This window comes from Caretta caretta, chromosome 9 (genome assembly GCF_965140235.1).
Source record: "Caretta caretta isolate rCarCar2 chromosome 9, rCarCar1.hap1, whole genome shotgun sequence".
NCBI lineage: Eukaryota > Metazoa > Chordata > Testudines > Cheloniidae > Caretta > Caretta caretta.
In genome coordinates, this window is record NC_134214.1 from 63,374,212 (window position 1) to 63,446,300 (window position 72,089).

The 72,089-nt window shown below is 44.5% G+C and overlaps 1 protein-coding gene across 5 annotated transcripts; it reads left to right on the forward strand.

The window, feature by feature from the left end:
• Positions 1-10,951: 10,951 nt before the first annotated feature.
• LOC125642914 (cell adhesion molecule DSCAML1) lies at positions 10,952-46,303 on the forward strand. 5 transcript variants are annotated; one of them, XM_048864868.2, is made up of 12 exons: positions 10,956-11,157; positions 23,101-23,256; positions 24,146-24,232; positions 28,129-28,473; positions 29,599-29,868; positions 32,469-32,597; positions 34,831-34,929; positions 36,289-36,411; positions 37,646-37,741; positions 38,274-38,366; positions 39,578-39,633; positions 45,299-46,303. In XM_048864868.2, the coding sequence occupies exons 3-12, from the start codon at positions 24,202-24,204 to the stop codon at positions 45,392-45,394; spliced, it is 1,338 nt and encodes a 445-aa protein (XP_048720825.2). In that variant the 5' UTR covers positions 10,956-11,157; positions 23,101-23,256; positions 24,146-24,201; the 3' UTR covers positions 45,395-46,303. The 5 variants fall into 5 exon arrangements, with proteins under 5 accessions (XP_048720827.2, XP_048720825.2, XP_048720826.2 ...); XM_048864866.2 differs by having other exon boundaries at positions 10,960-11,157; positions 34,828-34,929; XM_048864870.2 differs by lacking the exon at positions 36,289-36,411 and having other exon boundaries at positions 10,952-11,157.
• Positions 46,304-72,089: the final 25,786 nt, after the last annotated feature.

Consider the following 72,089-nt stretch of genomic DNA (forward strand, 5'->3'; position numbering starts at 1 on the left):
AGCCCAGAGTCCACTCCCATAAGCGGAACCCCTCGGCTCTACCTCCCAGTCCAGAGCCCCTCCTGCAGCCCAAACCCCTCATCTCTGGTCCCATGCCAGAGTCTGCACCCCCGGCCAGAGCCCTCATCCCCCCTCGCATTCCAACCCACTGCCTCAGGCTGGAGCCCCCTCCTGCACCGTGAACTCCTCATATCCGGCCCCACCCCAGAGCCCGCACTCCTCACACCTTCCCACACCCCAACCTCCTGAGACAGCCCAGCAAAAATGAGCGAGTGAGTGAGGGTGAGGAGAGTGATTGACAGAGGAAGGGGGGATGGAGAGAACAGGGGCACAGCCCCAGAAAAGGGGGTGGGGGGGCAGGGCCGGGCAAGGATGTTTGGTTCTATGCAAGTAGAAAGTTAGCAAACCTAAATGACAGTAATTCATGTTGTTGTAGCACATGAGAAGAGAATCGTATGTATGTGTTTAAAGCTCTGTTCTACGCAGTGGCATTTTATTCAATCAGTGTGCAACTGCAATGTAATTTGACCAATGGTCACTTTATACTTGTATTTACTAAGAATGAAATGTCTAGAAAGCAACAGTCTCCTAGGCAATTGATCCTTTTCCATCCTTCAATATTATGTCCACAATTTAGAAATGAAAATAAAATTATACTTCCTCTAAAGTACTGAGCATCTGGTTTAGATTGCGCTTAAATAAATCAAAACAGGTAACTCTTTATTATTATTATTTTGGATTACAGTAACATGTAGATCCCCAACCATTGATAAGGGTTCCATTATGCTAGACCTTGTGCAAAGCGAGGGCCCCTGCCTTGAAAAACTTACAATGTAAGTATAAAAACAATTGATTATTAGCTGTTCTATCTGTGCAATTTATACCCAGTGTTAACAACTGCACTAAAACTGGGGGTGGAATTTGGCACCAAAATTGTTTGATCCACTTTTGGAACATGCATTATCTGTTTATCTATGATTTCAAAAGGGCAGACTTTGGGAAATTAAGGGGATTAGCTAAAAAATTCAGCTGGCCTGAAGAGTGGAAGGACTTAAAAATAGAGGAGGTTTGAAATTTCTTCAGGTCAACTGCACAAAACCTATCAAATATGTATCCCAAGTTAAAAAACCTGTAGAGAATGAAAAAAGGAGGTAATCAGCAAATAAAACTACATTGTGAAGGTTAGAAAATGTAGGCATAAATGAGAATTGCTAAAAATCAAGCTGAATTTGCTCTTGTCAAGGAAATTAAAATAAATCTGAAGAGGTGTTTTAGTTCTATAAATGAAAAGAGATAAGGAAGGATTAGGTTGGGCCACTATGCAGTGTGGTTGGGAAGGAGATGAAAAATAATCTAAATATAATCCAAAAACTAAATGAATATTTTGCCTTGGTATTCAATTAGGATAATAATATGGAACATGTGAATAAAGGCAATATGGCTGATGGAAATACATGTTTAGAAATGGAAATTACCACATCTGAGGTAGAAGAAAAATGTAAAGAGCTTAATATGCTCAAAAATCAGGGGGACTAGCTAACTTCCGTCCCAGAATATTGAAAGAACTGGCACGTTGCTAGTTCAGTAGCAAGAATTTTTAATAAATCTATTTGGGGGTTGTACCATATGACTAGAGAATAGCTAGTGTGGCACCTCTATTTAAGAAGGGTGTGGAGAGGAAAGTGATCCGGACAATTACAGACCTGTTAAATTAACCTCAGAAGTATGCAAGGCTGTAGAACACACATTGGAAATTACAGAGGAGGAGCTACCTGGGTGTGTGGGTTGATCACAGGATGACTACAAGTCACCACTGTGATGGAGCTGTGAAAAAGACAAATGTGATCCTAGGATGTATGAGGTGAGGCATTCCAGTAGAGACAGCAGTTTTAATGCCACTGTACAAGGCACTGGTAAGACCTCACTTGGAATGCTGTGTACAGTTCTAGTCACTCAGGTCCAAGGAAGATTAATTTAAACTGGAACAGGTGCAGAGATGAGCTACTAGGATGATCAGGAGAATGGAGGGCATATCTTATGAGAGGAGACTCTAAGAGCTTGGACTGTTTAGTCTAGCAACAAGAAGGCAGAGGGGGATAATATTCCTTTGTATAAATTCATTAGGAGGGTAAATACAAGGGAGAGTGAAGAGCTATTTAAGCTAAAGGACAATGCTGGCACAAGAACAAATGGATATAAAATGGCCGTGAACAAATTCAGGCTGGAAATTAGAAGAAGGTTTCTAAACATCAGAAGGGTGAAGTTCTGGAACAGTCTTCCACTAGGAGTTGTGGGACAAGACAATTTAATTAGTTTGGAGAGAGAGCTGGACAAAAAATTTTGAGTGCAGTTGTATAAACAGGGTTGTATGTGATGGTAGGGGGCAGGGCACAGCCATCCTGAGGCTCTCTTTGATTATATATCATTGTTCCTAAAGTTCATTCTTCAGGGTTTGAGCCAGCGTTGACAAGGATCAGGAAGGGACCCCCTAATGTATTGTGGGAGGATTTTTTAAATCTCCTTTGTCTGAAGCATCAGGGATGGTCACAGCTGGAGATGGGACATTGGACAGGGAAGTCCAGGACTCTGAGGTGGCACCAAGCATTCTCTTTCTTAGATATTTGGCTGGCTGGTTGATGACCATGTGCTCTAACTGATCACCATATGTGTGGGGTGGAGAAGGAATTTTTCCCTGGGTCAGACTGGCAGTGAGCTTGAGGGTTTTTATCTTTTCTCTGCAGCATGTAGGTGCAGGTCACTTGCCAGGATTATCTGTATATATCTCACTCAATCATTCCCTGTCATTGTGGGGGCCAGCTGCACCCCCTTAAAGGGGGTAGCAATGACTATGGTCCCTCTGCACCATGAGAACTCAGGGTTGCATCAGACCTCCCCGGTGTTGTTATAGCACCTACTTGTCTCTTGCTTACACACGGTGCAGTCCACCCCCAGCTTATTATTCAGCATCTAACTGAAGCCACAAGGAACCAAATAAGGCAACACAGGTTGCAGAGCCAGTAATTTGCAAACACCCAGGACTACAACTCCTTCATATTAACTGCAAACAGCACCCTCTGCCAGTAATCTCAATGGTTAGTTAGCCAAATAAGCACCTGGAGGAAAACCAGCAGGTTAAAGCTGAACATGGACATGACTGAGGTCATGCTGGTAGAAAGAAGGAAGTGCTTTGAAGAACTTTCTTCCTCTATAACTATCCTCATTATTGAGAGCATGTGCCCCCAGAATGTTAAGGCAGTCCATAGCCTTGGGGTCCTCTTGGACTCAGTGCTGTTGAACACCCAAATGCCTACAGAAATGAAGACACCATTTCTATCTGCAACTGGCTAGAAGGTTGTGTGCTGTTCTAGCAGACTGCCACCCTTCTGACAGGTTTTGTTGACAGCAACAAAGGTCAGGTTCATCTCGTTGGTATTTCCTTTAACAATTATCAGATACCACCAGCTCAAGCCCCCCTCCCTGAAACCTGGGAAAACTAAATACATCCCCTTGGCACCCTCCATAGGCAATAATTCCCTACTTGCAAGCACTGAGTCTGTGCATGAAGCAAGGAACATTGTATTAGAAGGGGAAAAAGAGACACAGAAACACCTTGTAGGAAACCAGCAAAAAATAAACCACAAATATCTCTATATATGACTATTAGGTAAAACTCCTATCCCCCAGCCCAGCAGTGTCTTTGGTAATAGTCTTTAGACTCAGTGTTCCACTAGTGGTCTAAACACCCAAACAGGCAATGTTCCTTCAATAGCCAGTCCACCCCCTCTCTTCCACTGCACTCCCACTCACTGTTTGTTGTCTAGAGCTAGTGAAGGCCAGAGTTCAGGCACATCCATCTCCAGCCTCTAAGTGAAACACTGGCTGGTCTGCTCTCAGGCCCCCACCATCTAATACAGCTATGGCAATTTCAGCTCTAATAATGCTAGGTAGACATCAGGGGGTTCCTCAGTTATGCTGTTGCTGTCCTTTACAGCTTCACCAAAAGCCACCTTCATACTGCTTCAGATCACAATGCAGCTGCTACACAGCAAAGTTGCCTCTCCACAAACTCTTCAGAGAATTATCAGTAGCATATAGGACCCTGAACAGAGTTCACACCAGCTAGAGTACAAAAAAAAAAAAAAAAAAATCTCTTTCTTTGACTTTGGCCAGGCTCTGCTACCCAACTTTGCCAGACTGCAGTATTGGTCAGGGTGACCTGTCACCCCAGGCACATTTGGTGTCATTATCTTGCTCTTTTGTTACGCAACAGGAACAACAACTTTTTATTACCCTCACCCCGCAAAAACTTAACTGAATTTTGAACAAAATTGCCTAAGCCTTCACATAGCAGAAATGCATATGGGGCCTGGCCTAGTCAGTCATTTTCCACAGCTCACCAACAGATGTCAGCAGAGAGCTCTCTTCCCTGTGGATCCTCTGTCCACCTGAAGTTCTCAAGCAGCTCTGGGCTGCTCTTTCCTCTGTTCAGCAACAGATAGTAGTAGTGAGTTCCTGTCTCTTCAGAGCTTCAGGCCACAGGGCTTACAAGACACAGACCTGGCCATAGAGATCCATGCATTCATGATCTCCAGGCTTAATTATTACAAATCATCTAGGAAAGAAACCAAACTCTTCAGAAAAGTTCCAACTGATACAAAATGTAGCAACCCATCTGCATAGGATACAGTTGAACTCAAGCACGACTACTTAGCACTCCAGTTTCTGTACTGGCTCCTCACAGAACACAGAGCTCTTTTCAAAAGGAGGCTATTCCAAGCCCTAGGATTGGCCTTAGATACCCGAGGGATCTCCCTCTGTGCTCCCATGACAGATATGTTCCACTGGAACACATGATATTGTCAAATAATAGGGGAAGCTCTTGAATAAGGGAGACAGAAGCTTCACAGGAGCTGGATCTAGACTATGGAACTCTCTGCCACAGGAGAAAGGAATAACCATGGGACTCACCATATTCAGAACAGAAACTCATCTCTTCCACTTCGCTTTCCCTGATTAAGTTTTTCACACCCACCATTCACTTGCTCACATGTAGACACATACACAAACCATAAAGTGATCAAGCTACTTCCCCGACACATTTGGAAGGGAGAAAAAGAAAAGGAGAGTATTATTTTGTAGTTTAAATTTTTGGGAACCACTCAGATTCCAGGGTCAGATAAGTTCCTAGATAGAAACATCAACAATACATAATAATAATAATAATAATAGCTAGCTGAGCTCTTATCTAGCCCTTTATGTCATCAGATCTCAAAGAACTTTACAAAGGATGTCACAATCATTATTCCCATTTCACAGATTTATTGCTTCTGCTAGGCCAGCATGGCCCTCCATCATCCCCTATTTGAGGTTGTGCTTAATAGACATTATATTAACATCCTTATGTTAATAGTGCAGTGAAAAGCCATTAATATAGTCACCACACTAAAGTTATCTATGGCAGTGAAATAAAATACTTGGGGCAAGATTTAATCTGTAACTTGTTTAAGAGCTCCCTCTGTGGGTCAATGAATGCTGCTGCAAGGCATGAGAGAATCTTTTTCATCAGTTTCTTTTCCTATAGTCATGTTGTTTTATTCAGGGAGGTAGGATAAAAGTTGACAAGACCCATAGCACATATATTTTTGCAAAGAAAATTTCGTTTTGTGTACAGCAGAAATGGGGTCAAGCCACAAAATAGGGATCTGGATTTTGAAACCCACAAGGTTCAGAGGTTTGAGGTTGTCTCTCTCTCTTGCCCCTCACCCCCGACCCATCTCAACTTCAAACTTGGCTAAATACCAAGTTTATTTGTTCTTAGAATTTTTTAGAGTTGCATAAAATGAATGCAGACCAGCCATTCTCCTATGGTCCGAGAATAGTGTTACGGTAGCCCATTCAGGGTTTAATGCAGCAATGTAAAATTCACTAGGAAGAAGGCTGGATTCCATGTTTAATTTTGGTTCATGGGCCAGGATATAAATTCAGGACTTTATGTTCCCCTTTGTCCCCAGGGAATTACCCCCTGACATAAGAGGGAGACTTGCAAAGTGATCAAGGGGTAAACTCTTGAGTCATTGTTTCAGACTATCTGCAGACCCAGGCAGACATGCAGTCACTTTACGCTCAGGTCACATTTGGAAGGTTCTGTGTGCAGCCAGGAGGACTAGACACTTACTTTTATTTGTAAATGAAAACTTAGGTTCTTCACAATCTAAATATGTCATATAAGTCACCTAAATACATCACAATGCCCTGATCTGGCCTGGGGGTCATATGTTTAGTACCCCAGGTCTAGTGGAATGGCTTTTGCCATGGAAGATCTAATATGAATCGTTTGCTGGTTTATTCAACTACTGAACCTTTACAAAACCCAGTGTTACCTATCTGCTCTGTGTTCTTGGGGAACCAGGGTGCAGTACCCAGCCTGTCTGACTCACGAAAGACCTCCACCCCCCGCAGCCTCTGCTTGAACCAAAACGGATCAGAAGAAAGACTTACAAAAAGCAATGAAAAGGCAGTGGGCGACACACCTAAACCCCTGGGATAAGGATGACAGGATTAAGGAAACTCCTCTAGCCTTATTTGCATCGAAGATGGGACAAGGAAGCATCTCCATTAGCATACAGAATGGAGAACAGAGATTCCAAGGCAAGAACCGCACGGAACTCTGGGACCAGAAAAGCAGGGAAGCACAGCATTGTGGGGGATCTCTGCTCCAGATGTTAATGAACCCATGCCTGCACACACCCAGCTCAGTAGTTATCAGACCAATTCTAGTAATAAATCCTTTATTGATATCCAAAATAGTGAAGCTCCCTAATTGCATTGTGAGCTCCCTCGAAGGAACACCGCCCATAGCCAGGAATGATCAGCTCCCATTGTCTAGCCTGAACAAAACAACTTTGGTTTACTCCCTTGAGCCATCAGTTTACCCATAAACAAATCTAGTGTTCTCCCTTGAGCCATTATTGTTTCTCTGCAAAAACCCCTACCCACGCTCAAGTAAGTGTTCTGATGCCTGGATCCAAAATCTACATCAGTTCTATTGGTACTTCATCTTCTCCTGACTGATCGTGCTGGGGGCTCTGACTGTCTCCTGCACCCTGGACCCTCAACTACCACCACCACCTGGGACCCCTGATTGATTCAAGCTTCACAGAGTGGTGAGAATTCATCTCTCTCTCTCTAGGTGTAGCCTTCTGACCCTGACTTGTGTGATCAGTTATAGTTTTCTAAACCTGACTTTTATAATCAAATTTAAGTTAGATTTAATATTATAACTCTTTTGTTTGTTTGGCTCCCCTATGGTTATTACCTGGCAATAAATAACTTTCATGATTATGCTGGTTGCTTCTCTCTGTCTCTGTCTTCCCCCTGCCTCCCCTTGGGTGTTTTTTCGTTTCCTTATTCGCTCTGCAGCAACGCTCCTCATTCCTAAGCTAACAGATCCCTGCAGCACCCAAAACTCCTGTGGGGTTTGCTCATCAAGTGGGTTACTACCAGAACAATTGTAATGTGAAAGTGGGGATAGGGACGTGCTGAACCTGGGACATAGGAGGGAGGCAGCTTGGAAGTGCTGCTCGATCCAGCCTGCTCAGGAGTGCTCTATTCCGATGCGGTGCCCGTGGCGTATGATGGTGACAGCTTGGAGCTACTGCTTGACCCAGCCTGCTGAGCCCAGGGACATATAAGGGGTCAGCTTGGGAGTGCTGATTAACCCGGTCCTCTCAGACGCGCTCTGTCAATGTGTGTGTGTGTGTGTGTGTGTGTGTGTGTGTGTGTGTGTGTGTTCATCTGATTCTGGGGCTGGAAGAACCCAGCCCTGGGGAACTAGGTCCTGCAGGACAGCTCCTTTGGGAGGGGACTTGCGGCAGGGAGAAGTAGAGCTCTGTAGGAGAACACAAGTGACACAAGCAGTCCATAGATAGAATTACAGAACACCCCCCCCCCCCAGAAGAGTAACCCTAATAAATTAGCATACCCCAAAGTAACGGGCAAAGCTGGTAACACCAGCCAGTGAGAGAGAGTGGGTTTCCAGGATGTGAAGATACAGTTCTGCCAGCGAATTTACCGTTGTTTGAATGGAAGTTGCTCTGTAAAACGGAGGGTAGGACAACAGCTCTGGGAAGGGAAGACTGAAAAAATGGGATTGTAACAGAACTATTTTGAAATTTGAACTATACTATTGTGACCACTCATGCTGTAGTAGTCTTCCTGGAGAACTTCATCCTAATCCTTCTCGTTGTCAATGTTGGTGAAAGAGAAGGAGCTAAAAAACATGCTGCATTTCACTTCCCATGTCATAGATGATGAACGTTTTTGGCTGTCTCCTACCTGTTTGCTCAGCTGTGTAGATGCCTGTGATGAGGCATCTGACCCACACTGGCTCATAAGGGGTTAATAGAGCCCTAGGGAGGCTGGGTGGGAGGCAGCCAATCACAGAAGGGCTTATAGGAGGAGCCAATCAAGGCTGGGCAGGCCCATATAAGAAGAGCTGCAGTACAGAGTAGCTTCAGTCACTCTCTGGAGTTTGAAGAAGGATGAGGATTAGCTGCCTTGTAGGTAGAGGGCAGTAAGCACCTGGGACCGAACAGCGGTGCAGGCAGAGACCCAGGGACCTAAAGGCAGTTCCTGGCGGGCTGCAGGGATCTGTAGGCTGAGGCCCTGAAGTAAGGGCAAGAGCAAGGGGGAGTGCTGGGCCTGTGGGGAAGTAGCCCAGAAAGATCTACAGAAGAGTCAGAGGGGATGCAGCAAGTGGAGGCCATCTAGAGTGGCTGGGACCAGGGTAGTGAGTGGGCCCAGGTCCCCCCGCCCCCACTTACCGCTGAGGAAGTGGCTGGAATGAGGGATGGCGATACTGTCCCCTAGAATGGGGGAACACGGAGTGTGGCACAACCGGTGGGCTGTGTAACGAAGAGGATGCTGCGGTTGTGGGAGTAACATGCTTCCCTGGAGCAGAAGTGATGGTGGCAAGACATCACCAGAGGAGACTGCACTGGCATACAGAGCTAATCCCCAGGACAGCCAGCAGGAGGTGCCACAGTGTTGAGTCAAGCCCTGTCACAATGCCTAAGAAATTTGTTTCCATTCCAGCCATTCCACAAGGTTGGCAAGACTGGAAGGTTCTGGGGCCTGTCCTCTCTGTAGAGGAAGAAGGCCTTGGTGCATAGCAGGTTGCAGCCCCTACTTCAGCTCCTCCAGAACCTCTTGTTGAAGTTCTGGCTGCACGCCTCCCACACTTTTTTCCTTTTGTTCACTCCACAGTGTCCCAAGCAATCCATGTAAATCTCCTCCTGGCCTTGGCCAAGCTGGCTGTGTAAGAGGCTAGGAAGAGGAAGCTCATTCATTGCAAGGCTCTCTTTGCTTGAATTCCTTGCATTGGTTGTTCCTGCATCCAGACAGAATTCCACTGGGGAGCAGGGGACTCTGAGCAGTGGGCATCATACAGGGGTCTCTGCTCGGTGTCCTTGCACAGGCAACCTCTGTTATCTGCTTGACCCACTCCCTAGACCCAGAGGCGATGTGTAACTGTTGGTAGTGGGGGGAGGGGGTGTGACGAAGTGGGACTGTTCTTAATGTTTCCTCTGAATAGTGTGGGGGTGCCTCAGTTTCCCCTAGGCAGTTCTTAAGTATCTAGGGGGTGGGGTAAGGGTGTATGATCATTGCAGAGCCCTAGAGGGCAGGTGTGTGCAGGAGTCTGGACACAGAGAATGGCCAACGCCCTGTTTCCTGGCAACTGATGGCCTGGGCCCTTCCCCCCTGCAAGGTGAGAGCTGAAGGGTTGGAGAACAAAGGAATCAGGTGACCACCTGGCCCGGGAAAGGGACAAAGCCCAGAGGAGGAGGGGCTGGAGGGGGTTTTCAGTTTGGGGCTGGCTGGGACATGGAGTGAAGTGCAGACGTGGTTGTCTGGCTCACTGCCCCCCAAAATGGACCCAGCTGAGGGGTCCCGTTCTCTGCACCTGCAAGCTCTGTTTTAGACCATGTTCCTGTCGTCTAATAAACCTTCTGTTTTACTGGCTGGCTGAGAGTCACGTCTGACTGCGAAGTTGGGGTGCAGGACCCTCTGGCTTCCCCAGGAGCCCCGCCTGAGCGGACTCGCTGTGGGAAGCGCACGGAGGGGCAGAGGATGCTGAATGCTCCGAGGTCAGACCCAGGAAGGTGGAAGCTGAGTGAGCTGTGTGTCCTGAAGACAGGCTGCTCACAGAAAGGCGACTGCCCCAGAGTCCTGACTGGCTTCATGGGGAGCAGTTCCAGAGCATCGCCCAGGGACTCCGTGACAGGGGGGCATGACAACCCCAGGCATTGCCTCTGAATCTAGAACAGAGGTTTTCAAACTGTGAGGCATGCCCCAAGAGGGGCACAGAGGAATGTTTGGGGGGGGGGGGGGGGAAGCGGCAATGCCACAGGGCTCGGGGAGAGAGCACCACCTCCACCCCCGACTCAGCCAAAAACTGTAACTCCAAGTGGGGGGTGGGGCTCAGCTCAGAAAGTTCCCCCAAGCCAGACAGGCTGGGTAGCCCACTGAGGTGAGTTGGGGGCGGAGCTGGTGCTCCCTCCCTGAGCCCCACCATGTGGAACTGACCTGAGCCGCCTGACATCACTGCTCCTCCCCTGCCCCCCCGAAAAAAACATTCCTCCAAGCCCCCTGAGTGGAGTGCGCCCCAGCTTGAAAACCTCTGAAGCTGTTGCTAAATGGAAGGTGTAAAATCGGGGGGAGGGTACATGACACTCACACACTTTGCCTCTACCCAGATCTATGCTTTTGTTTCCTTTGTCCCATTCCATTGACCTCTGTTTCTATCCGTAAAGCTTTTTAAAATGAAGTTTAGGGTATTTGCTAATTTGCACATTAATGTATTGGATACTTTGCTTAAAATGTCACACAATGTCTGGCGGTTAATGCACAAAGGAGTGTTGATGAGTCAGTTTCCTTGCACTGAATGCTCACTTATTTTGCTTTCCTGTCACAAACACTGACTGAGGGGATTTGGAATCTGCTTGTTATGGCTTGTATTTATTCAAGTTATTCAAAATAACCAATCAGGCAAACATGACCGTTAAAGAGAGGAGCGACAGGGTAAAAGGTCATATGGCAGTCTCCATCGTTAGCTCAGGATGTAAAGAGAGCTGGGTGAGCTGTCACAGGCAACTGCTGGTAAGTGAAACTATCTCTTTGCTTTTCCTTTGTAACATAAAATTCCTACTAGCGTTACTATTCTACTATGTTGTTTATGCTGTTGCAAAGCTGTATTGTTAGTTTCTGTAAAATTTATTTTATTTTCAGCCTGCCTAGATTATTTTTGCTTTCTAAATAGTGCAAAATAAATGCCTTCACAATAACACTCTGACTGCACTTTTGAAGAGATTATCAAAGCATGTGCATTACATGCAGATCTATTGCTCCTCAATAGCTGGGAAAAATTATTTAAATTGTAGTCCCAGTACATAATAGATCACCTTGTTTTAAGCATAAGCAGAGAAGGTGTTGGCACCACTCAGATGTAAGCCTGGGGGCATTTCACAAATTTTAAGCTGCATTTGAAGTGTGAATATTGAGCAGACTCAGGGCTGGGCAGTATAGGAGAGAAATATATTAGAATGGAACTAAAGTTCAATAGTAGAGCTGGTGAAAAAAGGCAATTCTTTTCAGTGAAAATTTTTAAAGGAAACAAAACTGGTTTTACTTTGTTCAAAAATACCTCACAAAATGTTTCAATTTTTCTATCAAAAGGCTTTTTAAAAAGCCGTGGTGCAAACTGAAATGAAATATGTTTGGCATTTATTCCCCCTCCTCCCGGTATCTTTCCTTTTCTCCGCCAGAGACAGATGAGGTTGTTTTAAACAACTAACAAAATCATCCAAAGCACAGGACTTGGCGGTGATAGTGGACTTCAGCTACCCAAACATCTGTTGGGAAGATAGTACAGCAGGGCACAGATTATCCAACAAGTTCTTGGAATGCATAGGAGATTTTTTTTTTATTTCAGAAGGTGGAGAAAGCACCTAGGGGAGAGAAGGTTCTAGATTTAATTTTGACAAATAGGAAGGAACTGATTGAGAATTGGAAAGTGGAAGGCAGCGTGGGTGAACATGATCATGAAATGGTAGAGTTCCTGATTCTAAGGAATGGTAGGAGAGAAAATAGCAGAATAAAGATAATGGATTTCAAGAAGGCAGACTTTAGCAAACTCAGGGAGTTGGTAGGGAAGATCCCATGGGAAGCAAGTCTAAGGCGAAAAACAGTTTGAGAGAACTGGCAGTTTTTCAGACAGACATTAAGGGCCCAAGAGCAAACTATTCTACTTCATAGGAAAAATAGGAAGTATGGCAAGAGACCACACTGTCTTAACCAGAGATCTTCAATGATCTGAAAATGGAAAGGAGTCCTACAAAAGGTGGAAACTAGATCAAATTACGAAGGATGAATATTAAAAAAATAAACCCACAAGCATATAGGGACAAATTTAAAAGGCCAAAGCACAAAATGAGATTAAATAAACCAGAGACATAAAGGGTAACAGGAAAACATTCTGCAAATACATTTGAATCAAGAGGAATACCAAGGATAGAGTAGCCCATTACTCAATGAATGGGGAAAGATAGTAACAGAAAATGTGGAAACGGCAGATGAGCTAAATGCCTTCTTTGTTTAAGTTTTCACCGGAAAGGTTAGCGATCAGACATCTAACATAGTGAACATGGAAAATTGTAGAAATTCCAGAGGCCTGGAAGATGGCAAATATAGTGCCAATCTATAGAAAAAGGAATAAGGAGAGCCTGAGGAATTAGACTAGTCAGCTAAAGTTCAGTAGCCAGAAAGATAATGGAGCAAATAATCAAGCAATCAATTTGTAAACACCTAGAAGATAATCAGGTGATAAGTAACAGTCAACATGGAATTGTCAACAACAAATCAGGTCAAACGAACCTGTTACCTTTCTTTCACAGGGTAACAAGCCTTGTGGATAGGGGAGAAGTGGTAGACGGGGTATATCTTGACTTTAGTAATGCTTTTGATCTGCTGGTGGGCCACCACACAGTTTGTTTACATTTGCATAGCCGCCCGACGTTCCCGGCCGATGGTAGCTGCGGGAAGCGGCAGCCAGTATGTCCCTGTGGCCCGCACCGCTTCCCGCAGCTCCCATTGGCTAGGAACTGCAAACTGCAGGCCGCAGGTTGCCCACCACTGCTTTTGATACTGTCTTGCATGACTTATTCATAAACAAACTAGGGAAATATAGCCTAGTTGGAGCTACTATAAGGTGGGTGAATAACTGGTTGGAAAACCATTCCCAGAGAGTAGTTATCAAAGGTTCACAGTCAAGCTGGAAGGGCATATCAAGTGGGGTCCTGCAGGGATCAGTCCTGGTCCAGTTCTCTTCAATATCTTCATCAATGGTTTAGATAATGGCATAGAGCAGGGATGGGCAAACTTTTTGGCCCAACAGCCACATCTGGGTGTGGAAATTGTATGGCAGGCTGTCATGAATATAAAGGGAAAGGTAAACACCTTTAAAATCCCTCCTGGCCAGAGGAAAAACCCTTTCACCTGTAAAGGGTTAAGAAGCTAAGATAACCTCGCTGGCACCTGACCAAAATGACCAATGAGGAGACAAGATACTTTCAAAGCTGGAGGGGGGAGAAACAAAGGTTCTCTCTGTGTGTGTGAGGCTTTTGCCAGGAATAGAACAGGAATGGAGTCTTAGAACTTAGTAAGTAATCTAGCTAGATATGTTTCAGAGTAACAGCCGTGTTAGTCTGTCTTCGCAAAAAGAAAAGGAGTACTTGTGGCACCTTAGAGACTAACCAATTTATTTGAGCATGAGCTTTCGTGAGCTACAGCTCACTTCATCGGATGCATATCGTAAGTAATCTATTACCAGCAGGACAGTGGGGTGGGAGGAGGTATTGTTTCATGGTCTCTGTGTGTATATAATGTCTTCTGCAGTTTCCACGGTATGCATCCGATGAAGTGAGCTGTAGCTCACGAAAGCTCATGCTCAAATAAATTGGTTAGTCTCTAAGGTGTCACAAGTACTCCTTTTCTTCTAGCTAGATATGTATTAGATTTTGTTTTGTTTAAATGGCTGATAAAATAAGCTGTGCTGAATGGAATGGATATTCCTGTTTTTGTGTCTTTTTGTAACTTAAGGTTTTGCCTAGAGGGATTCTCTATGTTTTGAATCTGATTACCCTGTAAGGTATTTACCATCCTGATTTTACAGAGGTGATTCTTTTACCTTTTCTTCTATTAAAATTCTTTGTTTTTTTCATTGTTCTCAACATCCAAGGGTTTGGGTCTGTGGTCACCTATGCAAATTGGTGAGGATTTTTAACAAGCCTTCCCCAGGAAAGGGGGTTTAGGGTTTGGGGAGGATTTTGGGGGGAAAGACGTTTCCAAGCAGGCTCTTTCCCTTTTATATATTCGTTAGATTATTGCTGCCACCACCAAGCAAGTCCAAGGGCAAAAGGTAAAATAGTTTGTACCTTGGGGAAGTTTTAACCTAAGCTGGTAAAAATAAGCTTAAGAGGTTTTCATGCAGGTCCCCACATCTGTACCCAAGAGTTCAAAGTGGGGAAAGAACCTTGACACAAGCCATGAATGTTCACGAAATTGGGGTTGGGATGCAGGAGGGGGTGAGGGCTCTGACTGGGGGTGCAGCCAGAAATGAGAAGCTTAGGGTGTGGGAGGGGGCTCTGGGCTGAGTCAGGGGGTTAGGGTGGAGGGGGTGATGAGGGCTCCGGATGGCGGTGTGGGCTCTGGGATGGGGCTGCAGATGATGGGTTTGGGGTGCAGGAGGGTGCTCCAGGCTGAGACCAAGGGGTTTGGAGGGCAGGAGGGGGATCAGGGCTGAGGCAGGGGGTTGGGGCATGGGGGTGTGTGAGGGCATCTGGGGGTGCAGGCTCTGGGGATGAGGGGTTTGGGATGTAAGAGGGTGCTCCAGGCTGGGACTGAGGGGTTTGGAGGGTGGGAGGGGGATCAGGGCTTGGGCAGGGGGTTGTGGAGGGGCTCAAGGGTGCAGGCTCTGGGCAGTGCTTACCTCAAGCAGCAACCAAAAACAGCAGCATGTCCACCATCCACAGGCGCCAGCCCTGCAGCTCCCATTGGCAGCATGCAGAGCCCCCAGGGTGCCCCTTCATGTAGGAGCTGGAAGGGAGACATGCTGCTGCTTCCGGGGGGCATGGCACATGTGTGTGGAGCAGCCCCCAACCCCGCTCCTCAGCTGGAGTGCAGGAGTGGGGCAAGTCCCAGACCCCACTCCCCAGCAGGAGCTCGAGGGCTGGATTAAATCGCCTGGTGGGCTGGATGTGGCCCGTACACTGTAATTTGTCCACCTCTGGCATGGAGAGTACACTTACAAGGTTTGCGGATTATACCAACCTGGGAGGGGTTGCAAGCGCTTTGGAGGATAGGATTAAAATTCAAAATGATCTGGACAACTGAAGAAATTATCTGAAGTAAACAGAATGAAATTCAATGACAAATATAAAGTACTATACTTAAGAAGGAACAATCAGTTGCGCACACGCAGAATGGTAAATGACTGCCTAAGACAGAGTACTGCAGAAAGGGATCTGGGGGTTCTAGTGGATCACAAGCTAAATATGAGTCAGTGTCACAATGTTGCAAAAAAAAAAAAAAAACCCACAAAAAAACCAAACGTCCTTCTGGGAGGTATTAGCAGGAGTGTTGTAAGCAAGACATGAGAAGTAATTCTTCCACTCTACTCCACACTGATAAGGTCCCAGCTGGAGTATTGTGTCCAGTTCTAGGCGACACATTTCAGGAAAGATTTGGACAAATTGGAGAAAGTCCAGAGAAGAGCAACAAAAATTATTAAAGGTCTAGAAAACATGACCTATGAGGGAAGATTGAAAAAATTGTGTTTGTTTAGTTTGGAGAAGAGAAGACTGAGGGGGAACATAACAGTTTTCAAGTACATCAAAGGTTGTTACGAGGAGGGTAAAGAATTGTTCTCTTTAACCTTTGAGGATAGGATAAGAAGTAATGGGCTTAAATTGCAGCTAAGGTGGTTTAGGTTGAACATTAGGAAAAAACTTCCTAACAGTCAGGGTAGTTAAACACTGGATCAAAGTGCCTAAGGAATTTGTGGAATCTGTAATTGGAGGTTTTTAAGATCAGGTTAGACAAACCACTGTCAGGAATGGTCTAGTTATTACTTAGTCCTTCCTTGAGTACTGAGGACTGGACTAGATGACCTCTCAAGATCCCTTCCAGTCCTACACGTCTATGATTTGTTTTCAGTGGACAAAGGGGGGGGGGAAGGGAAGGGGTAAGAAAGGGGGAGGGGGAGGGAGAAGAAAAATGGGGAATGTTGAGTCCCACTCAATCAAAAATCAAAATGATTTTTTAAAATTTGAGTGAGAAATCAGAAAAAAATTATTCAATTTTTTAAATGCAGATGTTCATGTTCAAAAAGGATACTTTTTGTCGGAAAAGTTTTTACACAAAAACATTTGACCCTCTGGGATATCTACCTGTGTCATTTCTGACAACAGGTGCATGATAAGGAGATGCTTCGTTCCTGTTTTATGAAGGAGATAGGGGTCCTGCTTGCTTCCGTCCCCTGTGTGGGTGGTTATACAAAAGCTGTCAGTGAGAGTCATGCTAATGCAGTCTCTAACCTGCAGTATTCCAGGTGAGAGCGTACCAGCAATTTATAATGGCATTGCGTTTTCAGTATTGTTTTATATCATGTTCTTTATATAACCTAATATTTCTTTTGCTTTTTTGTCCACTGTTCTGTATTTATTAATTAATATTGCAGGAGCAAGATAAAACTCTATTGTGATAGGCTCTGTACAAACAGAGTTAAAAGGACAGCCCCTGTCCCAAAAAATTTAAAATCTAATTTAAGACAAGATACAATAATGAGTATATACAGCAAGGGAAATGGAAATAGTCAACTCTTCCCAATGCCAGAGAATCTAATAGTGAAATTTGGGCACAGGAGGGCAAAGACCAGTTAGACCAAAGCTGGCTGATAGGAAGTGGTTGGGCAACAAAAGGACTGTGATGGGTCAGGGGGTGGGGGGTGTCACAATGGCTCCCTGAGGACTGTCTCCTGATGTGCTGAAATTACTTCTGAGCCCATTTTCCCTGCTAGCTTGGAACTCCAGAACCCTGCCTTGTTCAGCCAGACACACTAGCCTGCTGCAACACAGACTCAGGGCCTGGGCAACACCCCCAAAGCTGCAGACTTTAACCAAAAACAGCTCAGCAGATTACCTCTCCTGCATCCGGACACCCAGTTCCCAATGGGATCCAAACCCCAAAAAATCAGTTTTACTCTGTATAAAGCTTATACAGGGTAAACTCATACATTTTCCGCCCTCTATAACACTGATAGAGAGATATGCACAGCTGTTTGCTCCCCCCAGGTATTAATCACTTACTCTGGGTTCATTAATAAACAAAAGTGACTTTATTAAGTATAAAAAGTAGGATTTAAGTGGTTTCAGATAATAGCAGACAGAACAAAGTAAGTTACCAAACAAAATAAAGCAAAACCACGCAAGTCTAAACCTAATATATTAAGAAACTGATTACAGGAAATATCTCACCCTCAGAGATGTTCCAATAAGCTTCTTTCACAGACTAAAAGAAAAGGAATACTTGTGGCACCTTAGAGACTAACAAATTTATTTGAGCATAAGCTTTCATGATCTATAGCTCATTTCATCGAATATATGCGGTGGAAAATACAGTGGGGAGATTTATATATACACAGAACATGAAAAAATGGGTGTTATCATAAACACTGTAACGAGAGTGATCAGGTAAGGTGAGCTATTACCAGCAGGAGAGCCGGAGGGTGGGGTGGGGGCCTTTTGTAGTGATAATCAAGGTGGGCCATTTCCAGCAGTTGACAAGAATGTCTGAGGAACAGTAGGGGGGGAAATAAACATGGGGAAATAGTTTTACTTTGTGTAATGACACATCCACTCCCAGTCTTTATTCAAGCCTAAGTTAATTATATCCAGTTTGCAAATTAATTCCAATTCAGCAGTCTCTTGTTGGAGTCTGTTTTTGAAGTTTTTTTGTTGAAGAATTGCCACTTTTAGGTCTGTAATCGAGTGACCAAAGAGATTGAAGTGTTCTCTGTCTGGTTTTTGAATGTTATAGTTCTTGACGTTTGATTTGTGTCCATTTATTCTTGTCCAGTTTGGCCAATGTACCTGATCACTCTTGTGACAGTGTGTATGGTAATACCCATTGTTTCATGTTCTCTGTGTATGTAAATCTCCCCACTGTATTTTCCACTGCATGTATCCAATGAAGTGAGCTGTAGCTCACGAAAGCTTATGCTCAAATAAATTTGTTGGTCTCTAAGTTGCCACAAGTATTCCTTTTCTTTTTGTGGATACAGACTAACACAGCTGCTACTCTGAAACCTTTCACAGACTAGACTCTTTCCTAGTCTGGGCCCAATCCTTTCCCCTGGTACAGTCCTTGTTATTTCTGGCAGACATCTTAGGTGGTAAGCAGAGGTGTTCTCATGACTTACAGCCCTTTCTGTCCTGCTCCACCCCTTTTTATAGCTTTGGCACATCTTTTATCTCTCTGGATCCCCACCCCTCCTTCTAAATGGAAAAGTACCAAATTTAAGATGGATTTAATTATCAGGTGACATGGACACATGTCACTGTAAGACCCCAGCCTCCATTCTTCTTGGGCTGGCCCACACGTACACAGGAAGGTTTGCAAGTAAACAGAGCCAGTTACAGTTCATTGATTCTGAAGTACCCTTAATGGCTTCTACTCAATATGTTTACATCAGTAATACAAGTTTAATATCTTATTCTCCTAACTTCAGAAATAGAAATAATACATGCAAACAAATGGGATGAACACACCCAGTACATTATAAGTTTTGTAATGATACCTTACAAGAGACCTTTTGCATAAAGCATATTCCAGTTACATCATATTCACATGTATGGAGTGCAATGTCAAAGTGGTTGGGCAACAAACAAAGGCGTGCTGGAGAAAATGAGGAAACCACGTATAGCTGGTTGGAGAACTTTCCAGGAGGTTTGGGGATGGATAAGGGGGCTTAGTGCAGTTGGGTCACTAACAGGAAGGGTAAATCAGGCATTAGCAGTTGATGATTGTGGAATTGAAGACCTATGATTTAGTTAGTACAATTCTCAGTGCTCAAAGGGTTAAATGGAAAATGTCCAAGAGAAAGCTTCCAAGCTATTAAATCATAAACGGCTAGCACATCCTGTAAACAGTAACGACATTAGAGAGGGGAACATCTGCTAAGAAAGAGCTCGTGAGAGTAGCAAACACACTGCGTGTGGAGGGGAGATAGGAGGGCGGAATGGAGAAGGTCAAAAGGAGGTAACTAATAACGTAACAGGCACTAGATACAGGGAGCTGGAGCGGATAACACCCAAGGACCTTTCCTGCCCCAATAGTGATGATATTCAGCCATTCACTATGAGGTTTGTTTTTTTAAAATTAAGTTAGAAGTAAATGTCATGTGCGTGATTCATCAGTGCCATGTAGCTAAGTCAGGGTACGTCTATAAAGCCCACAGCAGCAAGGCTCAGAGCCTGGGTCGACGGACTTCAGCAACAACTAGCTGTAGAGACATAGCAGCTCGAGCTGGAGCCCACCCCCCTCCATAGGCTTGAGAGTCAGAGCTCCTGCCTGAGCCACAATATCTGGGCAGCTATTTTCTGTCAACCCAGGCTCTGAGACTTGCTGCCGCTCGCTGGGTAGACGTACCTCAGTGGCCACTGTAAAGGGACCATTCTAGGGTCATGCATATTTATCCATCCATTGCCATTTTCGGCTCCACACATATCCAGACTAATCAGCACCCCCCCACCCCAACCTTCTAAAATAGCCTTTCTCTAGGGTAGAGGAGGGCAAACTACAGCCCGTGGGCCACATCCGGCCCGTGGGACTGTCCTGCCTGGCCCTTGAGCTCCCAGCTGGGGAGGCTAGCCCCCGGCCCCTCCCCTGCTGTCCCCCCTCCCCCACATCCTCAGCTCGCTACGCTGCCAGCATTCTGGGCAGTGGGGCTGCGAGCTCCTGCCAGGCAGCGTGGCGGTGTGGCTGGCTCTGGCGGGTGGCGCGGCTGCCAGTCCTGCTGCTCTGAGCAGCATGGTAAGGGAGCGGAGAGTTGGGGGGGGGTTGGATAAGGGGCAGAGGATCCTGTGGGGGCATCAGGGGTTGGGGAACAGGCGGGGTTGGTTAGGCGTGGGAGTCCCGGGGAACCTGTCAGTGGGCAGGGGTGTGGACAGGGGTTGGGGCAGCCAGGGGACAGGGAGCAGGGGGGTTTGGATAGGGGGTGGGGTCCTGGGGGGGCAGTTAGGTGTGGGAGGGTCCCGGGAGGGGGCAGTCAGCGGACAAGGAGCTGGATGGGTCAGAGGTTCTGAGGGGGGCAGTCAGGGGGCGGGAAGTGGGAGGGGGCAAATAGGGTGTGGGGGCCAGGCTCTTTGGGGAAGCCTGGCCCTCCATACAGTTTTGGAGTCCTGATGTGGCTCTCAGGCCAAAAAGTTTCCCCACCCTTGCTCTAGAGGCATGTTTTCAACTCCTTTGAAGTCAATGACAGAAAATATCATATTGCCTTTATATAAATCCATGGTACACCCACATCTTGAATATTGCATGCAGATGTGGTTACCCCATCTCAAAAAAGATATATTGAAATTGGAAAAGGTTCAATAAAGGGCAACAAAATGATTAGCGGTATGGAACAGCTTCCATATGAGGAGAGATTAATAAGATTAGGACTTTTCAGCTTGGAAAAGAGATGACTAAGGGGGGATATGATTGAAGTCTATAAAATCATGACTGATGTGGAGAAAGTAAATAAGGAAGTGTTATTTACTCCTTCTCATAACATAAAAACTAGGGATCATCAAATGAAACTAATAGGCAGCAGGTTTAAAACAAACAAAAGGAAATATTGCTTCACACAACGCACAGTCAGTCTCTGGAACTCTTTGCCAGAGGTTGATGTGAAGGCCAAGACTGTAACAGGGGTCAAAAAAAAACTAGCTAAGTTCATGGAGGATAGGTCCATCAATGGCTACTAGCCAGGAGGGGCATGGATGGTGTCCCTAGCCTCTGTTTGCCAGAAGCTGGGAGTCGGTGACAGGGGATGGATCACTTGATGATTACCTGTTCTGTTCATTCCCTCTTGGGTACCTGCCATTGGCCGCTGTCAGAAGACAGGATACTGGGCTAGATGGACCTTTGGACTGACCCAGTATGGCCGCTCGCAAATACTCACCAACAACCACATACCACACAACAGAACCACTAACCCAGGAACTTATCCTTGCAACAAAGCCCGTTGCCAATTGTGCCCACATATCTATTCAGAGGACACCATCACAGGGCCTAATAACATCAGCCACACTATCAGAGGCTCCTTCACCTGCACATCCACCAATGTGATATATGCCATCATGTGCCAGCAATGCCCCTCTGCCATGTACATTGGTCAAACTGGACAGTCTCTACGTAAAAGAATAAATGGACACAAATCAGATGTCAAGAATTCTAACATTCATAAACCAGTCGGAGAACACTTCAATCTCTCTGGTCACGCAATCACAGACATGAAGGTCGCTATCTTAAAACAAAAAAACTTCAAATCCAGACTCCAGCGAGAAACTGCTGAATTGGAATTCATTTGCAAATTGGATACTATTAATTTAGGCTTAAATAGAGACTGGGAGTGGCTAAGTCATTATGCAAGGTAGCCTGTTTCCTCTTGTTTTTTCCTACCCCCCCCCTCCCCCCAGATATTCTGGTTTAACTTGGATTTAAACTTGGAGAGTGGTCAGTTTAGATGAGCTATTACCAGCAGGAGAGTGAGTTTGTGTGTGTATGGGGGTGGGGGGGAAGTGAGAAAACCTGGATCTATGCAGGAAATAGCCCGACTTGATTATGTAAAGAGTTGTCACTTTGGATGGGCTAGCACCAGCAGGAGAGTGAATTTGTGTGGGGGGGTGGAGGGTGAGAAAACCTGGATTTGTGCTGGAAATGGCCCACCTGTTGATCACTTTAGATAAGCTATTACCAGCAGGACAGTGGGGTGGGAGGAGGTATTGTTTCATATTCTCTGTGTGTATATAAAGTCTGCTGCAGTTTCCACGGTACACATCTGATGAAGTGAGCTGTGGCTCACGAAAGCTCATGCTCAAATAAATTGGTTAGTCTCTAAGGTGCCACAAGTACTCCTTTTCTTTTTGCGAATACAGACTAACACGGCTGTTCCTCTGAAACCTGTCTTAAGTTCAATGGGACTCTTTTCATTGACTTCAATGCGCTTTGGATGAGGCCCAAAGTTAGGAGTTTTTGTGTGTTACACAGTAAGTTACTAATATCAGTGACTAGACATTTCTGCCTTGGCATTTACTGTAACATATAAAATAATTTAATTCCCAATAGATTGTGGCAATTCCTTCTCTCTTGTGCAGGGCCTGCCCTTCTTTACTGTAGTGAAGGAAAGACTTTCACCAGCAGGTGTATTCCTGGAAAACCTACTGACCAGGGGTTGTTATTGCTGGTAATAGAGGGTGGGGCAAAAGTAGGAGGGGGGTGTCGATAGGATAAAAGGATGGGGAAATCTGAAAACAGCCTCCTAGATTATCGTTCTGTGGCACGATAAGATTGCTAGTGATTGACAGAAACTGACTATCCAACCAGACCAGCTTAAAGACTTCATCAGATATCAATCCAAGTGGCACTCAGCCTGAGAGGGGGCCACGACATTTTGGGATTTTCCAGGATGATGATGATGAATTAACAAAATAAATCCCTGAGGAGAAATTCTAGCAGCAGGTGGTTTACATTGCTTCAGGTTTAGGTTTCAGATAACACAGATGATACTACAGAAATTAAAGCCTGAAGTTCAAGGTCACAGGGGATTAAAAAGCAGGTGCCAGGCATCTAAAGAAAAGGGTATTTCCAGGTTAGACTCCACCTGCCAGACACAAGTATATCTATTGTAGTACTGTAATAAAGTTTTGTTGAAAAGATCAATACAATTTCTAAATGCAGCTGTTGCAGCCTTAAATCCAATTTCAAGCTGACTTTCTCCTTCAGATAATGGGGGAAACACAGTCATCTGTTTACTAAGGGCCTGATTCAAAGCTCATGAATGGGAATCTTTCCCTTGACTGCAGTGGACCCCTAAATACAACACTTAAAAATGGAATTTCAGTCATGGGCAGGGGGTCTGAAGCTCTCGTGTTGGGGCAGGTATGTGGATATAAGTTTCTAATAATTCTTAGCACATATGTAGGGCCAGAGTCTGGGACTATTACACTGGCTCATCTGGAGGGGGAAGTGTGGAGTTACGCTGCTTTGGGACACACACACTCCCAGTATGCAAGGGGAACCCACATACACTCTGCCCCCACCCCTTAGGACCCTGTGAATCCATCCCACCTCACAGATAAGTGCATTGGGGAATAAAGCCATGGTCATGCTTCTCCCCACCCCTTTTGGTGTCATTTCTGCTTTTCGGGGGGTAGGAGAGGAGAGAACAATTCTTGTGTTTCTCCAACACAGGAATCCCTGGGGAGGGTCTGAGGTGGGTACGGGAATGGCATGAAGGATGCCATTAAACATTACTGATTCTCACAACACTTCTGAGTTAGGTAGGGAAATTATCCCTCGATTTCACCTCTGTCTCAGTGACTTAACTCAGGGGGTGTCAGTTTTAGTTGGAATTAGATCCCGGGGTTCCTGGCCTCTAATCCAGTGCTCAGACCACTGGTAACCTTTGGGGACAATTACTAGTTATTGCTGCTGCAAAACAAAATTTCCCCAGGAGGTCGTCAGATCCCCGGCAGCTCCACAATTCCTCTCCTCCCCTTTCTCCAACATCCTTCACAGCCCCGAATGTCCTATGTTGCATTAAGACACTCCTAGACAGGAGAGCTACATGCAGCTCCTACCACAGACTCTCCTTGGGTCAGCCATAGGACAAATACGACCTTAGATCTTGCCGTGCCATATGCTAACTGTGCAGCCTTCGCATTCTCCTACGGGAGGGATTCGTCTGGAACTGAAGGTCACTTGTAGTGATTGCATTGATCCCGTCATTACCATGCGTGTTGCTGATTTTTACTGTATGTTTCCACAGGGTCCTGCTGGCATTGTACCAAAACGTTACCTGCTAGTGCAGGCCTCCTTGGCAGGATGAGTTACAGAATGATGAGCCAGTGCCTGAGTATGTATAAATTCCTTCCAGTACTGAAACATATCTCAGAATAGTATTAGTTGGACACTGAAATGTGCGTCAATCTCTGTTTTAAGCCCTTTTTGTAACCCCTGTGTTCTGGAGCAGCCAGGACCTGTCTGACCCCTTGTGTAATCTAGATCAACCTCAGGGCTGCTCCAACTTATGCTCTGCTTCCCATGGCCCACAAGACCTTAGCAAGCTAAAAATAGCAGCAGTGCATGGCAGTTATGGTGCTTTTCAATCCCAACAGTAGTAGCGTTGATGTGGTAGGACAGGCTTCAGCATGTACTAGCAACATGAATATACACCTCAGCTTGTACTCAGGCAGCTAATATGTGCCCCCATGTCTTCACTACCATTGTTACCCGTGTTACCTACATTAAAGCTAGCACTGGTATTTGTAGAGTCCATGGCCAGAAGGGACCATTCTGCTCATCTAGTCTGATCTTCAATGTAACACAGGCCAGAGAACTGCCCCAAAATAATTCCTAGAGCAGAGCTTTTAGAAAAACATCATCCAATTTTGATTTTAAAATTGCCACTGATGGAGAATCCACCACAACCATTGGTTGGTACATTGTTCCAAGGGTTAAATTACCTCACAGTTAAAAAATTATACTGTATTTCCAATCTGAATTTGTCTAGCTTCAACTTCCAACCATTGGATTGTGTTAGACCTTTCTCTGCTAGATTGAAGAGCCCATGATCAAATATTTTTCCCATGTAGCTGCCTATAGATATGATCAAGCCCCCCCCCCCCCTTAACCTCCTCTATAAGTTAACTAGATTGAGCTCCTTGAGCCTATCACTATGAGGCAAGATTTCTAATGCCTATCTGTGCTACAATTGCACCCTCATATTGCAGTGCAGATATACGCAGAGCCCTTACTCCAGCTCTTCTCTTAGTGATCAATGGCTCCATGTCTAGTTGGCAGCCGGTATCAAGTGGAGTGCCCCAAGGGTCGGTCCTCAGGCTGGTTTTGTTCAATATCTTCATAAATGATCTGGAGGATGGTGTGGATTGCACCCTCAGCAAGTTTGCAGATGACACTAAACTGGGAGGAGAGGTAGATACGCTGGAGGGTCGGGATAGGATACAGAGGGACCTAGACAAATTAGAGGATTGGGCCAAAAGAAATCTGATGAGGTTCAACAAGGACAAGTGCAGAGTTCTGCACTTAGGATGGAAGAATCCCATGCACCGCTACAGACTAGGGACCAAATGGCTAGGCAGCAGTTCTGCAGAAAAGGACCTAGGGGTTACAGTGGACGAGAAGCTGGATATGAGTCAACAGTATGCCCTTGTTGCCAAGAAGGCCAATGGCATTTTGGGATGTATAAGTAGGGGCATTGCCAGCAGATCAAGGGACGTGATCATTCCCCTCCATTCGACATTGGTGAGGCCTCATCCGGAGTACTGTGTCCAGTTTTGGGCCCCACACTACAAGAAGGATGTGGAAAAATTGGAAAACGTCCAGCGGAGGGCAACAAAAACGATTAGGGGACTGGAACACATGAGTTATGAGGAGAGGCTGAGGGAACTGGGATTGTTTAGTCTGCGGAAGAGAAGAATGAGGGGGGATTTGATAGCTGCTTTCAACTACCTGAAAGGGGGTTCCAAAGAGGATGGCTCTAGACTGTTCTCAGTGATAGCAGATGACAGAACAAGGAGTAATGGTCTCAAGTTGCAGTAGGGGAGGTTTAGGTTGGATATTAGGAAAAACTTTTTCACTAGGAGGGTGGTGAAACACTGGAATGGGTTACCTCGGGAGGTGGTGGAATCTCCTTCCTTAGAAGTTTTTAAGGTTAGGCTTGACAAAGCCCTGGCTGGGATGATTTAATTGGGGATTGGTCCTGCTTGAGCAGGGGGTTAGACTAGATGACTTCCAACCCTGATATTCTGTGATTCTCTGATTCTTTGGCTGTGGAGATCCTCTGCATGAAGAGTATCCTCAGGGACTCATTTCCACCCCATTTAAGGCCACCTTATGTTGCCAGAACAGCACAAATTAACCTATGTGTGAGTGAGAATCAGTACCTGCTGGTGCAGCCTCTGTAAGCATTACATTATCTGCAATAGCTCAAGCCCAGCCTTTGGCATTCCACTCTGTTTTACTGACCGATAACATTGTTGAGACTTAGCTGGGTATTAAGAACATAAGAACGGCCACACTGGGTCAGACCAATGATCCATCTAGCCCAGTATCCTGTCTTCTGACAGTGGCCAATGCACCACTGGAATTGTAGGTGAATAATTACCACCACTTACTTTGGGACCCCAAATTTTGGCTCTCAGGGTGCATTTTGACCCAAGGCCAGCCCCGAGTGCCCGCGAAAAGTGCTGGGTGAAGAGTACATGAGAGAGAAGTCCTCAGTTTGCTCAGTGAGGGCCTTATTCACTAGTGCTTTCTGGCCTGAAAACTGGCCACAAAGCAGCTGACCAGCTGAGTCCTCTCCCCACTATCCATTCTGGTAAGGGGCCTGCCTGCCAGGCGCAGAGGTAGCTTTATTAACTCTCCACTTCCTTTGGTGGAGCTCCCAGAAGAATGAGTGAGAGGAGGTGTGGCCGCAGCATCCCTATGCCATGGCTAGTTCCAGCTTGTAGTCAGTCCCATGGTAGACAGGATACAAGTTAGGGTATCCCTCAGAGCTGCTCTAAGCTACCCTGAGAGTTGAACTGGCCCCTCGAAATGAGGCCTACAATGAGCATAGAATGGGGAACAGCAGCAATGAAAACTTTCTACGTTAGCCCTTTCCAACATGCCCCAACCCTGTCAGGATGCACCACTTCTATGCCTGTTCCATTCTTAGCCACCCTTCTGAGGCTGCCAGCCTCAGAGATGAAGTGGCTGAGTGGTAAAGGCAATGGACTGCTAATCCCCTGTTCTCTGCATGTATGGGGCTGAATCTTCTGCTTTACCACTGGAACAACTTACCAAGGGCTGCAGGAGATTCGCCAGGACTGGCAATTTTCAAATCAAGACTGGGTGTCTTTTTCTAAAAATAGATGCTCTAGTTCAACCAGGAATTATTTCAGAGAAGTCCTGGGCCCTGTGCTATACCCCAGGCCAGCCGATATGATTGTAGTGACCCGCTCTGGCCTAGCAATCTATGGAGCAAGAGTGCCCATTGCAAATGGCGATGGGCCCAGGCTACACAGGTTCAGATACAGGTTCAGATTTCAGCTCCCTCCCCTGCCCACAGCACCAGAGTCCAGGGACGTCTGACTTTGGGATTCTGGCTCAAGCCTCTCTAAGGATATGTTGACACTTACCGTGGTGTGTAGAGTACATTCACTGCACACACCCCTAGTACAGGTGTAAATAACTGTGTAGATGGTTAGGCACTGCTTAGGCAAGCGGAGAAGAGATCCAGTGAGTAGGTACCCTGCATGTCTCTGCATACCCAAGCCATGCCTCCCCCATCTATGCTGCAGTGTCCCCCACGTGTTCACCGCCAGAGCCTTTCGCCCACTGCAGAGAGCTGCCAGAACCTTTCCCTGGTGCCTCCCCTCTGCCAGAGCCTTTCACTGCCACATGTAGCTATACACCGCAGCATGAATGCAGCCTGCTTTTCACTGTGGCATGTTGCTACACATACCCTACATGCCACCAGCATAGATGAGGTGATTCAGCCACCTGTCCAGTAGGAAATGCACAGAGAGCACCAACTGCTTAAACATATGCCAACGAACCACCATCAGAAAGGTTAATGTTTCATCACAGCCTTTCTGGTCCAGAGACACATTAACGTCCCTGATGAACAGGTCCCCATTACCATTCCCCTGTCCTAGATCCCCAAATGAACATTTTTTTTGTAGATCTGGGATAAATACTGCATAATACTGTCTAGCCTGACTCTTCCTAGCTTCCCTTTCTCTCTAGCGCTGCTGCTGGTTTTCCGTTGGGCTCTAAAAACAGCAGAAGCCCAAGAACATAGAACCGTTGGTGTGGGGTCTTCAGTGCTGCTGACTGCATTGCCCACTGATGATCAAACAGTCATAGACCATATACAGTGGGAATACATAAATAGCACAGTTTCCGATATTGTGGATTACTATAGAACTGGAAGCAAACCTACGATCTATAAAGCATATGAAGAGAGAATCATTTTCTATTCCAACGGCTCCCTCTTGTTGAAAAACGTACAAGAGACAGACAGCGGGACCTACAGAGCTACCATCAATTTGAACAAAATTGAAGCCAGGGAAACTACACTGCTCGTCTTAGGTAAGTGAAAGAGCAGAAGTATTTATAAAACAGCACATTAAAACAACTGGCAGCACACAAATTTTTTGCACTAGATAGATCACTAATGTGAACAGAGGCTGTGCGTGTGCATGTTTCAAGGAAGCAGCTGCACAACCTGTTGAGCACATAAAACAGCCCTGAAGTCATTTATAAAACATTTACCCCTGTAAATCTGGACAAGAATCCATTACGTTTGACAAGGGGGAGGAAACTTCTAAAAAATGAAAAATAAGCTGGATATCAGAGGGAAAAAAGTTTTATTATGAGATCTGTTCACTCTATTTAGTCAATTCTGCCTTTACAGGCAAAATGCCAACTCTCATATCACTACCATTATTTTCTTGGAGGTCTCGCATCAAAGCCATCCTGACTTGACCCTGATTAACTTATGAAAGCACAACTCAAGATGGTGTGGCTGAAGAACAGAGAGACTCTGGTTCTAGCCACACTACACGTGTGCATCTTGACCTGAGCAAGAAATACCAATTTTGATTTCACTGAGTTGCACATTAAGGTTCTGTGACATATAGTCATAACGTCCTTTATTTTTGTATATGACACTGAGAAATAGTCTTCTAAAAGTGGTGGAGATGCCATCTCTGGTAAACTATATAACTAAACTGGAGAACGTACTGAAATATATTGCAGGGAATAGCCCTCCACAGGTCCCTAAGAATTGACTGACAAGGTTATTTATGATTCTATAAGGACCATATCATTTGAGAACAAGAAATTTCTAAGTGGGTTCGAGCAAAGGAGCAAGGAGACAAACAAAAATTAATAAGGTTGAAAGACAATGGTGTTAAAAAAACAACAACCCTCAAGACTCCTTATATCAGAACTCTTGTACTGAGGATTACCTAGGCTATGAAAGTTTAGACGTGAGCTGCTAGAATTTGGCTTTTGACGTCTACCGAGCTATTAATCAATCCTACATCACTGGATGTTAGATGTATTCCTAAAACTTGGGAAATCATCTTCTATCATATAGATAAGCAGATTTAATTGTTTGATTTAGATGCCTAACTTTAGATACCCGAGTTTGTACATTTCAACCAGGATTTTTAAATGTGTATATAATCTCTCTTTCCCCCCCCTCCCAAGAGCCTATCTCCAAAACTCAGCTACAGATAAATTCTACTGTGGCTGGTTCATCTATTGAATTATCCTGCAAGGTGCTGGTTGGCAAAGTGCAAGCTATTTATTGGAAGAAAGATGGGAAGCCCCTACCCAGGAACAGATGTTACTGGTTCTCTGAAAACTTCAGTCTTTTGTACATACCAGAAGCACAGAAATCAGATTGTGGATCCTTTTCTTGTAATGCCAGCAGTGATATAAACTGGCAGGAAACCTCAGTGAATTTGACCATTGAAGGTAAGTGTTTTATTAGCATCTTCGACTGCAAACACTTGCCATGGCTAGTGCCAAACTTGATGCTTAGTGGTGCCACATGTTACCCTCTTCAGGTTGCAGATTAGATTAATGAAATGCTAATCTCTCATATTCTTCTCCCCCTTTCAGAGTTCCTAGGCTTAATTCTATTAACCATCCATGCAAATAACACAACCTTAGAAAGTAAAATTGCATAGAGTGATGTTAGAAGATCCTCTTTGGATAACGTTACAAGTATTTTGCTATGTGGTAGCAACAATGCATACAGAAGGCCCGACTCACTGCTGCAGGATGCCAGTTTTGAAACAGCATGTAACTCCTCTGAAATCAATGAGTTACCTCAACACAAAACTGGAGCAATGCAATGGTGAATCAGGCCCAGCGAAACGTACATGTTGATGCTTCCTGACTTATGCAAGGGCTCATACAGACAGTCCTAGGAAGGATGAAAGTCTGAGACATGTAATTGATTTAATCTTCACACCTGTTGTGGAACCCTGCACTTGGCATCTTTAAGAGCTTCCAACGTTTGCATGAGACATCCAGCTCTATTTTCTACAATACCTCATATTGTTTTCCAAAGCGTTACATACATTTAAAACTTATGATTGAAATTTACAAGTTTGGGTACCCAAAGTGAGGCACCTAGGTTTAGATTCACAAACGGATGAGGTGTTGTAACGCTCAGCGTCACAAAGGATAACTTTTAGACCCCTAGTGAAATCACAGGAACAAAACACCGGGACACACACAGGCTGCATTAGGCACCTCATCTCCCTATACAATGGATGGGGAGAGATGTGCACTCAAGAATCCAGTTCACAAAAGCCAGCACAGTAGGTGGGGAGCCACCAAAGCTAGCCAATGGAATATGCCAACAAGAGGAGGCTCCTCCTCCTCCTCCTCTCTCCCCTCTCACAGACATAAGCACCTGAGTCCAGGCTACAGGGAGGTACCAAGCCCTGCTTGTGATTCCCAGCTGGGAACTCCTCTCCTGGACTTATTGGAGTCAGGGGAGTGGATCCTGGGTCTGCCACCTCTAACCATCAGGCTCCAGAGTTAGTCATTCTCACTCTCTCTGGTCCAGTGACTCTGTCTAATCACAGTGGAACAGTTTCAACAGGAGAGAATGACAGAGCCCCACATCAGAACATCCCGTAGCTCAATGGTTCGAGCACTCAGAGGTGGGAGATCCCTGTTCAAATTCTCTCTCTGCCTGATGGGGGGATTGAACCTAGGTCTCCCACATCCCAGATGTGTGTTCTAACCATTGGGCTAAAAGTTACAAGCTGAGTAGCACTACCTCTTCCTTCAGACAAATTTTGAACAGAACCCAATCTGGTAGGCAGCCTCAGAGCATGCCTACATGATTGGGCCCCACAGGTGAGTTAGGTGGGCAAACATCTAACTTCCCTGGCTCATGAATCCCACTGGATTTGTGGTGGAAGACAGGCACCTCGACGACTAGGAGGCGGCACCCATGCATGTTCCCAGAGGCAGAAACTTAGGCATCCAGGATACTTTGACCATGAAAATGTAGGTGCCAAGTGAATATAAGTGTCTACAGGGTTCAGTGGGAGTTTTGTGGGCAGTAAGGGAGCCTAAAAATAGGACTTAGGCCCCTAAATCTGGGATTTAGTAAACTAATACCTTTGTGAATCTAGGCCCTAAATCCATATCTAAACACCTAAATCAAGTGATTGATTGTCAGCATGGGTGCCAGGTTTGTATAATTTTTGGTGGTGCCCAGAATGGGTCCAAGCAGAGCCGTCCTGTTCATAGGAGAGACCAGAGCAACCTCCCCGGGCACCGCACTTGGGGGGCTCCATGCTTCAGGGGAATGTGGGGGTCCAGGGCAGCCTGAAGGGTTAGCACGGGGCCTGGCGCCACACTCATTACCACTTCAAAAATTATTTTTCCTCTCTTGGTATCCTGCTGTTAATTGATTTATCTCGTTAGACTGCCCTCACACTTGCTAAGGCAACCCCCACCCTTTCATGTATTTATATGTGCTCCTATATTTTCCACTCCATGCATCTGATGAAGTGGGTTCTAGCCCACGAAAGCTTATGCCCAAATAAATGTGTTAGTCTCTAAGGTGCCACAAGGACTCCTCGTTGTTTTTGCTGATACAGACTAACACAGCTACCACTCTGTTACTTTTCATTGTATCTCAAATCCGGGCTAGAAGATTCACCCCCATTTTAGTCTTTGGGACACTGAACTGAACTGCAGATAAAAAGGAAATTGTACTTATGTAACTCACACACCTTCTGGGTGTGGTGTTCTGTCCCATCTAGTGGCACCAAAACCACTTACAGAAAGATTAATGAGTCTGCTTTACAGTCTTGGTTAACAGCCGTATGGCTTTTAGCTCATGCAGTAGAGGCTCATGCCCTAAACTCCAGAAGTCCCAGGTTCAGTCCTGCCTGCTCACAACCAGGGTCTATCAGTGTTATACTTGCATTGTCCTTCAAGCAGAAAGAAAGAGCAGGGAAAACAGAACAGCTTTCAGTCCTCCTGAGCCCCTTCTGTTCTCAGCTTTCAAGTGATGGTTTGGATTTGTGTTGTCCATATTTTAGGTATCATGCCTTCACTGAAGCATGCACTGAAAATTTCTACTGTTGTTCTTGTTATTGCAACAACATTGGCTGCTGGATCTGGATTGGGCTTCATTATCTTGTGCTGTCAATCAGAAAAGAAAAAAATTAGTAAGTATTTCAGCTCATTTCCCTTGAATCTTTGACAGCATGTAAATAGCAAATAAACCTAAAATGTGCTTAATTTCTTCTATGTATGAAAACATAGGTGACGGAGTGGAGTTGAAGGCAAAAAGGTATGTGGTCTTACGCCTGTAGCAGGATACTTCAGTTATCTTCACTATATGTCAGTTTTCATGTTCACATCTGATTAGATTTCTCTGAGAAATTCCAAAGCTCCTGGGCATCTTCAGTATTCCAAGGCCAACATTTCCCAACCTGGGCTCCTAACGCCAGGGTCTGAAATCCATATGGAGGCACCTAAATGAGTGACCCGATTTTCTTTCATTAGTGCAGAGCGGCCAGCAGCTCCTACTGATGTCAGTAGAACCTGTGTTGCTTTCTTATAAGAACATAAGAATGGCCATACTGGGTCCGACCAAAGGTCCATCCGACCCAGGATCCTGTCTACAGACAGTGGCCAATGCCAGGTGCCCCAGAGGGAGTGAACCTAACAGGTAATGATCAAGTGATCTCTCTCCTGCCATCCATCTCCACCCTCTGACAAACAGATGCTAGGGACACCATTCCTTACCCATCCTGGCTAATAGCCATTAATGGACTTAACCTCCATGAATTTATCCAGTTCTCTTTTTAAACCCTGTTATAGTCCTAGCCTTCACAACCTCCTCAGGCAAGGAGTTCCACAGGTTGACTGTGCGCTGAATGAAGAAAAACTTCCTTTTATTTGTTTTAAACCTGCTGCCCATTAATTTCATTTGGTGGCCCCTAGTTCTTATATTATGGGAACAAGTAAATACCTTTTTCTTATTCACTTTCTCCACATCACTCATGATTTTATATACCTCTATCATATCCCCCCTTAGTCTCCTCTTTCCCAAGCTGAAAAGTCATAGCTTCTTTAATCTCTCCTCATATGGGACCCGTTCCAAACCCCTAATCATTTTAGTTGCCCTTTTGTGAACCTTTTCTAATGCCAGTAGATCTTTTTTGAGATGAGGGGACCACATCTGTATGCAGTATTCAAGATATGGGCACACCATGGATTTATTTAAGGGCAATAAGATATTCTCAGTCTTATTCTCTATCCCTTTTTTAATGATTCCTAACATCCCGTTTACTTTTTTGACTGCCCCGCTGCACACTGCATGGACGTCTTCAGAAAACTATCCATGATGACTCCAAGATCTTTCTCCTGATTAGTTGTAGCTAAATTAGCCCCCATCATATTGTATGTGTAGTTGGGGTTATTTTTTCCAATGTGTATTACTTTACATTTATCCATATAAAATTTCATTTGCCATTTTGTTGCCCAATCACTTAGTTTTTGTGATATCTGATGATGATGATACGGATCTCCTTGGTAGTCCTTTGAGATCTTCTGATGAGGCCTTTATTATTATGACTCCCATGCCAATGCCCTATCCACCAGATCCTGTTGCTTTAACTTATGTTAAATACTGATCGGCCTTTCCTTTCTCTCTCTTCCTCTCTTTCCCAGCTCATTTTAGTATCAAACTCCTCTGGGTTTCTCTTTAGCGGATGGGCTACTCCACCTCATGCTGGTATGAAGCAACTTTCACCCCAGGCCTCTCAACAAAATACAGAGCTTATTCCTAGTATGGCATGGAGGTCCCGTAAACCTGCCCCACTTCCAGATTTCTTTTTAATTACACGCATACTAGGCTATAACTATGTCCTCACTTCTTTACAAAGTGAGAGGCATGGGCACAGCAATATTTTAAGGTCCTTTCCTCTTTAATTCTCCTATAACTGACTAATAGATTGGGAGGTCTGTAACTAATTAGGCTGTGTTAATAGAAGTTCTTTTTAATATGAACTGGCACCACTCTCCTCTTGCGTGTGTGTGTATACTGAACTATCTCCATTCATCCCTTTGATAAACGGGATCTCTTCTGAGCTGCAAGGTTTTGTCTTATTTTAGAATCTGGTCCAACCTTTTCAGCACTTGAGGCCACATGCTAGTTTTGGGGCACCTCCACGGGCCATATATGGACATATGAGCTCTATAAAATGGCATCTTCCATGCAGCATGACCTTGCGTGTACAGTGCATGCAAGGTCATGCTGTGTGGAGGATGCCATTTTGCTCTACATGATCATGGATCATGATCTTGGATAGAGGACACCATGTTGTACAGCAGGTCCACTGGCGATGGGGGTGGTGATGTCACTCACTAATGTATCTGTTGCTTTCGTAGCAGGAGAGCTGTGGAGATGGCCTGTCGTATTCATCCATGGGCTTGTGTGTGTCTCAGCCATCCTGATGTTCACTGCCGCTGTCTTCTGGATATGGGAAGAAGGTAGGCCCACCTTGGTTCTCATACTAAAGGGTATACATGCAGTGAACGAAGCAGATGGAACAGATTGCAGAAGGAAACATACTCTTAGTCAAAGGAGCAGGTTCAGCACTAGACACAAAAAGCAAAAGCACCTTATTAATCTCATACCTGGAAGATTCAGAGGCAGGATGTCACCCTGTCGCTATAGCATGGGTTATATGGACTATAGAATCATAAAATCAGCAAAAGGGGAGAAAGGGCAGAAAAGGCAGGAGGCCACTGTACATATCCGAGATGGGAGATTTGAAATTAAAGCTCCATACAAATTAAAGCTCTAACCAGCACTTACTTCCAGAAGATGGCAACCACTTTTTCATCCCGAGGTGCCTCCTTTATCTTACTGCAGCCAATGATCCAAACTTTTCCAAGCTGTTTCCGTAACATAGATGGGGCTACATGAGGGTATAAATCACAGCACTCATAGGCCCCTCCCATGTCCTGAAATAGAGTTAAAGAGCCACTAGTAAATAAACCTGGCTTCCCCGCTGGGGTAGAGAGATATGCCCCTAAGATAAGTGCCCAGGTCTCCAATTTTATTATAAAAACCAGAAGGAAGGAAGGACGAGAGAGAAAATCAGTTCCAGCCCTTCCCATGTTGCCGTTCTGGCCCCAAAGCAGGACAGTATCAATATTCTGGTCAGCACTTAAACACAACTTCAAACGTGCACTTAAATCCCACTGAAGTAATCGGGACTTAAACTTGTATCTAAAGCTAAATATGTGCCTAAGTCCTTTTGTAAACTGGCATCTCTCTGACCCCTTCCATACCACCACACCTGCTTGGGACCCCCATTCCTTAAACCTGCACCGTGGTCATGCCACACAATTAATAACAAGGAACTTTGGTTCTGTCAGTCCCTTATTAGCTTAAACAGACTTTTAAAGATAGATTAACGTTTTTTCAATAACTTTTTTTCCCTTGTTACATCCCTGCAGGGTGGAATTAAGGTGGGTTGGGTGCTTTAACTGTATGTTTCCACACTCTATCGTGTTTGGTTGATTTACGTCTAGCTTTAAGTAGGAATCTCTTGGGTCTATAAAGCTTTTGAGGATGGGATGTTTATTATGATACATATTCTCATCCTTAACTCCAGCTGAACATGTTTTGGCTGGCAGTTATTAAACCACAATGAAACAGAATTAACCAAAACAGCCCTTCTGTCATCATAACTAAGACCCAGTCCTGCTACTACTCCATCTTGGCAGACCTCCAAGGGGACTCCTTGTGGCTGCAGGGGTCTGCCCAGGCAGAGTGATTTGCAGAAGCAGAGCCTAACTGTAGGTACAGCAATTCTAGTTTCATTCCATATTTCTCCACAGGTCTCACCACAGCCCTTGTATTGTATATGTTTTTCCTCACATGGGTGATCATGGTAACACTTCTCATAAGTGTGGTCTTGGCAATTTGTCCCCAACACCTTGGGATATTTAAAAAGAAAACAAGTAAGTAATAGGTTATTTGTGCATGTACCTATATATTTGTGACATTTAAGAAAAGGTTAGACAAACATCTGTCCGGGATGGCCTAGTTGTAGTTATTCCTGCCTCAGTGCGGGCAGATGGACAAGAGGATCTCAAGGCCTCTTCCAGCCCTACACGTCTATGATTCTCAGAGTGAGTGGTGTAGCTGTAACGTATTGTAGCGATTATCATTGGTTACACGATACATTTCTTGAAATGCTGAGCTTTGTTGGCACAGTTGGCCTGAAGCATGACAACTAGACTCCCCCAGTTAGTGGCCTTAGGCCTGTTTTTTTCCAATTCAAATTGTCCTCATATGCGCTTAACACTGTGCTCTACCTGTGGAAGGTAACAGACTTCTGCGTGCCCACCAGAGATGCTAGGTACGTACTCAGGCCGATTTGCCTCTCCCACGGCTGCGTTACTACTTTTGTCACGGTAGTGCAATGAGAGCTAGTGTAGGTCTGTCTCCTCAAGTTGGGAATCTCACCTCCAACTCAGAGTGTAGACGTAGCCTATATGTTGAGGGCGAAGTTTTGGCTGTCCGTGAGTGTGGCTAAAGGGAGAAGAAGGAACAAGGAAAATTTCCCCCCCAACCCCCCATCTTTAAAGGAGCCAGACGCAATACTGACCCAGCAATAAGCTGTGCAGTTGGCTAGCGTGCCTGCAGAATCCCATAGCCAGCAGGACTGTGACGCTGCAATTTCTCTCCTTATTCTTCTAGCACCCTTTGTGTGGTGTAAGTATAAACCCGCTCATTTCATGCATATTTTAAAGACTTTTAAAACAAATCTCACTGTTACAGCATAACACCTCCTGAGCAGCTGCTAGTATTTGGCAGCAGATGAAGTGCACTTTGTACCTTTCCCCCTTGCTGGCTGATACTTAGTAACGTTTGCCCATAACTGCTTTGCCTTAAAATGTTAAACAAAGAAAACATATGTACAGAGCGCTTAACATCACATAAAATGTTACAAAACTCAATAAACCATTGCAGACCTGTTAACTCCTGTTGATACTTGCTGCACTGAAGTCTCATGAGCGAGCGGAGACTCACCATGGGTCACCTCTAGAATCAGGTTTCAAAGGCTTTTGCAATTGAACAGAAAGCAGGAATGATTCTATATACAAAGAGAAGAAAAAAACAGTCTCGATCTACATTCAATTGTGTCAATCAAATATGGCAGCATTTTATTATTTCTTTTCTCTTTCCAAGTGTACTGCGTCATTCTGGATACTGCAGCTCTTGGGGGAGTGATTCTGGTTGTGGTGTTTGCCATCTTCCTTATACAGAACATCCAGCAACTCCAAAGTAAGCCTCCGTCCTTCACGGATTAAAATTTATACTGTGTGTTTTCCTGCAAAAATGCATTTTTTTAAAAAAGGGAATTTATTTATATTTGGTGCAAAATAGAGATTTCAAGTTCCCCCTGCAGCCCAAGAGGCTGAGAATCTCCATAGCACTAAATACTACAGGGAACTTTGGGCATAGCGTGTCCTCCCCATCTCCAGCCCTGTCCCCGGCCAGCCTTCTACGCCAGGGCTTGCAAAGAGGGTGTGGTGTTCTGTCCCATTTAGTGGCACCAAGACCTCTCAGAGAGAGTTAAAGCCAGGCGGCTTTTAGCTCACGTGGTAGAGTCTCATGCACGAAGCTCCAGAGGTCCCTGGTTTGATCCGAATGACCAGAGTCTGTTGGTGTTACATATGCACTGCTGCATCAGGAGAATTCTTCTCTGCCAGCTGCAGGGCTTTTACAGCCCCCGAGTCCCGGCCCTTGTGAAACTTTCCCCGAGAAAATAAACTAGTGACATGGTGTTTCATTCCTTTCTTCTTTTGACCTCCAGGACAAGGCTGCTCACCATTTTTTGACAGCAGAGCTGCCACCCTTATCTCTGCTGCAATTTCTCTCCTTATTCTTCTAGTGTCCTTTGTATGGTGTAAGTATCAACCCTGCTCATTTCATGCATATTTTAGAGATTTTTAGAACAAATATCACTGTTACAGCATATTGCACCATCCATTTTAAATATTCCTTATTTCCTCTGGGAGTTATAGAGAAAAAGGATAACCTTATAAAGTAAATTAGAAGGCAAGGGGAAGTAGATGAACTATACAGCCCATCTACCATCATTTAGTGCGAGGTGGAATAACAAATATCTTTTTAACTAGGAATCTTCTTTGGGGTTAAAATTATAAATATATTTTTATACATATCTCAGGCCTCCCCTAAAGTGAGATTCACCCCATGCAGAGCTAGCAGCAGGGTCTGTGTGTCACCGATGTCCCACTTACGCCCTGTAGCTCTAACTCCCAACTATTCCCAGAGCTGGGCAGTCCAGGCTTTTTCCTTCACCTTCGCTCCTCACAGCTCCTTCTGCTTACACCCTCACTCCTCCATGCCTCAATGCAGCACAGTAGGCAGGGGTAGGAGGCCAGTACAGCTGCTTCCCAGTCCTAAGGCAGCACATTTCACCCCCAGGAAGAGGCCATGGCATGAGGGAGATAGAACCAGTAATTACAAAGCAAGTCTGGGAGAGAAAGAACTGAGGGGAACACTGGATCACGGTGGGAAGAGCCAGCTGATGGGCAAAGAGAGGCAATAGCGAAGGGGAAAAAAGAGGTTGGTGACAATTACATGGTGTGCTGGTGCTGTTGGTTATGATTTCCTTTGGGAGGGACTAGGAGAGATTGCTGTTGATCCTGTTGTGATGGGAGGGGTCGGATCCCTTCCAGCACAAAATGATTTTATTGCCAGAGCTGCTAATACATGTTTGTATGATGATATAAATCCTCTAGCTTCAAAGCATATAGACTTCATTTTATCGGAACAGGGAAATAATAAAGGAGACGCAGGCAAATATGACTTTGATTACACCAAAATGCCAAAAACAAATCACTTCAGCCATACCTCTTCTTTACAAAAATGTTTTGCAAATTTTACTGTTTTCTCTAGTATTGCGGAAAGACAATAGTCTCCTGGAATTTGGCTCAGAGAACCACGCTCAGATCCCATTTTCTGAAGGGTTCTAGTTTCAATCTCATACCATAGAGGCTCCAGTGACTTTCTCGGTGTAACATCTTTTCTTTCCACTGGGTTTGATGTTTATATAAAACACTAAGCAGGGGTTAATCTGTCTATGCTTTCCAGATCACAGGAAGAAAAAAAGCCAAGGAAAGGATCAGCAAGAAGGACAGCATGCAGAAGTAAGGATGCAGTTGTTATATCAATAAAATAAAAACCAGCAGGATCTTATTAAAGGGGAAAAGGGAAAATGCCACATTTATTGTGAATACAGAAAGAATCATAGTAAGCAGTTAGTTATAGCTATAACATTCCATTAAATTTCATATTTATTCACACATTCATTCATACACACACACACACACACACAGGTTCTGCAAGGTTGTTATCATAGTTACCAGCCTTAGAGTTGCTCATGCCAAGCCACTGGCCAGTTGGCCTGGACATGAGGAGGGAGCAGGGCCTTGTCAGATGCTCATCTGATGCTCCTGGAAGTTGGTTTGCAGAATCAGACCCCAAAGTTCTCACTTTTTAGAGTCCATTTTTATAGGAATTTCTTCCTATGCCAGTCTATGGGAATTGCTTCATCATGCTGTTGCTGAATCAATCAGCAGATGATGGCTCCGTGCTGCCAGATGTTATCTTGTTCTTTGCTTCTCCCGTTCTTGAGGTTGTTGGGTAGATTCCAGTCTGCCCTCCGGGGGTCCTCTGGTTATTTCCACTTGATGCCTTCTTCAGCCGAGGGACACTGGATTCTTAGGCTGGCAACTCCCTGATCATTCAATTATTATCCACACCAAGCATCCATCCACATACATCCTCTATCTCTATTTTAATCACAATTGTTAACAAAGCGAGATGAATACAACAAAAGGGCGGGGAGTCTCTGGGTGCTGTTTCTGTTGTTACAGCGTATTGCTTTGAGTCTCTCTCTCTGTGAGTAGTTGTTGTTACAAAGAATTGCTTTGAGAACAGACTCTGTCTTAGAATGTACTAACACAATTAGCAGCTTGCAAGTTTCACACATAGAGGGAGAGAAACAGTATCAAAAACCAAGAGACCTCTTAATTAGTAATACCCTGTAATTTAAACTATGGGGAATCAAACTCATTTGTGATTTTAATACAGAATTTCTTTAATATCCATAAACCTGGAAATCCTGGATGCCCCATCATCTCAGGCATTGGCACCCTGACAGCAGGATTGTCTGGCTATGTAGACTCCCTCCTCAGGCCCTACGCTACCAGCACTCCCAGCTATCTTTGAGACACCACTGACTTCCTGAGGAAACTACAGTCCATCGGTGATCTTCCTGAAAACACCATCCTGGCCATTATGGATGTAGAAGCCCTCTACACCAACATTCCACACAAAGATGGACTACAAGCCGTCAGGAACAGTATCCCTGATAATGTCACAGCAAACCTGGTGGCTGAACTTTGTGACTTTGTCCTCACCCATAACTATTTCACATTTGGGAACAATGTATACCTTCAAATCAGCGGCACTGCTATGGGTACCTGCATGGCCCCACAGTATGCCAACATTTTTATGGCTGACTTAGAACAACGCTTCCTCAGCTCTCATCCCCTAACGCCCCTACTCTACTTGCGCTACATTGATGACATCTTCATCATCTGGACACATGGAAAAGAAGTCCTTGAGGAATTCCACCATGATTTCAACAATTTCCATCCCACCATCAACCTCAGTGTGGACCAATCCACACAAGAGATCCACTTCCTGGACACCACGGTGCTAATGAGCAATGATCACATAAACACCACCCTATACCGGAAACCTACTGACCGCTATTCCTACCTACATGCCTCCAGCTTTCATCCAGACCACACCACACGATCCATTGTCTACAGCCAAGCTCTATGATACAACCACATTTGCTCCAACCCCTCAGACAGAGACAAACACCTACAAGATCTCTATCAAGCATTCTTACAACTACAATACCCACCTGCTGAAGTGAAGAAACAGATTGACGGAGCCAAAAGAGTACCCAGAAGTCACCTACTACAGGACAGGCCCAACAAAGAAAATAACAGAACCCCACTAGCCATCACCTTCAGCCCCCAACTAAAACCTCTCCAATGCATCATCAAGGATCTACAACCTATCCTGAAGGACGACTCATCACTCTCACAGATCTTAGGAGACAGGCCAGTCCTTGCTTACAGACAGCCCCCCAACCTGAAGCAAATACTCACCAGCAACCACACACCACACACCAGAACCACTAATCCAGGAACCTATCCTTGCAACAAAGCCCATTGCCAGCTGTGTCCACATATCTATTCAGGGGACACCATCATAGGGCCTAATCACATCAGCCACACTATCAGAGGCTCGTTCACCTGCACATCTACCAATGTGATATATGCCATCATGTGCCAGCAATGCTCCTCTGCCATGTACATTGGTCAAACTGGACAGTCTCTACGTAAAAGAATAAATGGACACAGTAGAGGGAGAAAAGGAGTACTTGTGGCACCTTAGAGACTAACCAATTTATTTGAGCATGAGCTTTCGTGAGCCACAGCTCACTTCATCAGACTAACACGGCTGTTCCTCTGAAAGTAGAGGGAGAGAAACAGTACCAAAAACCAAGAGACCTCTTAATTAGTAATACCCTGTAATTTAAACTATGGGGAATCAAACTCATTTGTGATTTTAATACAGAACTTCTTTAATATGATCCAACACTTTACTCCAGAAAATATTTTCACTGGACTTTGAAAATATTCTCATTGGTTCCCCACAGTACAACAAAAACTGAGAGATCCCTCAATTCAACCAGAACTTTTTTGAGCTTCCAATACTTCAAAACACTTTACAACTGCTTGTGTAAATATATAGAGTTACACACACACAGGACTATTGTTTAACATTTCACAGTAAAACACCACATCTCTTTAGGCCAGGCAGGGAAGAATTTCACATGCAATTGAAAAGCTGAGACTTTCTGGAAGCAAAATGTAATGAAATAAGAACGGACTGCAGCCAGGATGGTGGGATCTGCTGCTTTTCCAGTGGCACTCTGCATTTTTCATGACCTGGCAGAGAGGAGTTCTGAATTTTCATCTGCTCTGGATGACAAGGCATCTAAGAACACAATGTCTCCAATGCCATGCCTGGCCATCAGTGCAATTCTGACATCAGGTTAGATTGTAGAGGGTGGTAATACTCGATTTCTTGCCCAGCCCCCTGCAATTCAGCAATAGCCTCTTCGTCTTGGAAGGAATTGTATCTCATACAGAAACACCAATGCTAGTTCTGGCTGCACCTGTTTTCTTCCTGGAGCTGCTCTCATCAAGAACTCTTGTTCCCTCTGCTGTCCGAGGAAGTGTCATACATAGGCTCCTGGAAGATGTCCCTTTGTTGTCCAGGCCTGGAGGTCAGGTGTGAAGAAATCAAAGGTGCAGCACAGGAGAGCAATTAACACACAAAAAATCATATTGCATTATCAGAAAGAGATTAATTTGATTTGCCGCCAAACTATGCTGTCACCTTCCTGTGATATTGTTAGTGACAAAATTAACCTAAAGGGTTTTAAAACCATGCACTGAAAGATATCAGTATTTTTTAAATATATGAACTCAATTTAAAAGATAAAACTACTTCTAAAACAGCAATATAAATATAATCCAAAGCAAGGAACGAACAACTTATTGAATTAAGAAATAGTGCTTATGGTGCCAAATTTGATTAAATGTCAAAGGATAGCTGAGGCATTGGATAAATTGCAAGTTCCATTCACCTAAAAGTTTAGGGCTTGAGATTGCTTCCTGTTGGAGAGATATTAACTGAATCCTGGCTTGGGCTAAATACATTTCAAACTTGAATATTATGCAGTCAACAGGTAGCAATCTCAAATTATTACAATTTATTATACTGAGCTATACTCTTTTCTCTCAAACTAGCGCTCAGCGTGGCTATTGTGAATCCTTCTGCTCCAAAATCTCTGCTCATGTACTCCTACAACACGGGACACCCCCTAATCCCAAACTTCCTGATATGTTAGCCAATTTTTTCCAATCAGATTACAGAGAACTACACCAATGAGAGATGAATACAGTTGTGGCTCAGTCCCAGGGCTCCCTAAGTTGCTGGAATAATTCTAGCTCATCATAAAGACTCACATTCAAACCGCATTATTACATAAATAAATGCAAAAGGTACATTGAAAATGGTACATATTGTATTAGAGAATAATAACGCTGAAGTGTTAGAATCATTCAGAAAGAAGTTGGTCCATAAAGCTGTTCTGTGAAATATGTTTTGTTGAGTTACTCCCCGTCCTTGTTTGTTCCCAGGACTCACTGGAGAGCAGAGGTGTTAGTTAACGTGAAGACAGTCTTTTGAAATTTCCTCTACCTTTCTCTCTTAGGAATTTGTTCCTATTACCGCATCCCCATATAATCTTATGGCCAGATCCCCGACAGTGGCTAAATTCTGCTCAGAATAACTGAGGGGAGTAGGCAGGAAAAGTGGCTCTAATCCCCCTTTCAACTCCCGTGATCCTGTAGGATGTTGGGGGATATTTTGGTCCTTGGCATAAGTTAGAGTGGCATAAGAATGGCTTTAAATTATACCAGTAAGAATTATGCCCCTACAAGTGCAGGTTAAGATACTGGCACAATAGATACACGCCAAAGGGCACAGCTCCTGAAATCACCTGATAACATCAGAATCTTAGCAGTTGTATTTTAAAAAACAGATGTCTATCCCTCATGGTTGTGAAGAAGAGCTTGAAACATGAGTCTAGTGTAACTGATACAGTGATGCCTGCCTGAGTTTGCAGAGAGCCTATAACCATAGGCCTGTGGACTTGTCTAGATGAATAATCAGTTAGTGGCAAGTTAGGGCATAAATCTATCCCACACTAGCCTGCTGGCCATCAAGTGTCTGTGCAGACCGTGCTACTGCACACTAAAATTTCCGTGGTGCCCATTGACCTACTCATGTTCCAAAGCAGAGTACCCCAAAGCACTCCAGGGAACTGTTAGTGAGCAACCACAGGGTCCATAGGGACCATTAGTGTTTGGCCAGCTAGCAAAAGCTAGGATCACACCCCAGCTTGCTGTGCACTAACTGTTTGTCTAGACAAGACCTGACAGGCATGAACTGCCCCGTTCATCTCAGTGGAGTGTTAACTCTGAGATCCACTGTTCTTGTGCTGACATCACCCAAGGGTTCCGATGTGCAGGGGGCCCCTTGTTGTTGCCACCTTTCATGGTTCTGGGGGCGATGGCAAGGCCTTCATACTCAGGATATATGCTTGAGTGGGTGGGGAATGAACCTTCCCTCATGCAAGGTAGGCCCCAGAGGGAGTGGTGATCCAGGGACTGAGGAAGCTGTATCCTGCCAGAAGAGGAGATGTAGTGGGCTCTCTACCAGCCCAGCAGATTGCTCTTGCTTGAGTGACACCTGCCACTGTTAGCTCAAGTAGGGTCAGGGGCATGGTGGGACTCCAAAGGGACCTGAATTGCCTTAATATGGCTTTTATCCCCTAGAGCCACTCTGTCAGCCAGGGATCACTGAAGCACAAGGTGCTCCAGCCCCATCCCCTCCTGCCATTTTCATCACCTTAGGTGGAGCAGGTGGCAGAGAACTGGCCATCCCAGCTTTTAAAAGACCTGAGGATTCTTCTACATCTGAGGAAGCCCCACCTGGCACTTCAGGACAGATTTCTGATGTGGGCTGCTCCCTGAACACCACAAATTGGTGGAACGAGAGCTATTTATGGTATCTTTAGTGCATGGTTTTTCTTTGTGTTCATGTAAAGGCTGTAATGTGTATCATGATGACAAATTTTATTTATTCTTATTCTAGGTTTTACAGTCCTTGAATGGCCAGAGCTGCAGAACTGACCAGCCAGCAAGCATGGTTGAAGGGACATCTGAGCCAAAAGTTAACATAGCAGAATAAATTTCAAACATTTTCATTGCTTTTCCTATGTAGGATATGTTAGGATATAGATATTCAGGCCTGTCTGTAAAGGCCTATACTTTAAGAATTTAGGTATGTTCTTATCACTTGGCTAGTTATAGAGGTATAAAAGAAAGAAAGAATCAAAATCACTGTCCGATGGTGTAAGGGCTTTCTCTTACTGTGACAGTCTGAGGCCCTGTTTTTAGGTTAAGGCCTTTGGCTAAGCAGCAGAGGCAGCCATAAGCTGGGAAGCGAGAGGTCACATCCTCACATTCCAAACTAGTCACATTGAAATAAGGTGCTATTGGGCTGTTAGGAAAACAATCCTGTCCTGATAGTGCCTATCACCTCCAGAGAAAGGGAAGTGCCTAGAAGATGTAAAAGGAAACTTAGTTTGATAGCATCCTGTCTGGCAAGAACTCACTTATCAATAGCTAGGATGTGAAATCCTTATTTCTGTGTTTGTTCTATCACTGTAATCCCCATTTCCCCATTGTTTGTCTGTATAATCTCTGTCTGGTTCTGTGATTGTTTCTGTCTGCTGTATAATTAATTTTGCTGGGTGTAAACTAATTAAGGTGGTGGGATATAATTGGTTAAATAATCATGTTACAATATGTTAGGATTGGTTAGTTAAATTTCAGGAAAATGACTGGTTAAGGTATAGTTGAGCAGAACTCAAGTTTTCCTATATAGTCTGCAGCCAGTCAGTCAGGAAGTGGGTGGGTGGGGGAAATGAGAACAGGGGTCGGGAAATTGGAATCACGTTTGGCTAAGGGCAGGAATGGGAACAGGGACACAGGTGTAAGGCTCTGTGGTGTCAGAGCTGGGAATGGGGACACTAAGGAAGGAAACTGGAATCATGCTTGCTGGAAGTTCACCCCAATAAACATTGAATTGTTTGCACCTTTGGACTTCGGGTATTATTGCTCTCTGTTCATGTGAGAAGGACCAGGGTAGTAAGTAGGTGAAGGAATAAGCCCCCTAACAGATAGAGTTAAATGAGGCTCCAGAAGCTGAAAGCCAGGAATGAAAGGTATGTATCCTCCAGGTCAGTGGTTCTCAGGTGGGATTACAAGGCAGTATTTAGTGTATCAGAGCTTAGGATGCACCATGGTTTCTGTTTAAAACTGACTTTTTAGTGCTCCCTCCAAACAAAGGTACAATGATCTGCTTGAAATTTGGAATGCTCATTCAAGACCCAGGGTACAGTTTGTAATATAGATTTAGAGTCTCGTAGCCATGTGTTTGTGACATACAGCCACCCTCAAAACAGGACCCATGAAAATAAGCTAGTTTTTGTATGTGAAGAGATACCTGGAGGGAAGGTGATCTCTCCTCCCCCAAGAATACTTTGTTGCCTAGAACAAAGTCACTTACTGTAGGAGGAGGAATAGAATCTAGAGGTGAGAACCTGGCTCTGTTGAAGTCAAGGGGAGTTTTGCCACTAGGTTCAGGATTTCACCCTAGGTCTCTGCTAGGGGCAAGTCTACACTAGAGTGCTACATGGGTGCAGCTGCACTGATGCAGCTATAGCAGATCTGGTGAAGATGCGCTATGCCGACAGGAGAGCGCTCTTCCATCAGCATAATTACTCCACCTCCGTGAGAGGCGGAAGCTATGTTGGTGGGAGAGCATGTCCCACTGACACAGTGCTGGTATGGACAGTGCTTAGGGTACCCTAATTTGCGTGTCCGGGGATGTGTGTCTTTTTCACACCCCTGAGCGATGTAAGTTACAGCAACTTAAGCAGTAGTGTAGACAAGCCCTATGACACACCTAAGCATTATTCTCACAGCTAGAAAACTTTAAGAATGTGCCAAATCACTGTGCTTGACTGCATACACTCACCAACAAAGCACCGAGAACACAGAGCTGAATTGGCCAAATTAATAATTACATATGATGTGTAGTGCAGCAAACAAGGCAAAGGCCTGCAGGAAGAGATGGTTAGAGCAGTGGCCTGGGATCCACAAGAGCTGGGTCCTGTTCTGGGCTATATCACAGGTTTTCTATAGGACGCTGGGGAAGTTAAGCCGGCACTTTGAAAGTTGTTGCTGTCCCGAGGTGAGTGTGGAGAGCTACCCTGCCCCCACAATCACTGTGATATTCAGGAAGGAAGATGGCTGTGTGTTTAAGACACTGGATTAGGACTCCAAAGATCTGTGTACAACTCTGGGCTCTGCCACAAACTAGTTCAGTGACCTTGATGAAGCCACGTGGGGCCTGATTTTCCAAAGCGCTCAGGGGGTTGGCTGCAGAGCACTTTGCAAGTCTGGCCTTCAATTAGGTGCCTCAGCGTGAGCTGAACTCCATGGAAAATCTGGCCACAATTGTTGGTGCCACGTACTTGAAAATCTGGTTCTTAATCTCAGTGCCTCAGTTTTCCTATCTGTAGGCTATATTGGTGTTTCAGGGGCCTGCCCATCCTATGAGATTCATTTGGAGTTTAGGAGCCAGAGGGAGTTTGCTTGACTAAAAATTGAAAAAGCACGCTCAAGAACACAGCCCCAACCTCAAGGATCCCCCTCCAGCAGGCTGCACCATGACAGGTGAACCTGCAATACTTTCCCTTTGGACCAGCCATAAAAGGAACACAGTTTCCCTTAATATCCAATTAAAAAGCCTACTTCTAGGCATAACTTCTTCCTGTACAAGTTCAACAGGCGACAGAATGCTCCTGATCACACCATTCTCCCCAGATACAACAGGTTCACAGCAGTTTTCCTTGCCCCATCCTGGGACATCATTTCCAGCTCATCTTCCCAAGAGGGTCTTTAAGCAGTCTGTCCCTAGACTTTCTGCCCTTGTTCCATGGCTTCGCTATCCAGGCCATCCACCTGAGCACACCCCGATTCACTTCTTGCCCATGACACATCTCCTGTAGCCCCATGTCAGGTCTCCCATGAAAGAACTCCAGCAGTGTACATTCCCCCAGGCCTCCTCCTCGTACGTCCTACCCTTACTGCTGGAATCTGCCCTCCAGCATCAACCCTTTTGTTCAGGCTCAGCTTCCCCTGACCACGCTGGTTCTCCTGCTTGATCTTAGGGGCCTTTACACAAACTCTCCTGTAAGTCAACAGGGGTTCCCCAGATCCGGCCAGACATCACCAAGAATGTTCTTTACGATGGTGCTCTCCTCTGTTGCTTGTTTCTCTCCAGGCCTCTTTTCCTCCCTCCAGAGTACTCACCTGTCCCTTTCATGACTGACTCCTCCACTGTCTCACTCTCTTCCCATTTATATGGCCCAGGTGCCTTCTCTTCAACCTACCTAGGGATCAACTGACAATCACAGATGAACTAGTCACTGCTCCCTCTTAAAGGTGCAAGTACCTGTGACAGAGCTCAGAATTTTGGAGGGTCATTCTCCATTAGTGACTGTATAGGGTGACCAGACAGCAAATGTGAAAAATTGGGATGGGGGTGGAGGGTAATAGGAGCCTATATAAGAAAAAGACCCAAAAATCGGGACTGTCCCTATAAAATCGGGACATCTGGTCACCCTGTGTTTGTAAGACATGAGATGATACAACTAAGAGGAGAAAAATACGTAGGGGACATTTGTGTATTTAGAAGTATTCAAGAATTTAAAGTGGCTAGGCCTGGTCATTCAGTAGAAGGCTGAGGCTTGCACTGAATAAACAACATGTTTCCACTTGGGGATCTCATGCCTTACATTGTAAAAGTTTGCTAAGCTGAGAACAAGGGCAAGGAAATGCATGTGTTGTTCAAAGCACTGTTAGGATATAGATATTCGGGCCTGTCTGTAAAGGCCTGTACTTTAAGAATTTAGGTGTATTCTTATCACTTGTTATCTAGTTATAGAGGTATAAAAGAAAGAAAGAATCAAAATCATTCTCTTACTGTGACAGTCTGAGGCCCTGTTTTTAGGCTAAGGCCTTTGGCTAAGCAGCAGAGGCAACCATAAGCTGGGAAGTGAACGGTCACATCCTCACATTCCAAACTAGTCACATTGAAATAAGGTGCTATTGGGCTGTTAGGAATACAGTCCTGTCCTGATAGTGCCTATCACCGCCAGAGAAAGGGAAGTGCCTAGAAAATGTAAAAGGAAACTTAGTTTGATAGCATCCTGTCTGGCAAGAACTCACTTATCAATAGCTGGGATGTGAAATCCTCACTTCTGTATTGTTTTGTCATTATAGTTCCCACTTTGCTATTGTTTGTCTGTATAATCTCTATCTGGTTCTGTGATTGTTCCTGTCTGCTGTATAATTAATTTTGCTGGGTGTAAACTAATTAAGGTGGTGGGATATAATTGGTTACATAATCATGTTACAATATGTTAGGATTGGTTAGTTAAATTTCAGGAAAATGATTGGTTAAGGTATAGTTGAGCAGAACTGAAGTTTTACTATACAGTCTGCAGTCAATCAGGAAGTGAGTGGGTGTATGGGTGGGGGAGATGGGAACAAGGAATGTGGGTAAGGAAATTGGAATCATGTTTGGCTAAGGGCAGGAATGGGAACAGGGACACAGGTGTAAGGCTCTGTGGTGTCAGAGCTGGGAAGGAGGATACTAAGGAAGGAAACTGGAATCATGCTTGCTGGAAGTTCACCCCAATAAACATCGAATTGTTTGCACCTTTGGACTTCGGGTATTGTTGCTCTCTGTTCATGCGAGAAGGACCAGGGAAGTAAGTGGGTGAAGGAATAAGCCCCCTAACAAGCACAATTTCCTGGTCACAGGCAGTAGTCTATATATTCTAGTTAAACTCCTTTACAATGTGCTTATTGTTCTTTACAATGTAGTTCTACCTTGAAAATAGACTATATAAAAGTAGCACCTTTATTCAGCAGTTCTGCCTTTTTTCCCCTATAAACTGAGCACATTTGATAGGAAATCACTGAAGTTACGTCTACACTGCAATACCACCCCCCCAGTACCGTGTCACAGAGCCCAGCTAAATTGACTTGAGCTTGCGGGGCTACAAATAGCTGTGTAGACATTGAGAGTCTGGGCTCTGAGACCCAACCCTCTCATGGTGTTTCAGAGCCCAGGCTCCAGCCTGAGCCCCACGAGCCCAAGCCAGCTGAAGACATGCTGTGGGTCTTTTATTGCAGTGTAGATGTACCCTGAGAGTCAAAGTCACTTTTCAGAGTAGAATCATGTTCTGCTCACCATGCTTAATGTACCCCAGGGGCTGGTAATGGATTGATAGAAGGTACAAGATTTCACGGTTTGAGAATTTGGAAGATCAGGTGGGCAAAACCTCCAAACTACCTGTCAGCTTCACTGGCAAATGGGTTTAGAAGACTTATATAAAAGTTTTCTTCAGACTCCTTTCCAAATATTTTCTTCAGAATAAGTTTTTCATCTTCATTCTTTCTCTACTGAGGTAAATGAAGAATTCATTCCCCAAATTCATTCAGTCCTGATCTTTTTCACACCTTTCTCTCAACTGATCTCGATCAGGGTCAGAAATAGTCCAGTTTTCTCCAAAAGAATCTCAGTTTGAGCTAGAAATGGATCTGCAGCTTTGCTGCTCAAGCTTATGGTAAGTATGAGTGAGAGTGGGAGAATGTGTGTGTTGTGTTGGGACAGTTAGTTTGTGCAGGTAATAAATGAAGGGTGTATGCTGTGGTGAGGGGCTGTGTGTGTTAGTTGTGTTGATTTGTATGTAGAAAGAGTTGGGCTGGGAGATTTGTATTTTATACCCATGACATTTGGGCACACAGGTTGGGCAGCTGATCCACCTTCTGTGCAGTCTCCCTCATACAACCAATGAAATTACTGCATGCAAACTAGCTGTAGAATAAGGGTGGTGATTGGTTGGATTACCCTGATATCACAATGGTCTAGGACTCTTAGCATGGCACAGACATTCCATACTGTAGCTGTACACTGCACACGTAAAGTCAAAATGGCTGAGAACTTAAAAATGGGATATTGACAGATTGCAAAACTCAGTGGTTATTCATCCTGGTGATATTCTGAACAAAGTGCTCTCAGTCATGATTGCAGCTGTTTCCATGGCTTCACACTGACTCAGAGTAGACTCTGGTATGACAATCCTATTATATAGACTTTCAAAATTTCTGATTGTCCGAGGGTTTCTCTCACTTATCTCGTCACTGAGTGCAAGAAACTAAATAATATCTGAGGAGAGCTGGGGGGGGGGGGGGCTGTGTTCTTTTTACTCCCCCTCCTTTTTCCTTTTGCCAGTCTGTAACTTTTCAAAACTTCTCAAACTTTTACAAAAAGTTATGGCATGGCAGAAGGAAAAGTGAAAAGAAACGAAGTGGTCTAGTTTAATTATTCTTTTTGCCACTTTTCTGAACTTCAGCCTTGATTCTGCAAACATCTTTCACATGCTTAACTTTACTAGTGGGAGTAATCCAATGATTTCAATGGAACTATTCAGAGTAGTAAAGTTTAGCACATTCATACGTGTTTGTAGGATTGGACCCATGAGGAAGTTTAGAAAAGTTGTGTCAAAAAGGAAAAAAATGGAAAAAGTGAAAAAAACCGACAACCTCTCAAAACAAAATCTTGGTATTCATTCTGTTTCAGTCAGTGGCAACCCCAGGAACAAGAAAGAAAGTGGGTGGATACCGTGAAGTCTCAAATTTTAAAAAAGTTTACTTTTGAGAAAAAAGAGAGAAGGGGAAAGGTATGGGGTGGATTTTGTATTTAGTTGTTTTTCTCATCTCTTCCAGTGAGGAAGGAGGAAAAGTGTTTGTTTTTTAAGTGATAGAAATGGAGGGAAAAAGTCTGAAAACAAGTGTATTATTTCAGTGGCTGAAAACTAAAACAAAATGAAAAATGCAATTCAGAAGTAAACAAAATGAAACTTTCCCATATCATTTAGAAGGGGAGGACAGAGGTGAACAGCTAGAATGAGAGGTTTCAGAGTAACAGCCGTGTTAGTCTGTATTCGCAAAAAGAAAAGGAGTACTTGTGGCACCTTAGAGACTAACCAATTTATTTGAGCATAAGCTTTCGTGAGCTACAGCTCACTTCATCGGATGCAAACTGTGGAAACTGCAGAAGACATTATATACACAGAGACCATGAAACAATACCTCCTCCCACCCCACTCTCCTGCTGGTAATAGCTTATCCAAAGTGACCACTCTCCCTACAATGTGCATGATAATCAAGGTGGGCCATTTCCAGCACAAATCCAGGTTTTCTCACCCCCCCACCCCCATACACACACAAACTCACTCTGTCTTTATGTACTCGCCGGCTTGGTGCTCCGGTGCCAAGATAGGGATATGGGTTCCGTCTATCACCCCACCATAGTTAGGGAATATCACTGCAGCAAAGCCATCCACTATGACCTGCACATTTCCCAGGGTCACTACCCTTGATATCAGCAGATCTTTGATTGCATTGGCTACTTGCATCACAGCAGCCCCCACAGTAGATTTGCCCACTCCAAATTGATTCCCGACTGACCGGTAGCTGTCTGGCGTTGCAAGCTTCCACAGGGCTATTGCCACTCACTTCTCAACTGTGAGGGCTGCTCTCATCTTGGTATACTTGCGCCTCAGGGCAGGGGAAAGCAAGTCACAAAGTTCCATGAAAGTGCCCTTATGCATGCGAAATTTTCACAGCGACTGGGAATCGTCCCAGACCAGCAACACTATGCGGTCCCACCAGTCTGTGCTTGTTTCCCGAGCCCAGAATCAGCGTTCCACCGCATGAACCTGCCCCATTAGCACCATGATGCCCACATTGCCAGGGCCCGTGCTTTGAGAGAAGTCTGTGTCCATGTCCTCATCACTCTTGTCACTGCACTGACGTCGCCTACTCGCCCGGTTTTGCTTTGCCAGGTTCTGGTGCTGCATATACTGCTGGATAATGCGTGTGGTGTTCAATGTGCTCCTAATTGTCAAAGTGATCTGAGCGGGCTCCATGTTTGCCGTGATATGGTGTCCGCACAGAAAAAAGGCACGGAACGATTGTCTGCTGTTGCCCTGACGGAGGGAGGGGCGACTGACAATATGGCTTACAGAGTTGGCTTACAGGGAATTAAAATCAACAAAGGGGGCAGCTTTGCGAGAAACAGAATGTCCCCCTCAGGGATAGAACTCAAAACTGGGTTTAGCAGGCCGTTGATTTCATGGAGGGAGGGAGGAGAAAATGAATGCAAAACAAATCTGGTCTATTTCTTGTTTTGATCCACTTCATCCATCTTTTTACATCTTGCTGGCAGCAAACTGTGCAGTACAACTGCTAGCCATCATCATCTCCTGGGTGCTTGGCAGAAGACGGTGCAGTATGACTGCTGGCTATCGTCTTCCTCTGGCTGCTGATTAAAAGACAGTGCACTGCCGGTAGGACTCAATCGCTATGAGACTAAACTTAAAAGGGAAATGACCTGGCTGAGTCACTCCCATGTTTGTCCAGGCGCCCCTGACCTCATTGAGGTCAGTTAAAAGAGCACCCGGGACTACGTCAACAACGGCTACCAGTCATACTGCACTGTCTGCTGCCAAAAGGCAATAAACTGCCGCTGTGTAGCCATGCAGTACCGTGTCTGCCAGCACCCAGGAGACCTACGGTGACGGTGAGCTGAGCGGGCTCCATGCTTGCCATGGTATGGCGTCTGCACAGGTAACTCAAGAAAAAAGGCACAAAACGATTGTCTGCCCTTGCTTTTATGGAGTGAGGGAGGGAACGGGGGCCTGACGATATGTACCCAGAACCACCCGCGACAATGTTTTAGCCCCATCAGGCACTGGGATTTCTGCCCAGAATTCAAATGGGCGGTGGAGAATGCAGGAACTGTAGGCTAGCCACCCACAGTGCAACGCTCCGGAAGTCGACGGTTGCCTCGGTACTGTGGACACACTCTGCTGACTACATGCACTTAGAGCATTTATGTGGGGACACACACAATCGCCTGTATAAAAACACTTTCTACAAAACCGACTTCTATAAATTCGACCTGATTTCACAGTGTAGACATACCCTTAGTTTACACCTGTACAGAGCAGGTGCTAAGATCATCTTATGAGGACAGGGCTAGCTACCTTGTAAGACTTCTGATTAGCAAAGATAAATTACATTTTTCCATCATATTTGCTATTGCGTCATCCAATTTGACACACAGTAAACCCCAATACAGAAAACTCTTTAACTGAAGAAAGCATTACCTTCGCCCCATCCCCAAGTGTGGAGAGATGGAGGCACTCAAACAGAACACACACCTTTTGGGTGATTGGTATATCTAGAGAATTCAAGAGTCTAAATAGCTTATATGCCCATGGCAAGCAGATAGCGTCTACAACTTTTTGCAGCTCACAAGTAAGGGAAAGAGCAAATCAATAGCAGCGAGGGGGTTCTATTTAACTATCACTTTTCAACAATATTGCAGGCACATATAAACACTAAAGCAAGACACATGCATATTATAGATGTAAAAGAGGTTAGGCCCTTGTCTCTCAGTGATTCCAAATCACATTTGCTCAGGTTACGATATATTCTTAACTGCCAGCCCTGCAAACCTGAAGAGTTTGAAAATTTGAGTCAGTCAAGTTGGTATTTTTCTGGGCAGTACATCATCACCAGAAATAAAGACTGTGTGGGTCACACTCTAACCTCAGTTTCTCCTAAACCACCCTACTATCTCCAAATTCTGCCCTCAGTTTTGGCTAGGCAACTCTATTGAGCTACTTTCCTACAGCCATGCTGGCTCTGTAGGACAAAGGAGGGAAGAGGATAAAGCAGACTTAAAGCTGTCCTGGGACTTGCTCCTGCAAGGGGGAATTCTCAGGTGGCGTAGATAGCTCTATACCACCTTTCCTCAGCCTCCCACAATGTAGGAGGATGTGGTGGGATCACATCAAAGAGATGAAGGGGTATGGATGGAGTGCACTGTGCTCTGGCAATCCCAATTGGTGTAGTGCCACTCAGCGGCAGATCCAGTTTGTAACAGCCTCAGAAGTTACCCTATCTTAAACACGGGATGGGGAGCAAGAAGACAATGAAACCTCTCACATCTGCCTGCCCAGGGCCAGAAGGGTTGAAAGGCTGTGGTATATCACCTTTGCCCTGGCTCCCCAGTCAAGTGGGCCAAATACTGCTGGGCACACCCAACTCTTTGGTCCAATGTTTCCACATTCTTTTTCCTAATCCCTTATGGAAAAGTTCTATAAAATTTAATAGAAAACAAACAGAATCATAGGACTGGAAGTGACCTCGAGAGGTCTTCTAGTCCAGTCCCCTATTTTTAAGGCAGAACTAAGTATTATCTAGACCATCACTGACAGGCGTTTGTCTAACCTACTCTTAAAAATCTCCAACGACAGAGATTTCACAATCTTCCTTGGCAATTTATTCCAGTGCTTAACCACCTTGACAGGAAGGTTTTTTGCTGATGTCCAACCTAAACCTCCCTTGCTGCAATTTAAGCCCATTGCTTCTTGTCCTGTCCTCTGAGGTTAAAGAGAACAATTTTTCTCCCTCCTCCTTGTAGCAGGCCTTAGATTTTGATTTTTAAAAAAGTTAGAGGCAAAATGCATATACAGCTGCCACCATGGCATGGTCACACTTAAAAGACAATGGGCCTGCATTGACTTTATTATATAAAAATATATTTAACTAGCTGTAATAGAAGTTCACTATGTAGAATGCTCTTGGTGTGGGGCCCAGCTCACATGCTGAGAGTGAAACTGATTATGATTGTGATTGCAGAGTATTTCATTCGTAGAAGGTGCTCTGGGTAGTGCATTTCATTGTAGGAGCATCAAGCTCCTCTTCAGCTGCTGGTTATAATTTAAGTAAGAAAAAGACACCGATAGAGACAAAAAGGTTAGGAAGAAAGAGGAGGAGAAAGGAGACAAATAAAAAAATGAAGGAAGGTAGAAAGACAACAGTGCTGGTCTAGGTCCATAAGCGTTTCCCCTCATACTTGTGTCCAGCGTAACTTTTACAATGAAAATAGTGGGCTACAAAAGTTTAAAGGCATGCTACCAAAATATGGCTTTTGGCATTTACTGCAGTACGAAGCTACAAAAGAATTATTCATAGTTCAGTGTAATGCCTTACTAGAAGAGTTGATTAGATACCAAGGTGATTGTCACCTTGTAAATACCACAGATCTGATAGTTTTTAAAAAATGCATACATTCTTGGTATAGTTGGGGCAGAATTTATTCTGTCTACAATTAAGCATCTTAACATGCTGAATATTTTTGTTTACAGAACCTGTGTCCAAACCTCAACTCCAAAGCAATTTGAGTCTCATACCAGCAGGTTCAGACACTGAGTTATCTTGTCTGGTATTAGAGGGCAACATGGATCAGGAAGAGGGATGGAAAGCCTCTTACCCAGGAGAAATGTTACCACCTTTTTGAAAACCTCAGTGTTTTGTCTCTAAGGAAAGTAGATAATGGATCTTTCTCCTGCAATGCAAGTAGGTCAGCTGGCAGGAAATCTCACTGAATTGACCCTCTCAGATAAGTGTTGCTTTCATACCTTGGGCTGAGATTTGTCAAAGTTTACTAGGGGATTTAGACCCGCAGCTCCCAATAAAAATTGAACTGGGTTTCAAGTCATCATCGGTAATGTTGACAGATAGCTTGCCCTACCAGTTTGGATTTGGGGTGGATCTCTTTCTAATTTGTCTGCACTAGCTCAGGGTATAGTGAAGCTTTGTAATTTGATTAATATGTATTCATTTTTCTTGATGAAAGAATGGAAAGGATTATCCATGAGCCTATTGTTACCGCAAGCTCTGAGCTTTATTGGAATGTTAAACAATCTAAAAACAGTGCAGGTAGTTTCTTTGTCTTTATGATAATCCATGGTTTCTAGAGAATTTTAAAAGCTCTTATTTTGATTTACAGGAGAGAAATGGTACCAAGAACCAAGCAGATATTTTGGATGAGGGAGTTCTGACGTTTCCCCCATTCTGCAAGATACACAGTTTCAGGGAATTGTTGTAAAAATGCATCATGACTATTTAACTGCTGAAATGGGAAGAGATTTATGGATGCCTACATTAAATATGTTGTGGGGGAGGGGGAAATGTGCTAAGTCCCATTAAGCTCCTTTTTTAGACAGTGGGCTTGTATGAATGCACATGAGAGCAGAATCAAGCATATTATCCTTATTAATTAATTGAAAAGGGGTAATGAAGTGACAGCATTTTCTGCATATGGAGTCAGAGAACCATGTAGGAAATGAAATAGAGATTTAGGGTTGGATTATACCCTGGAAGACTGGACGAGTTTGAGTGCACAGGTATAAACTGTGTCCAAATAGAACAACGGTACTGTGGTTTTATTTTCTTCAGTGTGAGATTTAAGATGATGACACAGGACAGGGAAAGTGCATCCTGGGTCATTGAGTCTAGTGGTCTGTTACCGTAGGCAGCCTAATCATACACTCCCATGTATAAACTCAAAGCTCCATCCCAAAACCAGTTAGGTTACTTGCCTCCACCGCTCACACTGGAAGTCTGCTATCCGCTCCTCACTGGCGGTTAGAAAAAATAATAGTTTACTATCTCCAAATGAGTTACATAAAATGTGACCATTTAAACCAGAGTTCTGTAATAAGCGTGAAGGGATGGTACATTTTCTTCACAAATATGGCTTCAAGGATGCAGGAGAGTGCAAAAGATTTTGGGTAAGAGGGGAGTACCTACAGGACCCAAGAATTATGCCGGGAGCTTTCATGCCTCTCCTCTGTAATTCAGCTCAGTGTCTCATTGTTAGGAGTTCTTTCTGCACTTTTAAAAAGCTGTCCCTCATTCCACATGGCATGATGTGAAGCAAAGTGATAACTGAGAATCCTAGGCAGCCAGAGATTTGTTATAATACATTGCCTAGAGTCATAAAAGTCATAGATGGAAAGAATTAAATAAGTCTTCTGCTCCATCTTCCTGCCAGAACCAAGTGTCAGAACACAGTCATACAAACCATCAACACTATTCCTACCAGTTTAAATAAGGATTAACATGGATTACCAGTACTGCAGTTATGCCAAGGAGCAGTGCTCCACAAACAAGTAAAACAATCTCTGCCAGAGATTACAATCTGCACTGATGACAAGATGCAGCTGGTGGAGGCAGGAGCTGGAAGGATGCAGTTAACAGTAAAATGAGTACAGGTTGCATGCAAGGCAGCAATTTTGCTTTCACTACATAGCAGAGTTTATACCCTCCAAAATAATTAAAATACATTTCAGTGCTGTGTATCCTGGTATTACCCCCGACATTCCCATTTTCATGGCAGTACCCAACTATGGGTTAGTTATAGCTGCTCTACTTTGGGGGCAGGACCATGAGCCACCTCTTGCATTAGTGTACTTAGCACAGAATAGCTAAAGTGTTGTATGACATGTTTAAAGAAGAACAACAAACAAAAATAAACCACCCACAGACAGTTATACTTGTATCTCAGCCAAATAATGTTAGCAGAGAACTTCCTGAGGAAGGCCTCTCTTTCAAGAGAAGAAATGAACTACAGTCCTGTTCCTGCAAACTCTTACATACAATAAGTGCAGTAAGTTACTTTATTCTCGTACATAGTCTCATTGAGTTCACGGAAACTACATGAGTCAAGTGATTCAGGAGCATGTTTGCAAGATCAGGAATAAAGATTGCCCATTTACAGTAAATGTTACTAAGCCTACCTTTCTGGGGCAGCGGCCAACATTTGTGTCTTAGTAAGGAGTGAAAAGACGTGACTCTTCAAGTGAGCTTCAATGTCTGTATAAGAATTGAAGTCAGAACTGGTTCAAGTTCATACAGGAAATAAGAAATGTAAATAAGAGGAAAATGAACAACATCTCCAACTCTACAGCAGTTGAACTCCAGAAGACAGTTTAGTCTTAGGCTAATGATGCTGATGTGGACAGGAAGACAAGAGCCGTGAGACAGAGGGAGAGGGGAAAGAAAATGAAGAAACACTTCAAGATGAAAATGAAAGCCAAGAATAGATGTCTCAAATTCCTAGCCAAAGAAGTTTCTAATTAAAATAGACACCACCTGCAAAGCAGACAAATACAGGAGGAGGGAGGAAGGGAATTTGTTAATCACACACACATATGTTTTAAATTTGGTTTGACCTGCCATGTAACATTTAGCCTTTTATTGAAAGCCCCTCTCAAAACACGAAATAAGCTTCCTTACCAAGGAAGCTAGGAGTGTCCCGCAGTATCTCTCATGCACAGGAGTGAATGATACACAACACCCTGCCTTTTACAGTGACTCTCAAAAGCAACCTTCCTGAGGATATCTAAAGTCATGGATTTTAATGAACGAAAGGACCGTTTTGATCATCTCGCATGACCTTCTGCCTTCAAGGTACCACCACCATAGCTCCTAGCCACTTGACCCCATTTTGCTAGGTGATATACAGACAAGACAAACAGTGATTCCTGCCCCAGGTAACTTACTATTTAAGTATAAGACAAGACACCAGGTGGGGCAACAGGCAGAAACAAGGAGATATTTGTCACTGTTAGTGCTGCAGAACATTGTTACTGCTGCAATGTCCAGGCTGCTAAGTGCTGCTGTTTGTGGTGCTCGGATGTCAGCTGCCGTAGCAGAGAGCTCAGCATAGCAATTCAGCAGCCCGCCATGTTATTTGTAAAGAAAGACCACAGGCATGTTTGGGTGGTGAAGGCACTCAGCCAGGTTTACTGTCAGCAAAGCACAGTACTAGCGCCCTGTTCAATGGGTCACAGGGACACTAACACATGTATGCCTGTGGCAAGGTAACGTCTGAGTCAGGACACCAGGAGCCTGTCCCCTCAGCCAATACAAAGATGCCCCTCCTATGACTTCTCCTTTTATCCACTGATACAAACAGGTTAGGTATTGCACATCAGATGTTGTTAGTTACCACCCTTATCCTTGTACCTGCGAGTTAGAACAAGACATCCTCATCCGTTATCCTGTCACCCCCTCATCTTACTAGGTGTCGATGTGTTCTTGTACCATCTCGTAGGAATGTGTTTACACAGTTACTTGAGAGAACAGTGTGTTTTTGTATTGACCTCTCTGGTCAGGAATGTGCTTACTCAGTTAGCTGACACCTGGGGTGTTGCTATTTTGCAAAGGCCAGCAATACTCTGGTTCATAGCTTTGGTTCATACATGTATTTATGCTTAGGGCTCCAGCAAGGCCTACAGTCACAGTGATAGGCACACAAGAGGCCTAACCTAAGTCAAGTTTTTTGTAGATATCACACCAAAGGAGAGTTGTAAGGAGTGGTTTGGAGGGCAAGGAGGTAGTTTTGCAAGTATTTATGGGGAACTCCTCCCAAGCATGAGGGGCAGCATGGGAGAAAGCACAAAGGTGATTGAAACTTGACCAAGTGGGTGACAGGCTGCCATCATGGGCTGATCAAAGATGGGAGTTGACATCTCAATACTGAATGAGAAATGATAGGCGGGGTGGAGATAGGTCATGAAGGGCCTTGAAGGTGAAGATCAGTAGCTTCTGTTTGATGCAATAGAGAAAGGGAAGTCAGACATGGTAGTGTGGTCAAAGTGACAGGCTTGGAAAATGGTCTTTGCAGCAGCATTCTGAATGGATGTGAGTGAGGGCAAGTCTGTAATTAACAAGGCAAGAGAAAAGGATGTTGCAGTAATTGAGATGGAAGATGAGAGCCTGGACAACAATTTTAGCTGTGTGGATATATAGGAAATGTCATTTCTTAGATTTGTCACACAAAGAATTGGCAAGATTTAGACATACCCTGGATGAGAAGTCCTAGAGAAAGACAAAGATGATGCCCAGGTTATGGGCCTGAGTGATATGCAGGATGGTAGTGGTGCCCATAGTGATGAAGAAAGGAGGTAGCAGGGAGGATGGGGGAGGGAAGAGAGATTAAGAGCTCTGTTTTAGCAGAGGTTGAGCAGATGGTTAGATGTCCACAAGAAGATGTCAAAGAGACAGGCTGAGATTTTAGTTTGGACCAGAGACAGATATGGAGTAGAGCAGATCTGCGTGCCATCAGCATAGATATGGTAGCTGAATTTGTGTTTCTAGATGAGGTTACCCAGAGATAAGCTGAAGAAGAGGAGGGGACCAAGGTCAACACAGAAAGTCGGAGGGTGGGTAGAAGGATCCTTCAAAAGATATCAGTCTAATTGCTCCTTCAGTGTATGAGGAGAACCAGGAGAGGATAGAGTCACAGAAACTACAGCAGGACAAAATGTCAAGAAGAGCATGGTCCATAGAGTTAAAGGTAGCTGACAGGTTACGGAGGATGAGGATGGAGGACTGGCTTGGAAGAGATCAAAGTCTTTGGGGAGAACAGTTTCAGTGGCGTGCAAGGGGCACAGCCAAAACAAAACTGAAACAGAGGGTCCCCAGACAGCATGCTCAATGAGCTTAGAGATGGAAGGGAGAAGGGAGGTAGGGAGTGATGGTTGAATGAGCAAATGGGGTCAAGATGTTTGGTTTTAAGATGGGAGACACTAAAGCAGGTTTATATTGTGAGGGGAAGAGCCAGAGGAGAGTGAGAGGTGAAGTGTCAAGGGCGGGATGTGAGGGGGCACAAGGGAAGTCAGAAGATGGGGAGTCATGGGGTCAAGTGGATGGGATCAGATGAGAAACTTCAAGTGGATGGCACTGGAGTAAATCTCAACCTCGGCAGACCCAGCCTGGCTTGGGAGCCCACATATTCAGGGGCTGCTAGTGCTGCTGCCACAGAAGGATAATCTGTCACCAGGAGTCTGCCTCTGGCCTCTGCGGTTAGAGAAGCAACAGCGCTTTCTAAAACCCAGGATCCATTAAGGTGTATCAAGTTAGGCACTCAGAAATTAAGGCACCCTAGATCTGCCACATGTGAGAAACCTCACCTTTGTGTGTTGTGGGAATAATATAAAAATACACATAAATAAATCAAGTTAAAATAAAGTGGGCTGATATAAAATTAGTCTAGTTCTCAGGCTGATTAAATGATATCAAATACAACAATTCCTCATAAATTCTATGTAATAATGGGGGAAGTGGCAATCCACCCCCCAAGCAATAAGGCATTATCAAAAACTCAATGCCAATTGCTATATTTATGTTCCAGCCAAAATAGCCGATACAGGCAAGGTCAGATTACTCCATGGCTGATGCTAATGTTGGGACCAATAAAGTACCAATAAAGGCAGCCTACCTAAATTATAGGTGGCTAGGTAATTGCCAATCTTTTCCCACAAAATAGGATTACATGAAACATTGCAATCCAATTCAAGAGGACAGTTTGTTACATTTAATACAGAAATAAATTTAAATGGTATTAACATAATTTCTCAAGATTCAACATGCAACTCCTCACACATGAAATGTGTATATGATCTGTTAAGAGAGCAAGGTTGTTCATCTTGAGGCTGTATTTGAGCAATTAGTCTGCAGGCACTATTCTCAAATAAATTCCGTGGGTTATGGAAAAGAAAAGAAAACTAAGAAGGTAGATACTTATATGCAGGAGGGTTGTCACAACTCTTGTTTCATTCAGTTTCAAGAAGCTGCTACATGGTTGAAAGCCAATGGGTTTATCTGCTCAGATGTTTTATAATTTATATATGCAAAATGCACCACCCCCACAGATATGTTAGACAACATCACCTGCATGCCTGGGTTTTAGCATTTGAAAATGCATGCACAGGTATTTACGCTCACACATAAAAAGAGATTGGTTTGAGGTGCCGTAGGAAGTTTGGTATCTAGGTGTAAGCCACCTTTGGAAAATTTAACCCTTCAGTGGTTAGCAGGGATTGTGTTTCTGGCCATCAGTGAGTTCTTGTTCCCATCTGATTACACCTCTGAAAAGTGTCTAGCTTGAGTGTTTTCAAACATTTTTATTCCTGTGTATTATCTAATACATGGCTGTGCTGTTCATGTTAGATTTGGCTTTTTAAAAACAAGATTTCCTTATTCAAGCTACAATAGAAAACTTTCTCCAAAATAAAAAAATATGCACAATTTGTGAACATAAACCAGGGTTAGCCGTAATTACTCTAGAGCTCAGCTAGGTGAATAATTCAAAGCGAGTAGTTTATCTGACAAATTTCACCTCCTTTTCTGTTTGTAAATTGTCTGCCAGCAGATATTATGTGAAACTTGCCCAAAACGTTAGTGAATTGTTCAGAGTATTCACTATTTGAATATCACTGTGTGCTTAGGTTAGGATAGTATGTTTTTGTTTCAATAACAGGAGTCTTGGGTCTAAACTGTGTAACCCTTACTCATACAAATGTGACCTTCCTCACAGGTCAAAAGGGACTACTCATGTAAATGCATGTCTCTATCACAAAAAAGCAACCTAGCCCTTACAATGTAATAGCCCTATTTTCCTCCTACAAACAGACACTGGAATTCTACCTAAAAATCATTTTACTAGATTTGGTAGTGTTGGGGAGACATTTTGCTAGAAATTATTATTGAAACAGAAAATTAGATAGTACATTTTCATGCTAAGTTTGGTAGCTAGTTGAGAAGGTATTTAGTTCTTATTCAGCCATGAGTTTTTCCAGTTTCCTTGCTAAATTCACTGTTTTGATCAGTCATGACATTCCAGGGTTCCCTCTGATGGCTAACGGAGCACTTACAAGTTCCCCATATCTTTAGTTTTCCGACACAGCTGAAGAGGTATTTGATTTGCACTGTAGCTATGCTCTGAGTTTATGATGTTTCCATCTATAACTATCCAGTACATAGTGCAGGCAGCTCTCCTCTCCTGGCAGTGTTAACCCTGTCACTCCCTGAGCAGGGTGTGTACACACACACACACACACTCTTGTGTATGGGCTTCCAAGCAGTCAAGGCGTTTTTAAACTGGATTTAGTCTGGATTTGTGTTTAGAACTTTGTGGTACCAAACCTGATTCTCAGTTACTCCAACGCAACTTTACACTGCTTTGTCAAGTTATTTGGGCAATTGTGTCCACTTTAAGTTCTTTTTACAGAGCCAGAGTGGTGCCCCACAGTAACTGAGAATTCAGGCCACTGATTGCAAAGGGGTAAATCAGAAGAATCAAATTCTCCATGTGCATTCATGTTATGCACGCGTATGGTCTGACATCCAACCAATTAGATATTTTAAGCAGGGGATGAGCTCAGCTTAATAGAACTATGTCTAATAAAGTTACCTGTTAAGGGCCAGATTGTGATCTCCTTATTCATTGGACGACTTGTGAAAATAGGTGCTCACCAGTGTGTGTGTAAAGGGGTCACAATTTCTCACTGAGCTTTGTACCACTATGGCTTAGCCATGATTTGACATAAAAGTTATGTTACAAAACACCAGCTCACCTTCACCAGTCTGGTGCTATAAGCCATGATGATCACTAAAGGTTTTTGGTTCTTTTCATGGAGGGATCCTGATACGTGTTTTCTTCTTTGCTAGGGGATGAAGAATAGGTGTGGTTCACTGTCTCCCTTCAAGGGCCAGTGTCTCTCTCTACCCTGCTGTTCATGGACATTTTCATCAGGCTGCAGAGAAAGGTAGAATCACACCAAATGATATTAGCAAAGAGCCAGACTGTGGCCTAGTTTGTGACTGGTGTCAGGAGTAAGCTGAGGTGTAAAGCTTTCCCTTACTCCCTTGGCTAGTTGCCTGGATTGGGGGCAGCCATGCAGGGGGAAAAGCAGCAGCTACCTCCCTGACCAAGCAAGTCAGCGGGATAGGGCTGGGAATGGGGGGAGCCATGGGTCTGCCTCCCCTCCTCACACTGTGTCAGCTAGTACAGCTATACCAGCACACCAGAGCAGAATGCTACATCAAGGATAGACTGGGCACAGGGTAGTTCCTGGCCCAAGCAGAGGGAAAGTGGCAGGTAAATTTTGCAGGGAAGGTGAGCCCTGAAAGTCATAATCAAGTCAAGTTATAACGAAAGTGCTGCCTCTAATTCAAGTCCCATCCACACACACCCTTAAAACCAGCACATGATGCTTTTAACTCAAGTTAGCTAGCCCACCAAGGGGGATAAGTGTAACCCTTCTGCCCATCAGAGTTGGCAACAACAAGGGCCGGGTTCAGTATCTAGGGGTTCCATTCCAATAACACAATGCAAAACCGGCTCCAGCCCCCACCCAGTGACCTGGGACAAATATACACCACCCCCGCTGAGCGCCTCCAAGAGGCAATACTTCCCCTCTCGCAAGCACAGAGTCTGAGTGTAGCAAAAAGCCTTTTAATAACAGAGATAAACAATGTGGCATTATGTTGGGGAAACACCACCAACAGGATTCATAACACAACCCATGAGCAAAAACCTACCCCAAGGAGATTGGGGCGTGTCCTTTCCCTTTGGTTCTTGAGTCCAGCAACCCGAAATCACCCAAAGTCTCAAAAGTCCAATGGCCCAGAAGTCTCTGTCCCTGGTCAGGGCAACCCCAGAGTTCGAAAGTTTATCTGCAGAGTTTTACCTCCCAACCTGGGTGGAGATGGGGGGCGGGGAGAAGAGGTAAGGGGGCACCTTACATGATCTGAAGCTGACTGCCCCACAGCTCCATAGGGCTTCGCTTCGCTCCGCCAGCCAGTCCACAAACTGCTCCGCTCAGCGTCCACAAGCAGCTCCCACCGTCCCATGAACTGCTCCACTAGCCGGACCACGAACTGCTCCGCTCAAGCAGCTCCTGCCGTCCCATAAACTGCTCCAGCAGCCGCTCCACAAGCCATTCCAGGCATCCCGCAAACTGCTCCACAATATATCGTCAGGCTCCCCCACTACTTAACCCAAAACTCAGTGATTTCAGCTCTTAGTCAGTTTTTAGCTCTTTTGTGATTTCAGCTTATAGTAGGGGAGCCTTAGTGCTGGTGCACTATTAGCCCAAAGTGAATTCAGCTCAGCAGCCTGTAACTAGATTCCTAATAGAATCAACATTAGCTCTGATATTCCACAGTAGAGAGAGGAGGAAGTGTAATTAGGATAGAAGGCCCTCACCAGGAAGCCCATACCACCAAATATAAATACCTATCCCCAACCTCTCTCAATTCACAGAGTTTTGGAACCCATGTCCCTTGCTTAGCAAGTGCTACTTAGGTGATGGTGAGTCCCTCCATCATAACAAAAGGCCCAGTACAGTTCCAAGCACAGTTCCCATAATCAGGATAATAACAATTTATTCTTCCTGCCCCAATAACAGAGACACTGGGGATCCCACAGCAGCCAAAGTGACCATTTGGGCAGCTATGGCCTCATTCTAGGCGGGGTGGGTGTGCCTATGCAAATGAGATCAGCCCCTGAAGTTCTTTTCCACAACTTGCCACACCTCACCACCAGATGTCAGGGTGGAGCTCATCCTGACTCTGCTTACATAAGATAAAGCCTGAGTTGGCACAATTCACCAACTGCTAACACAGCCACTCTTGTGTTGATGCAGGTTAGCTGTCTTGGGTGTCACTGGTCCTCCAGGACCTTCCCACAATTCCCCATGTGCCAGAACTGACAGAGAAGCGCTCCCACAGTTCACTGGGAAAGAAGTCAGAGCAGTTCATCTTACTGCAGCACAGGGAATCATGTGTGTTGCTAAGACTTCTGGGGACACATTCCAAGGGACTGCAGCACCACTATGGACTCAGCAGCTCAGGTGCAAAGTGTGGCTCAGCTAACTTGAGAGGAGGAGCTTGAGGGCAAATAAATTCAAGACATACCCTTAGAGCACCCTGTGAAAAAGGAGACCGATGCCTTATGTTGAAGAGTTGGTGCTGACGAGAGCTGGTTGGAAATTTTTTGGATGGAACACTGTTCTGTTGGAAAGTGCCAACTTGATCCATTTCTGTGAAACTCCTTGCTTTTGACAATTTCAACAAAACATCATTTCAAAAGAAAAATTTACAAGAGTATTTTAATAAGGTCAAAGTGTTCTGTTTTGACCTTTCCAAAGGTAGCATTTTGATTTTCCATTTCGAAACAAATAGTTTCCGCTATAAAACTGTATATTACATAAAAGTCAAAATGAGAATGAAGGATTTCAGTTTTATCAAAACGGAACATTGACCCCAGCTATTAGAATTTTGTTTTATGGGAAATTTCAGAAATTTTTGGTCCATTTCAGAAATAATACTAAAAATAAAAAAAAAAGCTTGAAATGGTGACATTTCCTGCAAAATGGAAAATCCTGTTCCTGCCCAGCTCGAGAGCTGAACCTATTGTGTAGCTCTTCCTTGATGTTTCTTCCTCAGACACTTGAGCTCTGCGCTTTCTCATTTGCATGGGATGGCTGTTACTGGTGAAATGTGTCAGATTAACCTGTTAGTTTAGGCTTATTTTGTTTCCCTTTTTGCCTACCTAGGGTCTGGAGAAGGCAGCCAGACTCCCAGGCTGCTACCTAGAAAATGGAAAGAATTCCCTTCCCTGCTTTTTTTTTGTCCAGGGGAAACCCTGAGAGTAAGAAGCCTCAAAAGGAAGATGGCAGCACCATCCCATCCCATTTCCTGCTCCCTTTCAATCTCTAGCTCTGAGCAGAGAGGAGACTGCCCTGTTTTGGGCATATTTCTTCATTTGGCTTTGTATGTGCTCCTTTTCTCACTATCAGTCTTGCATGAAAAGCAGGAGCCACCCACTCTTATTCTGAAGCAGTTTACATGTGCAAACAGCACTTGCCTGGACACAACTGCCTTTGGGCAGAGGCAGACCCAGCTGAGACAGAGCGCCACAAGTGGACAATTAGCAGCCAAGTAGCAGACTAAAGCTGCTTACTTTTATTGAAGGCCTGAGGAAGTAAGTCACACAAGGCAAAGTTTTGGTATAGCCAGCAAACTAAGCATCCTTAGGCTTCTTAGGCTATAAACACTTATCTGAGAGACCTGGGGTTTTACACGTTTTATTATGTTTAACTTTTAATAAATGCTATGTCAGTTTCACCCCACAACAAGCCTGCCAACACCTGACTCATCATCTGCCTCTAGCTGCTTGGTGCAGTGAGATATGATCACAATCATGAAAATTAATGCAGTATCTTGGGGGCTTCTTGTATTTGTCATTTAGTACCTGTTATTCTGTGAAGAAATGCCTTTTTCTTCATATCACGTTATATTTTTATAGTGCCTTTTGGCTTAAGATTTCCTCAAACCCTTTACGGTGTTGTTAAAATAACCATGGATAGATCACTTCAAAGCTGCTTAATAGTGCATCCTGCACAAATATTTTGATGAGGAACAAGAACATACTGTTAAGATGCAAAGTGTTAATACCAACCATCAAGCAGGTCTTTGCTCTGTAGATAATCAGAGACCTGGTTACCCTGCTTTCAGGCTAAATAAAAGACACCATGTATTATTACTTTGTGTACTAATAGTTGGAAACAATAGAAGCCATTGCCCAATGCACTTAGTTGGTTGTGTGGCAAAGTCTGAGCAATAACTAACCCAAGGAGATAAGAGGGAATTCCTTGGACTAGTTGATGACAGAAGGGCTAGGGAACTGTTTTGGCAAACTCTGTGTGTGAGGCCTCGTCTATACTACAGAGTTAGGTTGATACAAGACAGCTTACGTCAACCTAACTATGGAAGTGTCTATGCTAAAATTTCACTCCTGCCAACATAACTGCCCCACTGATGATGTAGTTAGGTCGATGCAGTGTCAGTGTAGACATTGCGTTGCTTATATAGACAGTCCACCGTTACTGGCTTTCAGAAACCGTACCACAATGGCTCACACTGACAGTACAATTGATACAAGCGTTCTTGGTGAGGACACATGCTGACACAAGGAGCAAAGTGTAGACACATGTACAAGCAATGTTATTACTGCTGCAGCCATATGCTGACATAAGTTAGGTAGACATAATTTTGTCATGTAGACATGCCCTGAGGGAGGAGAAAGCAAGCAGACAGTGAGAGAAACACTTTTGAGTGTGGCCCTGAAAGGGGGAAGAGAGACAGAGCTTCTTGGGGACAGAACTGACTGGAGGAGCAGACTTGGAAATTGTGAGCCAGGAAATTGCTGTCTGATCCTACCGTGTTCAGGGAAACGGGACTTTGTGTACATTCTTTGTAAATAAAAAGGATTACACCAAATCTCTCTGCTGTGTCACCCATGTCTCCTCCTTATAGGAACAACCCAGTAAGGTCCTGAAAACTGGCTAAGCTCTTGGGCCAAAGGGGTAATGATCTCTAATTAAGGGGGGCAAATCCTCAGCTGTTTTAAATTGGCTTAGCTCCATGACTTCAATGCAGTCAGCTGAGGATTTGGCCCTTTATTTTTAAGTTTGTTTCATATGGAGATACTTCACTACATAGCAAATGTATTAAGAGAAAAAAGCAGAAAGTAAACATGAATATACACAACTAATAGTTCAATTTGAATAATGAATTAAAAATTAAATAAAAATGAGAACAATATACTGGACAATTTAATAAAAACTAGTAAACTAAAAGTAAAATCCACCACCATTTTGAGTGTTTGGTTTTAAGTGATGTATGGACCTTGTACAGTCTGCTGCACGGGGATGGATGTCACCCTAACCAACTGCCTAGTTGTTAAAAGGTGGGGCTATAGAAGTGGCTGCTTTGGTAAAGTTCTATCAAACTGCATGTACATGCACCCCTAACTCATTCTCTTCACAGGTCTTTGGTAGCCTACATATTGCGTGGGACTCTCCCACTAGGTGTGATTATGGGAACATTCCTGATAGCAGGCACATTGGTTTAAGCCTACAAAGCTTAAGGAGTTTAAAAACAAAAATAAGTAAAAGATGATTTACTTATTTTTAATGATATATAATTAACATTTGTTCTTCAGTAACTCACTTTTGGTATGATAATCCATCTGTGTCATTACTATAAGACTTTCTTGGAATTCTATAGTGTATCTTTCTATTGTGCATTGTTAGTCTAAGGCAGCTTTATTAGTCCTATTATACATACAGTATCTTTCCAAATTAAAGTTTCTTCATAGTCCTATGAATCTAATTTTAGTAAAGTAAATAAAAGGATATAAGTATCTCATTATAATGTTACTTTCTTATTGTTCCTAATCTGCCCGGATACAGTGGTAGTGTGCTTCCTTTCCAAGAAGTATGCTAGTATAGTTGATTTTATGCTGAATTGGGATGCTAACCATCAAATCTTTACTACCACGGTAGTCCCTCGCACCCTAAATAGTTCCACTGATGTCAAGAGAAGTACTCGTGGTAATAAGGATGCCACCTGCTAGTAACTGTTTGTAGGATTCAGAGTAACAGCCGTGTTAGTCTGTATTCGCAAAAAGAAAAGGAGTACTTGTGGCACCTTAGAGACTAACCAATTTATTTGAGCATGAGCTTTCGTGAGCTACAGCTCACTTCATCGGATGCATACCGTGGAAACTGCAGCAGACTTTATATACAAACAGAGAACATGAAACAATACCTCCCCCCCACAGACGTTCTGGTTAAACTTGGATTTAAACTTGGAGAGTGGTCAGTTTGGATGAGCTATTGCTAGCAGGAGAGTGAGTTTGTGTGTGTGTGTGTGTCCCCGGAAAAAAAAAAGGAAAAAAAAAAGGGGGGGGGTTGTGAAAAAGCCTGGATTTGTGCTGGACATGGCCCACCTTGATTACCATGCACATTGTAGGGAGAGTGGTCACTTTGGATGAGCTATTACCAGCAGGAGAGTGAGTTTGTGTGTGTGTGTTTTGGAGGGGGGTGAGGGGGTGAGAGAACCTGGATTTGTGCAGGAAATGGCCCAACTTGATTATCATGCACATTGTGTAGAGAGTTGTCACTTTGGATGGGCTATTACTAGCAGGAGAGTGAATTTGTGTGTGGGGGGGTGGAGGGTGAGAAAACCTGGATTTGTGCTGGAAATGGCCCAACTTGATGATCACTTTAGATAAGCTATTACCAGCAGGACAGTGGGGTGGGAGGAGGTATTGTTTCATGTTCTCTGTGTGTATATAAAGTCTGCTGCAGTTTCCACGGTATGCATCCGATGAAGTGAGCTGTAGCTCACGAAAGCTCATGCTCAAATAAATTGGTTAGTCTCTAAGGTGCCACAAGTACTCCTTTTCTTTTTGTAGGATGAGGGATTGCAATGGTTCCTTCAAAGCATGGGATCCAGGGACAATGAAGATAGAAAAGCCTGCAAGCCATTGATCAGAAGGTTTCCTGTTGATGGCTGGTGAAACTTTCAAAATGTTAAGTGTAGACAAACCATGTTAGTATAAAAGCACAGGTAAATCATTGCATGGCAACTCTGGGAGCTCATATACTGTTAGTCATGACTCCTGATGGGGGGTGGTGTCCTGGAACCGGGGGGTGGGAAATAAAACGGCGCTCTTACCGGTGCAGGGCCCCTCTGGCACCCCCCTGGAAGGGGCGGGGCTTCTGGCAGAAGGGGCGGGGCTGGGGTTCAGCCCCCCCTCCCCCGCCAGTCCGTCTGCGCTCCCTGGCGTGCAATGATTTAAAGGGCCCGGGGCTCCCGTCGGTGCTGCCGCGGTAACGGCTGCGGCGGCCGGAGCCCCGGGCCCTTTTAAATCACGGTCCCTGGGCAGCTGCTCCCTTTGCTCCCCCCACCCCCCGGGGCAGCTACTTCTTTTGTCGGCGGCAGGGGGCGCCAAAGGGGCAGCTGCGGCCGCGCTTTAATGTCGCTGCCCCTTGGGCGCCCCCCATCGGCGTCCCTGCCGGGCCGTGGCTGCCCCTTGGGCGCCCCCCATCGGCGTCCCTGCCGGGCCGTGGCTGCCCCTTGGGCGCCCCCCATCGGCGTCCCTGCCGGGCCGTGGCTGCCCCTTGGGCGCCCCCCATCGGCGTCCCTGCCGGGCCGTCGCTGCCCCTTTGGCGGCCCCG

What these genes read in the sequence shown, in the direction of transcription:
- LOC125642914 (XM_048864867.2), top strand. Translation starts at nt 24,202, where the DNA reads ATGAGTTACAGAATGATGAGCCAGTGCCTGA. An exon ending in AACTACACTGCTCGTCTTAG is followed by an intron (nt 28,474 to 29,598) that starts GTAAGTGAAAGA and finishes CCCCCTCCCAAG; the next exon opens with AGCCTATCTCCAAAACTCAG. An exon ending in ATCAGAAAAGAAAAAAATTA is followed by an intron (nt 32,598 to 34,827) that starts GTAAGTATTTCA and finishes TTGCTTTCGTAG; the next exon opens with CAGGAGAGCTGTGGAGATGG.